Here is a 72,089-nt window from a genome sequence, read left to right on the forward strand (position 1 = left end):
CTGATGATACCCGGAATAAGCATCCAAGAAACTTAAGCGTGCACAGCCTGCCGTAGCATCAATGATTTGATCAATACGGGGGAGGGCAAAAGGATCAGCCGGACACGCCTTGTTCAAGTCTGTGTAGTCCACACACATCCGCCAGGTGCCGTTCTTCTTGAGTACGAGCACCGGGTTAGCCAACCACTCTGGGTGAAAAACTTCAACAATAAACCCGGCCGCCAAGAGCCGGGCCACTTCTTCACCAATGGCTTTCCGCCTCTCTTCATTAAACCGTCGAAGGAACTGTCTGACCGTCTTAAATTTCGGATCAACATTGAGAGTATGCTCAGCGAGTTCTCTAGGTACACCTGGCATGTCAGAAGGTTTCCATGCGAAGATGTCCCTATTCTCACGGATGAACTCGATGAGCGCGCTTTCCTATTTTGGATCCAGATTGGCACTGATGCTAAACTGCTGAGATGAATCTCCTGGAACAAAATCAACAAGCTTAGTTTCATCAGCCGACTTAAATTTCATCGCCGGCTCAGTCTCCGTAGTCGGCTTCTTCAGAGAGGTCATGTCCGTTGGGTCAACATTGTCTTTGTAAAACTTCAACTCCTCTGTAGCACAAACAGACTCTGCATAGGCTGCATCACCTTCCTCACACTCCAAAGCCACTTTCCGGCTGCCGTGAACCGTAATGGTCCCATTGTGACCCGGCATCTTGAGCTGTAAGTACACATAACACGGCCGTGCCATGAACTTGGCGTAAGCCGGCCGTCCAAATATAGCATGGTATGGACTTCTTATCTTGACCACCTCAAAGGTCAACTTCTCCACCCTGTAGTTGTTCTCATCACCAAAAGCCACTTCCAATTCGATCTTGCCGACTGGGTAAGCCGACTTACCAGGTACCACACCATGGAAGATAGTGTTTGACTGGCTGAGGTTCTTATCAACCAACCCCATAGGGCGAAAAGTCTCATAATAGAGGATGTTAATGCTGCTGCCTCCATCCATGAGTACCTTTGTGAACTTATAACCTCCCACCTGAGGAGCCACCACTAAGGCCAAGTGGCCCGGGTTATCCACCCGGGGAGGGTGATCCTCCCTACTCCACACTATAGGCTGCTCAGACCACCGCAAGTAGCGTGGCACCGCCGGCTCAACAGCATTCACAGCCCTCTTGTGAAGCTTCTGATCTCGCTTGCACAGACTAGTGGTAAACACATGATACTGTCCACCGCTAAGCTGCTTTGGATTGGTCTGATAACCCCCCTGCTGCTGTTGATGACCCTAGCCAGACTGTTGATTAAAGCCCCCTTGACCGTTCTGAGGACCGGAATTTGAGCCGCCGCCCGGGCCATGAAAGCCGCCGGCGCCTGAGCCGCCGCCCGGGCCATTGTAGCTCTTAAAGGCCTTCATGATCGCGCAATCCTTCCACAGATGACTCGCTGGCTTCTCTCTAGAGCCATGCCTCGGACAAGGTTCATTCAACAGCTGCTCCAGCATTGGACCTGACCCGCCGCCTCGGGGAGGGGTGTTGGGGAACGTAGCAGAAATTCAAAATTTTCTACGCATCACCAAGATCAATCTATGGAGTAATCTAGCAACGAGGGGAAGGGGAGTGAATCTACATACCCTTGTAGATCGCGATGCGGAAGCGTTGCAAGAACGCGGATGAGGGAGTCGTACTCGTAGCGATTCAGATCGCGGTTGATTCCGATCTAAGCACCGAAAGAACGGTGCCTCCGCGTTCAACACACGTGCAGCCCGGTGACGTCTCCCACGCCTTGATCCAGCAAGGAGAGAGGGAGAGGTTGGGGAAGACTCCATCCAGCAGCAACACGACGGCATGGTGGTGGTGGAGGAGCGTGGCAATCCCGCAGGGCTTCGCCAAGCACCGTGGGAGAGGAGGAGGAGGGAGAGGGGTAGGGCAGCACCAAAAGGAGACTTTCTCGTGTGTGTATGGCAGCCCAAACCTCAAGTATATATAGGGGGGAAGGGGGCTGCGCCCCCCTTAGGGTTTCCACCCCCAAGAGGAGGCAGCCAGCCCTAGATCCCATCAAGGGGGCGGCCAAGGGGAGGAGAGGGGGAGGCGCCCCACTAGATGGGCCCTAAGGCCCATCTGGACCTAGGGTTTGCCCCCTCCCACTCTCCCATGCGCCTTGGGCCTTGGTGGGGGGGCGCACCAGCCCACCTGGGGCTGGTCCCCTCCCACACTTGGCCCACGCAGCCTTCTGGGGCTGGTGGCCCCACTTGGTGGACCCCCGGGACCCTCCCGGTGGTCCCGGTACATTACCGATTTCACCCGAAACTTTTCCGGTGACCAAAACAGGACTTCCCATATATAAATCTTTACCTCCGGACCATTCCGGAACTCCTCGTGACGTCCGGGATCTCATCCGGGACTCCGAACAACATTCGGTAACCACGTACATGCTTTCCCTATAACCCTAGCGTCATCGAACCTTAAGCGTGTAGACCCTACGGGTTCGGGAACCATGCAGACATGACCGAGACGTTCTCCGGTCAATAACCAACAGCGGGATCTGGATACCCATGTTGGCTCCCACATGTTCCACGATGATCTCATCGGATGAACCACGATGTCGGGGATTCAATCAATCCCGTATGCAATTCCCTTTGTCCATCGGTATGTTACTTGCCCGAGATTCGATCGTCGGTATCCCTATACCTTGTTCAATCTCGTTACCGGCAAGTCTCTTTACTCGTTCCGTAACTCACATCATCCCGTGATCAACTCCTTGGTCACATTGTGCACATTATGATGATGTCCTACCGAGTGGGCCCAGAGATACCTCTCCGTTTACACGGAGTGACAAATCCCAGTCTCGATTCGTGCCAACCCAACAGACACTTTCGGAGATACCCGTAGTGCACCTTTATAGCCACCCAGTTACGTTGTGACGTTTGGCACACCCAAAGCATTCCTACGGTATCTGGGAGTTGCACAATCTCATGGTCTAAGGAAGTGATACTTGACATTAGAAAAGCTCTGAGCAAACGAACTACACGATCTTGTGCTAGGCTTAGGATTGGGTCTTGTCCATCACATCATTCTCCTAATGATGTGATCCCGTTATCAACGACATCCAATGTCCATGGTTAGGAAACCGTAACCATCTATTGATCAACGAGCTAGTCTCCTAGAGGCTTACTAGGGACATGGTGTTGTCTATGTATCCACACATGTATCTGAGTTTCCTATCAATACAATTCTAGCATGGATAATAAACGATTATCATGAACAAGGAAATATAATAATAACCTATTTATTATTGCCTCTAGGGCATATTTCCAACAGTCTCCCACTTGCACTAGAGTCAATAATCTAGTTCACATCACCATGTGATTAACACTGACAGGTCACATCACCATGTGACCAACACCCAAGAGTTTACTTGAGTCAACAATCTAGTTCACATCTCTATGTGATTAACACTCAATGAGTTCTGGTTTGATCATGTTATGCTTGTGAGAGAGGTTATTAGTCAACGGGTCTGAACCTTTCAGATCCGTGTGTGCTTTACGAATATCTATGTCATCTTTGTGGATGCTACCACGCGCTATTTGGAGCCATTTCAAATAATTGCTCTACTATACGAATCCGGTTTACTACTCAGAGTCATCCGGATTAGTGTCAAAGTTCGCATCGACGTAACCCTTTACGACGAACTCCTTTCCACCTCCATAATCGAGAAAATTCCTTAATCCACTAGGTACTAAGGATAAGTTCGACCGCTGTCATGAGATCCTTTCCCGGATCACCATTGTACCCTCTTGACCAACTCATGGCAAGGCACACTACATGTGCGGTACACAACATAGCATACTATAGAGCCTACGTCTAAAGCATAGGGGACGACCTTCGTCCTTTCTCTATCTTCTGCTGTGGTCAGGTCTTGAGTCTTACTCAATACTCACACCTTGTAACACAGCCAAGAACTCCTTCTTTGCTGATCTATTTGAACTCTTTCAAAATCATGTCAAGGTGTGCGTTCTTTGAAAGTATCATCAAGCGTCTTGATCTATCTCTATAGATCTTGATGCCCAATGTGTAAGCAGCTTTATCCAGGTCTTCCTTTGAAAAACTCCTTTCAAACAACCCTTTATGCTTTCCAGAAATTTTACATCATTTCGGATCAACAATATGTCATTCACATATACTTATCAGAAATGTTGTAGCGCTCCCACTCACTTTATTGTAAATACAAGTTTCTAACAAACTTTGTATAAACCCAAAAACTTTGATCACTCCATCAAAGTGTATATTCTGACTCCGAGATGCTTGCTCTAATCCATGGAAGGATCACTGGAGCTAGCATACCTTTTAGCATCCTTAGGATCGACAAAAACTTTCTGATTGTATCACATACAACCTTTCCTTACGAAAACTGGTAAGGAAACTTGTTTTGACATCCATCTGCTAGATTTCACAAATGCAGATAATGCTAACATGATTCCGACGGACTTAAGCACCGCTACGGATGAGAAAATCTCATCGTAGTCAACTCCTTGAACTTGTGGAAATACTCTTTGCCACAAGTCGAGCTTCATAGATGGTAACATTACCGTCCACGTCCGTCTTCTTCTCAAAGATCCATTTATCTCGGATTTCATGGCTCTTAACCATTTGTCGGAATATGGGCCCACCATCGCTTCTCCATAGCTCGTAGGTTCAGTATTGTCCAACAACATGATATCTCAGACAGGATCACGTACCACTCTGAAGTAGCACGCATCCTCGTCGTCCTACGAGGTTTGGTAGTGACTTGATCCGAAGTTTCATGATCACTATCATAAGCTTCCACTTCAATTGGTGTAGGTGCCACAGGAACAACTTCCTGTGCCCTGCTACACACTAGTTGAAGTGATGGTTCTATAACCTTATCAAGTCTCCACCATCCTCCCACTCAATTCTTTCGAGAGAAACTTTTCCTCGAGAAAGGACTCGTTTCTAGAAGCAATTACTTTTGCTTCCAGATCTGAAACAGGAGGTATACCCAACTGTTTTGGGTTTTCTATGAAGATGTATTTATCCGCTTTGGGTTCGAGCTTATCAGCTTGAAACTTTTTCACATAAGCTGCGCAGCCCCAAACTTTTAAGAAACGACAACTTAGGTTTCTCTAAACGGTGTCGTCTCAACGGAATTGCGTGGTGCCCCTTTTAAAGTGAATGCGGTTGTCTCTAATGCCTAACCCATAAACGATAGTGGTAATTTGATAAGAAACATCATGGTATGCACCATATCCAATAGGGTGCAGTTATGATGTTCGGACACACCATCACACTATGGTGTTCCAGGCGGTATTAATTGTGAAACACTTTCCACAATGTCTTAATTGTGTGCCAAACTCGTAACTCAGATACTCATCTCTATGATCATATCACAGACATTTTATCCTCTTGTCACGATGATCTTCAACTTCACTCTGAAATTACTTGAACCTTTCAATAATTCAGACTTGTGTTTCATCAAGTAAATATTCTCAGCATCTACTCAAATCATCTGTGAAGTAAGAACATAATGATATCCACTGCATGCCTCAGCACTCATTGGATTGCATACATCAAAATGTATTACTTCCAATAAGTTGCTCTCTTGTTCCATCTTACTGAAAACGAGGACTTTAGTCATCTTGCCCATGTGGTATGATTTGCATGTCTCAAGTGATTCATAATCAAGTGAGTCTAAACGATCCATCTGCATGGAGTTTCTTCATGCATATATACCAATAGACATGGTTCGCATGTCTCAATCTTTTCAAAAATGAGTGAGTCCAAAGATCCATCCACATGGAGCTTCCTCATGCGTTCTATACCAATATGACTCAAGTGGCAGTGCCACAAGTATGTGGTACTATCATTACTATCATATATCCTTTTTGGCATGAACATGTGTATCACTACGATCGAGATTCATTTTAGGTGCAAGACCATTGAAGGTATTATTCAAATAAACAGAGTAACCATTATTCTCCTTAAATGAATAACCGTATTGCGATAAACATAATCCAATCATGCTCAACGCAAACACCAAATCTCGATAGTAGAGGGAGCATGCGATGCTTGATCACATCAACCTTGGAAACACTTCCAACACATATCGTCATCTCACCTTTAGCTAGTCTCCGTTTATTCCGCAGCTTTTATTTCGAGTTACTAACACTTAGCAACCGAACCGGTATCTAATACCCTGGTGCTGCTGGGAGTACTAGTAAAGTACACATTCATATGACGTATATCCAATATACTTCTGTCGACCTTGCCTGTCTTCTCATCTACCAAGTATCTAGGGTAGTACTGCTTCAGTGACCGTTCCTCTTATTACAGAAGCACTTAGTCTCGGGTTTGGGTTCAACCTTGGGATTCTTCACTAGAGCAGCAAACGACTTGCTGTTTCATGAATTATCCCTTTTGCCCTTGCCCTTCTTAAACTAGTGGTTCTACTAACCATCAACAATTGATGCTCCTTCTTGATTTCTACTCTCGCGGTGTCAAACATCGCGAATAGCTCAAGGATCATCATAACTATCCTTGATATGTTATAGTTCATCACGAAGCTCTACTAGCTTGGTGGCAGTGACTATGGAGAACTATCACTATCTCATCTGGGAGAATAACTCCCACTCGATTCAAGCGATTGTGGCACTCAGACAATCTGAGCACACGCTCAACGATTGAGCTTTTCTCCCTTAGTTTGCAGGCTTAGGAAACTTGTCAGAGGTCTCATACCTCTTGACGTGGGCACTAGTCTGAAATCCCAATTTCAGTCTTCGGAACATCTCACATGTTCTGCGACGTTTCAAAAACGTCTTGGGTGCCACAATTCTAAACCGCACTGAACTATCACGTAGTTATCAAAACGTGTATGTCAGATGTTTCGTAACATCTACAGACGACGCTGAGGTTCAGCACACCGAGCGGTGCATTAAGGACATAAGCCTTCTGTGTAGTAATGAGGACAATCCTCAGTTTACGGACCCAGTCCGCATAATTGCTACTACCAACTTTCAACTAAATTTTCTCTAGGAACATATCTAAACCAGTAGAACTTAAAGCGCAAGACATAATTCGCAAAGACCTTTTGACTATGTTCATGATAATGAAGTTCGTCTGATTAATGAACTCCCACTCAGATAGACATCCCTCTAGTCATCTAAGTGATACATGATCCGAGTCAAACTAGGCCGTGTCCGATCATCACGTGAGACGGACTAGTCATCATCGGTGAACATCTCCATGTTGATCGTATCTGCTATACGACTCATGTTCGACCTTTCGGTCTCTTGTGTTCCGAGGCCATGTCTGTACATGCTAGGCTCGTCAAGTCAACCTAAGTGTATTGCGTGTGTTCCGAGGCCATGTCTGTACATGCTAGGCTCGTCAACACCCGTTGTATTCGAACGTAAGAATCTATCACACCCGATCATCACGTGGTGCTTCGAAACGACGAACCTTCGCAACGGTGCACAGTTAGGGTGAACACTTTCTTGAAATTTTAGTGAGGGATCATCTTACTTACTACCGTCGTTCTAAGCAAATAAGATGCATAACATGATAAACATCACATGCAATCAAATAGTGACATGATATGGCCAATATCATTTTGCTCCTTTGATCTCCATCTTCGGGGCACCATGATCATCCTTGTCACCGGCATGACACCATGATCTCCATCATCATGATCTCCATCATTGTGTCTTCATGAAGTTGTCACGCCAACGGTCACTTCAACTTCTATGGCTAACGCGTTTAGCAATAAAGTAAAGTAATTTACATGGCGTTATTCAATGACACGCAGGTCATACAAAATAATAAAGACAACTCCTATGGCTCCTGCCGGTTGTCATTCTCATCGACATGCAAGTCGTGATTCTTATTACAAGAATATGATCAATCTCATACATCACATATATCATTCATCACATCTTCTGGCCATATCACATCACAAGGCACATGCTGCAAAAACAAGTTAGACGTCCTCTAATTGTTGTTGCAAGTTTTTACGTGGTTTGTAGGTTTCTAGCAAGAACGTTTCTTACCTACGTATGACCACAACGTGATTTGCCAATTTCCATTTACCCTTCATAAGGACCCTTTTCATCGAATCCGTTCCGACTAAAGTGGGAGAGACAGACACCCGCTAGCCACCTTATGCAACTAGTGCATGTCAGTCGGTGGAACCTGTCTCACGTAAGTGTACGTGTAAGGTCGGTCCGGGCCGCTTCATCCCACAATGCCGCCGAAACAAGATAAGACTAGTAGCGGCAAGAAGAATTGACAACATCGACGCCCACAACTTCTTTGTGTTCTACTCGTGCATAGAAACTACGCATAGACCTAGCTCTGATACCACTGTTGGGGAACGTAGCAGAAATTCAAAATTTTCTACGCATCACCAAGATCAATCTATGGAGTAATCTAGCAACGAGGGGAAGGGGAGTGAATCTACATACCCTTGTAGATCGCGATGCGGAAGCGTTGCAAGAACGCGGATGAGGGAGTCGTACTCGTAGCGATTCAGATCGCGGTTGATTCCGATCTAAGCACCGAAAGAACGGTGCCTCCGCGTTCAACACACGTGCAGCCCGGTGACGTCTCCCACGCCTTGATCCAGCAAGGAGAGAGGGAGAGGTTGGGGAAGACTCCATCCAGCAGCAACACGACGGCATGGTGGTGGTGGAGGAGCGTGGCAATCCCGCAGGGCTTCGCCAAGCACCGTGGGAGAGGAGGAGGAGGGAGAGGGGTAGGGCAGCACCAAAAGGAGACTTTCTCGTGTGTGTATGGCAGCCCAAACCTCAAGTATATATAGGGGGGAAGGGGGCTGCGCCCCCCTTAGGGTTTCCACCCCCAAGAGGAGGCAGCCAGCCCTAGATCCCATCAAGGGGGCGGCCAAGGGGAGGAGAGGGGGAGGCGCCCCACTAGATGGGCCCTAAGGCCCATCTGGACCTAGGGTTTGCCCCCTCCCACTCTCCCATGCGCCTTGGGCCTTGGTGGGGGGGCGCACCAGCCCACCTGGGGCTGGTCCCCTCCCACACTTGGCCCACGCAGCCTTCTGGGGCTGGTGGCCCCACTTGGTGGACCCCCGGGACCCTCCCGGTGGTCCCGGTACATTACCGATTTCACCCGAAACTTTTCCGGTGACCAAAACAGGACTTCCCATATATAAATCTTTACCTCCGGACCATTCCGGAACTCCTCGTGACGTCCGGGATCTCATCCGGGACTCCGAACAACATTCGGTAACCACGTACATGCTTTCCCTATAACCCTAGCGTCATCGAACCTTAAGCGTGTAGACCCTACGGGTTCGGGAACCATGCAGACATGACCGAGACGTTCTCCGGTCAATAACCAACAGCGGGATCTGGATACCCATGTTGGCTCCCACATGTTCCACGATGATCTCATCGGATGAACCACGATGTCGGGGATTCAATCAATCCCGTATGCAATTCCCTTTGTCCATCGGTATGTTACTTGCCCGAGATTCGATCGTCGGTATCCCTATACCTTGTTCAATCTCGTTACCGGCAAGTCTCTTTACTCGTTCCGTAACTCACATCATCCCGTGATCAACTCCTTGGTCACATTGTGCACATTATGATGATGTCCTACCGAGTGGGCCCAGAGATACCTCTCCGTTTACACGGAGTGACAAATCCCAGTCTCGATTCGTGCCAACCCAACAGACACTTTCGGAGATACCCGTAGTGCACCTTTATAGCCACCCAGTTACGTTGTGACGTTTGGCACACCCAAAGCATTCCTACGGTATCTGGGAGTTGCACAATCTCATGGTCTAAGGAAGTGATACTTGACATTAGAAAAGCTCTGAGCAAACGAACTACACGATCTTGTGCTAGGCTTAGGATTGGGTCTTGTCCATCACATCATTCTCCTAATGATGTGATCCCGTTATCAACGACATCCAATGTCCATGGTTAGGAAACCGTAACCATCTATTGATCAACGAGCTAGTCTCCTAGAGGCTTACTAGGGACATGGTGTTGTCTATGTATCCACACATGTATCTGAGTTTCCTATCAATACAATTCTAGCATGGATAATAAACGATTATCATGAACAAGGAAATATAATAATAACCTATTTATTATTGCCTCTAGGGCATATTTCCAACAAGGGGGCCTCCTCTTGCGCCGCTGATTATTACCTTGGGAGTTGGCGTTAGCTACAAACTATAGGCTGCCATCGGCCTTGCGCTTGCCTCCTCGTTGGTTCCCCGGGTTAAACTGAGGACCCTTGCCATTGCCGTTCTTCTTTCCCTTCCCTGTCCTTTCATCATCTGAAGGGGGATCCTTGGTACCATCGGAATCGGCGTACTTGACAAGAGCCGCCATTAGTGTACCCATATCAGTGCAGTCACGTTTAAGCCGCCCGAGTTTCATCTTTAGGGGCACAAAGCGACAGTTTTGCTCCAACATTAAGACTGCAGAGCCGGCATCCATCTTATCCGATGAATGTAATCTCCTTGACCCGGCGAACCCAATGGGTCGTGGATTCACCCTCCTGCTGCTTACAGTTAGTCAAGTCCACAATTGACATAGACTGCCTACAGGTATCTTTGAAGTTTTGGATGAACCGGGCTTTCAGCTCAGCCCAAGACCCAATGGAATTCGGTGGTAGCCCTTTCAACCAAGTGCGGGCAGTCCCATCTAACATCATGGTGAAATACTTGGCCATGGCCGCCTCACTGACCTCCAGCAGCTCCATAGCCATCTCATAACTCTCAATCCAGGCCGCGGGTTGTAAGTCAGCTGTATAGTTAGGCACCTTCCTAGGGCCCTTGAAGTCCTTAGGTAGACGTTCATTACGGATAGCTGGCACTAAACAAGGGACACCCCCGGTCCTGGTAGGGATACCCACATCAACGGAAGTCGTCGGATAAGCCGGGGGGGGGGGGGTCTGGTAAGCCGTCAATTGAGGCACTTGCTCCGCCTCCTGGCGCGCTTGGTCTGCTGCGTAAAAGGCTCCATTATGAGCCGGGCCATGGCCAGGGGGCGGGTCATGGCGTCGGACATTACTTGAGCCGGTTGCTGAGACCATGTGCCGGCTGTAACTCGGGCTCTGGCCTGGATGAGGGGTGGAGTGGATCTTGTCCCGGCTGTAGGAGTACGCCTCTTGCTGCGCCAGTGCTGTCTGAAGGAGTTCCCTGACCCGGCGGGTCTCAATAGCCGTCGGAGAGTCGCCGTCAACGGGGAGAGCCGCCAGCCGTGCTGCCGCAGCTACCATGTTCTCCAGCAGGTTATTATAATGACCCGGGGGTATTGGCACATACGAAGGCGGGGCAGGGGGCACCTGGGGAGGCCCCATCACTCGCGGCTGAATAAGGGGTCCAGACCCGGGCGCTATGACCCCTGGCGGGTTACTAGATCCTGCACCTGGCGTGTTGAAGAGGTTGCGTGGATCGTAAACCGGTGGGAGTCGAGACTGGGCCTTTTGATGCCTCCTTCTCATGACCTCGTTGGCCGCGTTCTGATCCATCGTGAGTTGGAAGGACTGCGCCTGAATCAGCTGAGTCTGGGCATCAAGAGCCGCCCGCTCCGCAGCCAGCCTGATTCCTTCCGCTGCAAGATCCTCTTTAGCTTTTATCAGATCCAATTTCAACTGTGCCACCTCCGCATCATGCTGGGCTTGATCCGCCGGGTCAACCGTGGCGGTCAACAGGGCCGTCATCTTGTCCGTGAGGTCCATCAGCACCTGAGCCGGAGAAGGCACCGGGTTTCCCGGTCCAGCCGCGGGGTTCTGAACAGGCTGTGCACCAGCCATAAACACTCCAACCTAACTTGGTGGCTCAAAAAGGTCCGGAATACTGTCGCCATCGGAACAACCCATGAGCCTGCCATCTTGAAGTTGGTACAACGAGTTTGACTCATCGGTGGCCGACTCGCCGTCAGAGCCGGCGGCCGCCTCATCACCAGACCCAGATGGATCAGAGGGCCCTCCATGGATGCATCCCACAAAAGCGCGCCTTAAGGCAGGCCGGGCCCGGGCGGGTCGTGCGCGCTGAGCCGTTTCGATGAGATCGGCGCAGAGATCCGGCTCAGGGCCCGGCTCACCAACCTTGCCAATGAAGACATGAATTCCACCGAAGGGGACCCGGTACCCGTACTCAATTGAGCCGGCGTCGGGGCCCCAGTCTGCATCGTCGATGTAGAGCTTGCCGCGACGACTTTTGGTCATCCGGCCCACAGCGTATCCCTTGAGCCCTTCGAAGCTGCCCTTTAAGAACTCAAATCCACCGTGCGCTGGCCCCACGGTGGGCGCCAACTGTCGTGGAGTTGTCACGGCAGATGTCCTTGAGTTAGGACTTAGTCGTGGAGCCATCGCAGCTTGGAAGCTTGAAGGGGTTATGCGGGACAAGGAACACGAGGGTTTATACTGGTTCGGCCCCTTACGGTGAAGGTAAAAGCCTACGTCCAGTTTGAGGTGATATTGATTAGGGTTACGATCGCCAGGGAGCTAAACAGCTATGCCGGCTCTCGATGAGATTGTTGTCGCCCTTAAACCGCTGCCGGGTCGTCCCTTTATATAGGGAGGCTGACGCCCAGCAGCCCTTAGAGTCCCGGCCGGCTCATAAGAGTGTCCGGCTCGGACTCTCAACTATGCTTGCCTTACACTACAAGTTCTACCATACTACTGATTGTAACTACGGGCCTTAAGCCATATCCGGGTCTCAGCCCATCTCTGGCCCATCGTCTTGAAACTTGGCTCCGGGCTTCTGGCAACGACCGTACGAGTAAACCGGCCCCTCCTGGCGGGTGACTCTAAGGTCTATATCCTCAACAGGAGGCAAGATATAGCAAGTGGTAGGTAACGCAGCATGGCAATAGAACGAACAACTAGCAAAGCAAAGATAGAAATGATTTCGAGGGTATGGTCATCTTGCCTGCAAGGTTCTCAGAGTTGTCGAAAGCTTGATCCTCGTAAGCGTACTCAACAGGTTCCTCGTTCACGAACTCGTCTCCCGGCTCTACCCAAAACAAGAACACAACAACGGAACCACAATCATCACGGGGAATGCACAAGCAACATGATGCAAAACAGGTATGATATGCAAGATGTGGTATGCGATGCATATGCGTGCTCCGGAAGAAAAAGGATGAACAAGGCAGTAACTTGGCAAACCAAGTATGCCACTGGAAAGATGAGATGATTTCGGTCGAAATCGATATAAAGATCACCGGAAACGGATGCACGGTTTGCAAATGGCAAGCAAAACAAGAATAACACGATTCTGCGATTAACAGCGTGATAGCACTTAGAATGCAACAAGAAACTATGCTACAGCACCCCAACATAGCAAAAACTCATATGGCAGTAATCTACAGGAGATGCTCGACAAAAGATAAACACTGAGATACGGCTAGATCACACCACAGCAGGTTCAAACAAGCATGGGAAAAGTGCAAAAGATATCTGGTTCACAGACTTTGAAATTACTGGACATGGCAGAAACAACATCAGGTAGCAATGTTCAGAGCAACCAAAACACATGCTACAGGAACTTAACATAGCAAAACAAGGCATGGCATAAATATACTAAATGAATAGAACAAAAGTGCCTTACTGACCATAAGCCAAAAAGGAACAGAAGATATGATGGCACCCATGTAAACATAGCAAGTTTCGTTAACAGGTTTCAGACTTAGCAGAAAACAGAGCATGGCAGAAACAGTAATATGAAGGCATCTTTGTGAGCTTGATTCACTCACCACAAAGCAATGCATGACAAAACAAGCATACCTACAGAAAGATGGCATGTTCATGAAGATAACCATGGCAATAACAAGTTCATATCATGTATGGATCAACTACAACAACCTTTGCAAAATTGAATATCATGTTAACAATCTGCCAGGAATATTTTATAGCAAAAGTAGAGCAAGATTAAGACATGTTATTGCACTCCATAATTTCAAACAGGGGCATGGATGGATAGAGCACAACTATATCTACAAAACATCCTTACTGAACATCACCAAAAGGAGCATGGATCTCTTTGTAGACACATGGATACATCGCAACAAAATAACAGCAGTAACAGACTTGGTGAAATTACCAAGTCCCTGAAAACAGAAACATCATGAAGCCTAGTTTGCATGCTTGTGCTAGTCACCACATAGATCACAAAAATGCATGGCATACACCTCTGTAAATATGGCATGGCATACATCAAAACACATGTAGAGCTCATGCCCATAAGATGCACACATCAAATGCAACAAAAATAACAAATCACCAAGTTCTGATAAGTAACAGCAGGTAACAACATATAGCACTCTTGCACCAGAGATTTGGGCATCAATATGGACTCAAATGAACATGGCATAATGGAACAAAATGAGGAGCATCTCGAGACAAACATTTCGATATATTACACGCACGAAACAGAGCTATATGCAGAGAGTTATGATGCAATGAACAGAAGCATATAATGCAAGAATTACGGGACTTAGAAGATTTCGGGGGAGGGGAGAAGTCAACCTAGGGTTTGACCCGATCCAGATCTGGCGCGGTTCGGCTGGGGTGGCTCGCCGGAGTTGACGACGGCCGGAAAAGGAGGGACGTGCGGCGGCCGGCGAGAGCTCGGGGGGAGAGGAGGCGGCGCGGGGTCGCCGGAGGAGGAGGCGGCCGACGCGCACGGGCGGAGGCGACGGCAGCGGCGCTCGCGGGCACAGGCGGCGAGGAGCGCCGGCGACCGGGCGGCGGCGCGGCGAGGACGGCGAGGCGGCGATGGCGGCGGGGCCGGGCGCACGGGCGGCGCTGGAGAGAGAGCCGGGCGACGCTCGGGGACGCGGGGACGGGCTCGCGGGGGCCTCGCCCGGGCCGAACGGGCCGGCGGCGGTGCGGCGTACGGGCCGCCACGTGTCGCGCTGTGGTTGGCGCGGGGCGGCGGCGCTGTTCGTCCGGCCGGCGGCGGACGCGTCCGGCTGCGGAGAGGGGAAGGGGACTAGGGTTTGATCTGCGAAAATTTTGGAGGGGGAGGTGTTTTTATAGGTAGAGGGAGCTAGGAGACTCCAAATGGAGCACGGTTTTCGCCCACACGATCGTGATCGAACGATCTAGAGCATGGAAGTGACTTAGATGGGTTTTGGGCTATTTGGAGGGGGGGGTTTTGCTGCAACACACAAAAGGACTTTGCGGTTACCCGGTTAACCGTTGGAGCATCAAACGACCTCCAAATGGAACGAAACTTGACAGGTGGTCTACCGGTGGTATACCAAGGCCACTTGACAAGATTCGGTCCATTCCGAGAACGTTTAACACCCGCTCATGAAAAGAGACAAGAGGGGGTGCGCCGGTGCATGTGGGAGTGCCGGATTGCAAAACGGACAACGGGAAAAATGCTCGGATGCATAAGACGAACACGTATGCAAATGAGATGCACATGATGACATGATATGAGATGCATGACATGAAAAAAATGCAAAACGAAAAACAAAACCCGACCACGAAGGGAATATCATAACACATAGCCGAAAATGGCAAGAGTTGGAGTTACAAATATGGAAAGTTACATCCGGGGTGTTACATAGCAAGCCTAAGAAGGCCATGCCCAAGAAGCCTGCACACAAGCCCAAGGCTTCTGCACCAATGTCCTCATAGCCAAGCTCATCTGCAATGCCCTCACGGCCCAGCTCCGCAAAGCCCTCACGACAAATTCCTCAAGCTGCACTAGCTCCTCCAAAGTCCTCAGCTCCTCCTTCCAAACCCTCAGCACCTGTGCATCTCGCCTCGTGCCAAAGGACAACAGGCATCTCTATTGCCTCTGGGGCCTCTGCAAGTTCTTCGGCTCCTCCGCATTCCTCAACTGGCCCCACTCTACTGAAGACTAAGGCCACTTCTGGACGAGGTTCTCGACCAAGTCCTCACAAGAAGCAGGTCGCCTTCCAAGTACTGTCTGATGACGACGAAGCTGATGATGAGGAACTCACTGAAATCATCAGAGACAGGCAGCACAGGGCCGCTAGAGCCAAAGGCTCAAATGTACCTCTGCTTTTGGATCCAAAGATGATCCTTGAGTACATTGATCTCTGTCACAAGGACCCCAACACTCCTATGCCTGACTTCAATCTCACTCCTGGTCAAACTTACGTGCTTTCCGCCTTCATAGGCGAAGAAAAATAGAAATTTGAGAAGGCCAGGCAGTTGAAGAAAGCGCAGTACAAGAAGGAGCGCTTTCTGAAGAAGAACATTGTGAAAATGACCATTGATGAACTTATTGCTGCTTAAACTGAGATCAAAAACCTCAGTGATGAATTTGACACCTACCGTGCAGACTGGCTTGGAGCCAAAGTCAGATTTGTCAAATTGGCGAAAGGATTTTCTTCAAATGTTGCTCCAACGCACATTGAAATTCCTCAGGATGAAGCTTCTGCCCAGCCGACTGAAGAATATGCCAGCACCGCTGATGAAACTGCTAGTACCAGGGCTGATGACTACATTCTAGCCGCTCATGAAACTACTAGGGCAACCACTTGTGTTGCGCCTGAAGAACAAGTCAGGCCAGCTGAAGCTTCAACCGTTGTGCCTGAAGAAACTGATCATGCCAGGGCAACTGCATCAGTTGTGCCTGAAGAAAATGAACCAATTTCCTCTGCTCCTCCTGCACCTACACCAAGTCCAATTCTTCCTTCTGCATCAGAAGCTAAGAAGACCAAGGCTGCGGAGCATGCAGCAGTGAAGAAAAGGAAAGCATCAACTTCATCAAAATCTTCAGCTCCGAAGAAGATGAAGAAATTGACAAGCTCTTTTGAGAATCCAATTGATGTTGTTCCAGTCTCATGCATGCCATCAAAGGAACTCATTCCCTTTGGTGAAGACTATGCGATCCCAAGCGGATCCGATGAAGATGTTCCTTCTGCTGCTTCTTCAGAGAAGTTGGACGAAGAAATTGAAGTGGATACAATCCCTTCAACCCCAGTTGTCTCATCGCCCGTGCCTCAGTTCACAGCTGAAGAGGTAGGCGTTGAAGACCTAAGTGAAGAAGATAAGGATGTGGACATTGGGAGCACAACACTAGTGATGAATGATGACTTTTGGGAAAGTCAACACCCCAATTCTCCTTTGTTCACTCCTCTGCAACAAATTCCTCAGTCCCCAGTGCATACTGAAGTTCAAATGGGCTCTGAAGAACCTCACACCACTCCGTCCATTCATGCAGAAATTCCAGCCACTAGTGCTGATGATCAAGCTGCTGAAGAATTGAAGAATCAGGCTGTAACTCAAGAAGAAATTGAAATTCCTCAGCCTGTGGTTCCTGAGACTGCGATTCCTGAGGTTGTGATGCAATTGTCTGACACTCCTCAGCCCAAGCCAAAGGATCCCTTCTCCAAGAAGCAAAACTTCAAGGCTGATGACTTCTTCCACGAGCATGTGTTCTTCATGGATTTCAACCCATATGACTCTGCTCGTCTTAGAAGGAAGCGTTTCTGGACTGCCAGCCAAGCCAACTTCTATTCTTCACTGCTTTTCAACAAAGACAAAGTCTTCGACCATGAGCATATTCCTCACATGGACATGGAATCACTGCCTTGCTTCACGCCAGTCCTGAGTGTTCTTCATGATGCTGGACTGCTCAACTTTTGCACTGATATTGTTGATTGGAATGAAGAGCTAATTCTTCAGTTCTATGCAACGCTGCACATCACAGGAAATGCTGAAGATGTGAACTCTTGGGTATTGGACTGGATGACAGAAAATACTCATTTCAAAGCACCGGCCTCTGAACTGCTTCATGCCCTACTTGTTAGTCCTCCCCTTGAAGGTGCTCGTTGTATATATCATGAACTTGAGCTTACAGATCACTATATGCAAGTGTTGATGAAGCCGCTGAAGCCCGGTCAAGCCCCAAGGACCAAATTCCTCATGAGGGATTGCGGTATGTGCCTCGGACTGTCTATCGCATTCTGACGAAGACTTTGAGTCCAATCAAAGGCCACGACTCGAATGATGAAGAGGTCGTTGGCATGAAGAATCTGCTTTTCAACATCATTCATGGCATTCCTGTCAACTACCATGATTTCTTCATGAGGACTCTGGCCAATGTTGCACTATCTCCATTTGAGTTGAAGCCTTACGCTCCTTGGATTATGAGATTCCTCACAACAAGGTCTTCACTCAACTACAAGGCTGACTTTCAAAATCATCTCAGCTACATGCCCCCCATTGAAGTCCTCAAACGGACATTTTCCTCAGCTGATGAAAAGGGCAAGGCCACTGCTGTTATTGATGAAGGCATTCGTCCATTGGATGGTCAGTTCCGCAAAGCTGCATCTTACTCCACCAATGATGACTCTGCCACTCATGACTCTGCCGCGAATGCTTGAAAGCAAAATCCTCAAGGCACAACTCCAAGGGTGATGACTGATCGTGAGCTTCTCCTCAGTCTTCACCAGAAGGTCGATCGCAACCACAAATGGGTTAAGCGTCAGTCTGGTTCAATTCTTCACAACATGACTGCTACACACAATGCAGTAAAGAAAAACCATTACTACCTCCATGAAGTCTTCGGTCGCACCTGGGCTGTTCTGTCACATCTATATGGTGAAGAAGATCTGAAGCAAATGGGTCTCAAGCAGGACTTTGACTGGTCTCAACCACCAGCGAAGAAATTCAAGAAGGTCAAAGTTCCCTCCTTGGTGGCCAGCTCATATTCTTCATCGCGCGACATGGATGAACATGAAGATTTGGATGACACTGCGGCAGACCCTACTACAAAAACCGACCCCAACAACGCTGGCGCTCCTCCATCAACATGATATTCTTCAGGGGCGTTAGTCCTCATTTTTCGTCCCTTTTGGTCATTCGATGACAAAGGGGGAGAAATTTGAGTTAGTCTTCAAGCGGGTCTCTATATATGGGCGTTTTTTTGCTAAGTTACAACTCTCGTTCTTTTGAAGACTTTGTTGGATCGAGTTGTAAACTTAAACCCGATGGTGGTCTCATACTCTTGATGTGTTCTTCTGCATGCTTATTCCTCATATATGTTAATGCACGCATGCTGAATTACATCCGTCACCATATTTCATCATGCATTTCAAATTCTTCATATCATATGTTAAATGCGTGTATGAATTACAAGATATAGGGGGAGATCTCCATGATTCTACTCTTCAAATGTGCATTGCTTCAAAAGCAAATTCCTCACTATGCACATCTTCAGGGGGAGTTCTTCTATATCTTGCAATCAAATTCCTCAATATTAGTATCTACACTTCATATGTTTTATCCCCGTTGAAAATTTAACCTATATTGTCAGCAATCACCAAAAAAGGGGAGATTGTAAGTGCATCTAGTGCCCCTTAGTGATTTTGGTGTATTGAAGACTTATAGGTTAAGGAACTAATGTGTTTGTGAGTGTACACAGGTCTATAAGTCTATGAAGAGTTTGATATTTACAGAGAAAGTCGACCCCTAAAAATGAATGCCTTCGACTAAAGACTTTGGATTTCTGAAGACTTTCTAAAGACTTTGAAAGTGAAGAAATTGGTGTGACCATGAAGACTTGGTATTCATACGAGGAACATGAAGCGTGAAGACTTTTGTTTTCGTAGTTTCATTTTCTCTTTCTTGAGTCATAGGAAACACCGTACTGTTAAAGGGGGTCGAGGAAAAACTAAGGAAAAATTTCCAAGTGATGCTCATCTCAAAATCCTTCACCTACCAATCCCTTCGAGTGAAGCCATTGGAAATCTCATGCAGTTCAGTCAATTTCTTCAGTGACAGAGATGAAGTTCTTCTGGTCTCTGAGGAATTTGTTCTGACTGAGGAGTTAGGAATTCGCCAGTGCGGATTGCCTACAAGTGAGGGACATGATAGCCCTAAGGAATTTGATTGTCAAATTTCCGACCGTTGCTGTGCTATGCACCAGCTCTCCCAAAATATCTTATCCACCTAATGGTTATATCATTGAAGGGTATTTATGTCTTATCATGTCGGGCTGCTCCCTAGGCTATAAATAGCCGCCCCCTACAACCACTAGCTAGTTGGCTGCTCCGAGAGAAACTGACACTTGTCATTGAGAGCATCCCATCCTCCGAGGACTTTGAGCGAAAATCATCAAGCGAGGAAAACCCAAACACAAACACCTACAAACCCAAAGTGATTGAGCATCACTGAAGAGATTGATCCTGCGTGGATCTGACGCTTGTTCTATTATGTTTATGTTCTATTATGTTTGCATCTGAGTACTTATTCCGCTGCAAGTAGTTCTTCGCTAAGGAATTTCCTCACCCTGAAATTCCTCAGTGAAGAATTCATAAAATCGCCTATTCACCCCCCCTCTAGTCGACTTAACGCACTTTCAATCCTCAAAGGAAAAATTCATAATTTCTCCTTTAACTTGTTGTTTAACCAAACATCTGTTGTGCACACATATTTTCCTGCGCCTACTCTTTTTGACTATCACGGCAAGGGAAGATATTTTGTTCTTGAGAGCGAGGCCCGAGCTCACAACGCGGCAGTGGAGGCAGCACGGTAGGCCGAGGCATCCGCACTGAGAGCCTCCGTGAGCTACCACGCCGACTACTATCCAGGCTACTGATCGATTACCAAGTTAGGCCAAAAGCCTAATCTTGGGGGAGTACGTGTTTCTCACCGACATTACATTCGTGTTCAAACGTTTCATTCCAGTTGTCGGTGTTCACACTTTTTCATTGTATCATCCATGCTTAATTGTATTTTCTCGCTTTCTTCTTGTGTGTTTGAAAAAACCTTAGGAAAACAAAACAAAATTTGTAGTTAGTTTACTTTCTATGCATGCTTAGTTGTAGTACTAAAAAGAAAACCCAAAATGATTTCCGTGTTCTTCTTTTGCTTGTTGGGAGCTTTCCTGTGTAAATAGTTTTTCTTGTTTTTTGCTTTTCCCTTTTATTTGCTTGTTTAAGAAAATCAAAAACTCCAAAAATATTTCAGTATGTTTCTCTGAATTTCTCTTCTTTTTATTTGAATCATACCAAGGAGAAGACCACGATGAAAATGTTGAGTGGCTCTCATATGCATTATTGTTGATCTAATAAAGAGCCCATTTTACCTTGTCTTCTCCTGTTGAATAAAATGTTTGCAGATTCCAGCTTAGTACAGGACACTCTTGCACTATTATTATTTTCACATCGTTCGGCCGTGCAAGTGAAAGGCAATAATGACGATATTCGATGAACTGGCCGTGGCAGAGAGAAACGGGTATGAACTCGACTTGTTCTATTTTTGTAAATATGTTTAACCTAGTATCCATGATTCAACCCATTATGATTAAACATGTTTGCAATGACAATTAGATATTATAGTTTCTCATGCCATGCATAAGTAGCTAGGAGTGGATAATGATTTATCTTGGATATCAACATTGTGTTAAAATGATTGTGATGTAGTATGATGATATGGTATCCTCCTCTGAATGTTCGAGTGGCTTGACTTGGCACATGTTCATGCATGTAGTTGAATCAAAACCAACATAGCCTCTATGATATTTATGTTCGTGGTGTTCATATCTTACTCATCCTAGTGTCCAATGTTACTTATGCATAATGCATGTTCATGACCGTCGTTGCTCTCTAGCTGGCCGCTTCTCAATCTAATTGCTAGCCTTCGCCTCCACTAAGTGGGAATTGTGCTTGTACATCAAAAACCTTGAACCCAAGTTATTCCATATGAGTCCACCATACCTACCTATATGTGGTATTACCCTGCCGTCCTAAGTAAATTTGCATGTGCCACCTCTAAAAAACTTCTAATAAATATCCTTTTGTGTGCCTGGATCGTTCATGGAACGACAAGAGGTGGTCGGTATCTTCCATGCTAAGCGAGTTATTCTCAGGTCGAGTGTTTATTCACTCGCCATTGCACGAGAAAAGGGCGGTAATAGGGATGCCCAGTCCCAAACTGCAAACAGAAAAGCTTACAAATAATCAAACAAAAACTCTCAATGGAGTCAAAACCTTTAATTTTATCGCTTGGGAACCGCCACTAGCGTGCTTAGCATGGAAGATATTGATAACTGATGGTCGTGAAGTAAATGAGAAGGGTGCATGTCTCAAAATATCATTTACCTCTGTTTTAAAAACTTGAGCTCTGGCACCTCTGCAAATCACTGCTTCCCTCTGCGAAGGGACTATCTATTTACTTTTATATTGTGTCATCACCTTCTAAAATAAGCGCCAGAACCTGAGAGCACTACTGTCATAACTTATGCATTGGTGTAGCTAATGTTGGGTGCATCATGGCTGGATCTTTTCTACCATGAATTACAATGTTTAGTTGTTGCTTGAACTTTGGAGGTGCTCTGCATTTATGTTTTGCGGTCTCAAAAAGGGCTAGCGAGATACCACTATTGTCATATTATATCATGGTTGTTTTGATAATGTGTTGCTGTCTGAGATATCTTATTATTGCTCGCTAGCTGATTATGTCTTTGATATGAGTTAATATAATCTTTAAGAGTTATTGTCGGCATGGTTAGTTATAATGTTGGCTGAAAACCTGGGTGCTGTTTAAGATTATTTATGCAAACAAGAGCAAAAGAGTTCACAAAAGTTTTCTTTTTCACTTTCAGTTTATCAACTGAATTTCTTGAGGACAAGCAAAGGTTTAAGATTGGGGGAGTTGATACGTCTCCAACGTATCTACTTTCCCTAACGCTTTTCCTCTTGTTTTGGACTCTAATTTGCATGATTTGAATGAAACTAACCCCGGACTGACGCTGTTTTTGTGCAGAAATAAAAGTTCTCGGAATGGAAAGAAACTTTGCGAGGATTTTTTATATCAATAAAGAGAATTTCTGGAGCCAAGAGCCACCGGAGGGGGGCACCTGGGTGGGCACAATCCACCAGGGCGTGTGATACGTCTCCAACGTATCTATAATTTTTGATTGTTCCATGCTATTATATTATCTGTTTTGGATGTTTAATGGGCTTTAATATGCTCTTTTATATTATTTTTGGGACTAACCTACTAACCGAAGGCCCAGTGCAAATTGCTGTTTTTTTTGCCTATTTCAGTGTTTCGCAGAAAAGGAATATCAAACGGAATCCAAACGGAATGAAACCTTCGCGAGGATAGTTTTTGGAACAAACGCAATCCAGGAGACTTGGAGTGGAAGTCAAGAAAGCAGCGAGGAAGCCACGAGGCAGGAGGGCGCGCCCCCACCCTCGTGGGCCCCTCGCAGCTCCACCGACCTACTTCTTTCACCTATATATACTCTTATACCCTGAAAACATCCAAGGGAGCCACGAAACCACTTTTCCACCACCGTAACCTTCTATACCCGTGAGATCCCATCTTGGGGCCTTTTCCGGCGCTCTGCCGGAGGGGGAATCGATCACGGAGGGCTTCTACATCAACACCATAGCCTCTCTGATGATGTGTGAGTAGTTTACCACAGACCTTCGGGTCCATAGTTATTAGCTAGATGGCTTCTTCTCTCTCTCTGGATCTCAATACAAAGTTCTCCTCGATCTTCTTGGAGATTGATAACCCACAAGTATAGGGGATCGCAACAGTTTTCGAGGGTAGAGTATTCAACCCAAATTTATTGATTCGACACAAGGGGAGCCAAAGAATATTCTCAAGTATTAGCACTTGAGTTGTCAATTCAACCACACCTGGATAACTTAATATCTGCAGCAAAGTATTTAGTAGCAAAGTAGTATGGAAGTAACGGTAACGATAGCAAAAGTAATATTTTTGGGTTTTGTAGTGATTGTAACAGTAGCAACGGAAAAGTAAATAAGCAAGGAACAATATGTGAAAAGCTCGTAGGCATTGGATCGGTGATGGAGAATTATGCCGGATGCGGTTCATCATGTAACAATCATAACATAGGGTGACACAGAACTAGCTCCAATTCATCAATGTAATGTAGGCATGTATTCCGAATATAGTCATACGTGCTTATGGAAAAGAACTTGCATGCCATCTTTTGTCCTACCCTCCCGTGGCAGCGGGGTCCTAGTGGAAACTAAGGGATATTAAGGCCTCCTTTTAATAGAGTACGGGAACAAAGCATTAACACATAGTGAATACATGAACTCCTCAAACTATGGTCATCACCGGGAGTGGTCCCGATTATTGTCACTTCGGGGTTGCCAGATCATAACACATAGTAGGTGACTATAGACTTGCAAGATAGGATCAACAACTCACATATATTCATGAAAACATAATAGGTTCAGATCTGAAATCATGGCACTCGGGCCCTAGTGACAAGCATTAAGCATAGCAAAGTCATAGCAACATCAATCGCAGAACATAGTGGATACTAGGGATCAAACCCTAACAAAACTAACTCGATTACATGATAAATCTCATCCAACCCATCACCGTCCAGCAAGCCTACGATGGAATTACTCACGCACGGCAATGAGCATCATGAAATTGGTGATGGAGGATGGTTGATGATGACGACGGCGACGGATTCCCCTCTCCGGAGCCCCGAACGGACTCCAGATCAGCCCTCCCGAGAGGTTTTAGGGCTTGGCGGCGGCTTCGTATCGTAAAACGCGATGAATCCTTCTCCTTGATTTTTTCTCCTCGAAAGTGAATATATGGAGTTGGAGTTGAGGTCGGTGGAGCGTCAGGGGGCCCACGAGGCAGGGGGCGCGCCCAGGGGGGCAGGCGCGCCCCCACCCTCGTGGACAGGGTGTGGGCCCCCTGACGTGGATTCTTCTTCCAGTATTTTTAATATTTTCCAGAAATATGTTCCGTCGAGTTTCAGGTCATTCCGAGAACTTTTGTTTCTGCGCATAAATAACACCATAGAAAGTCTGCTGAAAACAGCGTCAGTTCGGGTTAGTTCCATTCAAATCATGCAAGTTAGAGTCCAAAACAAGGGCAAAAGTGTTTGGAAAAGTAGATACGACGGAGATGTATCAGAGATCTATTCGATGTAATTATTTTTGCGGTGTGTTTGCCGAGATCCGATGAATTGTGGGTTTATGATCAAGATTATCTATGAACAATATTTGATTCTTCTCTGAATTCTTTTATGCATGATTTAATATCTTTGCAAGTCTCTTCGAATTATCGGTTTAGTTTGGCCTACTAGATTGATCTTTCTAGCAATGGGAGAAGTGCTTAGATTTGGGTTCAATCTTGCGGTGCTCGATCCCAGTGATAGAAAGGGAAACGACATGTATTGTATTGTTGCCATCGAGGATAAAAAGATGGGGTTTATATCATATTGCTTGATTTTATCCCTCTACATCATGTCATCTTGCCTAATGCGTTACTCCGTTCTTATGAACTTAATACTCTAGATGCATGCTGTGTTGGGGAACGTAGTATTTTCAAAAAAATTCCTACGCACACGCAAGATCATGGTGATGCATAGCAACGAGAGGGGACAGTGTTGTCCACGTACCCTCGTAGACCGAAAGCGGAAGCGTTATGACAACGCGGTTGATGTAGTCGTACGTCTTCACGATCCGACCGATCCAAGTACCGAACGCACGACCGATCCAAGTACCGAACGCGGTTGATGTAGTCGTAGAGCTTCGAGGGAGAGTTCCGTCAGCACGACGGCGTGATGACGGTGATGATGATGCTACCGACGCAGGGCTTCGCCTAAGCACCGCTATGATATTACCGAGGTGGATTATGGTGGAGGGGGCACCCCACACGGCTAAAAGATCAATGATCAATTGTTGTGTCTCCAAGGGGTGCCTCCCTCCCCGTATATAAAGGAGTGGAGGAGGGGGAGAGGCCGGCCACCGGGAGTAGGACTCCCCCTTCCAAGTAGGAGTAGGAGAGGAGAGGGAAGGGAGAGAGGAAGAGAAGGAAAGGGGGGCGCCGCCCCCACCCCTCCTTGTCCAATTCGGACTAGAGGGGGAGGGGGCACGCGGCTGCCCTGGCCGCCCCTCCTCTTGTCCCACTAGGACCCAATAGGCCCAATAAACTCCCCGGCGAATTCCCGTAACTCTCCGGTACTCCGGTAAATACCCGAATCACTCGGAACCTTTCCGATGTCCGAATATAGTCGTCCAATATATCAATCTTTACGTCTCGACCATTTCGAGACTCCTCGTCATGTCCCCAATCTCATCCGGGACTCCGAACTACCTTTGGTACATCAAAACACATAAACTCATAATGTCGATCGTCACCGAACGTTAAGCGTGCGGACCCTACGAGTTCGAGTATTATGTAGACATGACCGAGACTCATTTCCGGTCAATAACCAACAGCGGAACCTAGATGCTCATATTGGCTCCTACATATTCTACGAAGATCTTTATTGGTCAAACCGCATAACAACATACGTTGTTCCCTTTGTCATCGGTATGTTACTTGTCCGAGACTCGATCATCGGTATCTCAATACCTAGTTCAATCTCGTTACCGGCAAGTCTCTTTACTCGTTCCGTAATACATCATCCCGCAACTAACTCATTAGTTGCATTACTTGCAAGGCTTATAGTGATGTGCATTACCGAGAGGGCCCAGAGATACCTCTCCGACAATCGGAGTGACAAATCCTAATCTCGATCTATGCCAACTCAACAAGTACCATCGGAGACACCTGTAGATCACCTTTATAATCACCCAATTATGTTTTGACGTTTGGTAGCACACAAAGTGTTCCTCCGGTATTCGGGAGTTGCATAATCTCATAGTCATAGGAACATGTATAAGTCATGAAGAAAGCAATAGCAATATACTAAACGATCGAATGCTAAGCTAACGGAATGGGTCAAGTCAATCACATCATTCTCTAATGATGTGATCCCGTTAATCAAATGACAACTCATGTCTAAGGCTAGGAAACTTAACCATCTTTGATTCAACGAGCTAGTCAAGTAGAGGCATACTAGTGACACTTTGTTTGTCTATGTATTCACACATGTACTAAGTTTCCGGTTAATACAATTCTAGCATGAAGAATAAACATTTATCATGATATAAGGAAATATAAATAAGAATTTTATTATTGCCTCTAGGGCATATTTCCTTCACTCTCCCATTTGCACTAGAGCCAATAATCTAGTTCACATCGTCATGTGATTTAACACCAATAGTTCACATCGTCATGTGACCAACACCCAAAGGGTTTACTAGAGTCAATAATCTAGTTCACATCGCTATGTGATTAACACCCAAAGAGTACTAAGGTGTGATCATGTTTTGCTTGTGAGAGAGGTTTAGTCAATGGGTCTGCCACATTCAGATCTGTATGTATTTTGCAAATTTCTATGTCTACAATGCTCTGCACTGAGCTACTTTAGCTAATTGCTCCCACTTTCAATATGTATCCAGATTGAGACTTAGAGTCATCTGGATCAGTGTCAAAACTTGCATCGACGTAACCCTTTACGATGAACCTTTTGTCACCTTCATAATCGAGAAACATATCCTTATTCCACTAAGGATAATTTTGACCGCTGTTCAGTGATCTACTCCTAGATCACTATTGTACTCCCTTGCCAAACTCAGTGTAGGGTATACAATAGATCTGGTAGACAGCATGGCATACTTTATAGAACCTATGGTTGAGGCATAGGGAATGACTTTCATTCTCTTTCTATCTTCTGCCGTGGTCGGGCTATGAGTCTTACTCAATTTCACACCTTTGCAATACAGGCAAGAACTCCTTCTTTGACTGTTCCATTTTGAACTACTTCAAAATCTTGTCAAGGTATGTACTCATTGAAAAAACTTATCAAGCGTCTTGATCTATCTCTATAGATCTTGATGCTCAATATGTAAGCAGCTTCAGCGAGGTCTTTCTTTGAAAACCTCCTTTCAAATACTCCTTTATGCTTTCCAGAAAAATTCTACATTATTTCCGATCAACAATATGTCATTCACATATACTTATCAGAAATGCTATAGTGCTCCCACTCACTTTCTTGTAATTACAGGCTTCACCGTAAGCCTGTATAAAACTATATGCTTTGCTCAACTCATCAAAGCGTATATTCCAACTCCGAGATGCTTGCACCAGTCCATAGATGGATCGCTGGAGCTTGCACAATTTGTTAGCACCTTTAGGATCGACAAAACCTTCTGGTTGCATCATATACAACTCTTCTTTAAGAAATTCATTAAGGAATGTAGTTTTGACATCCATTTGCCAGATTTCATAAAATATGGCAATTTGCTAACATGATTCGGACAGACTTAAGCATCGCTACGAGTGAGAAAATCTCATCGTAGTCAACACCTTGAACCTTGTCAAAAACCTTTTTCGACAAGTCTAGCTTTGTAGATAGTAACACTACTATCAGTGTCCGTCTTCCTCTTGAAGATCATTTATTTTCTATGGCTTGCCTATCATCGAGCAAGTCAACCAAAGTCCACACTTTGTTCTCATACATGGATCCCATCTCCGATTTCATGGCCTCAAGCCATTTTGCGGAATCTGGGCTCATCATCGCTTCCTCATAGTTCGTAGGTTCGTCATGGTCAAGTAACATGACCTCCAGAACAGGATTACCGTACCACTCTAGTGCGCATCTCACTCTGGTTGACCTATGAGGTTCGGTAATAACTTGATCTGAAGTTACATGATCATCATCATTAGCTTCCTCACTAATTGGTGTAGGAGTCACAGGAAAAGATTTCTGTGATGAACTACTTTCCAATAAGGGAGTAGGTACAGTTACCTTATCAAGTTCTACTTTCCTCCCACTCACTTCTTTCGAGATAAACTCCTTCTCTAGAAAGGATCCATTCTTACCAACGAATGTCTTGCCTTCGGATCTGTGATAGAAGGTGTACCCAACTGTCTCCTTTGGGTATCCTATGAAGACACATTTCTCCGATTTGAGTTTGAGCTTATCAGGATGAAGCTTTTTCACATAAGCATCGCAACCCCAAACTTTAAGAAACGACAACTTTGGTTTCTTGCCAAACAACAGTTCATATGGTGTCGTCTCAACGGATTTAGATGGTGCCCTATTTAACGTGAATGCAGCTGTCTCTAATGCATAACCAAAATGATAGTGGTAAATCGATAAGAGACATCATAGATTGCACCATATCTAATAAAGTACGGTTACGATGTTCGGACACACCATTACGCTGTGGTGTTCCAGGTGGCGTGAGTTGCGGAACTATTCTGCATTGTTTCAAATGAAGACCAAACTCGTAACTCAAATATTCTCCTCCACGATCAGATCGTAGAAACTTTATTTTCTTGTTACGATAATTTTCCACTTCACTCTGAAATTATATGAACTTTTCAAATGTTTCAGACTTATGTTTCATCAAGTAGATATACCCATATCTGCTCAAATCATCTGTGAAGGTCAGAAAATAACGATACCCACCACGAGCCTCAACACTCATCGGATCGCATACATCAGTATGTATTATTTCCAATAAGTCAGTTGCTTGCTCCATTGTTCCGGAGAACGGAGTCTTAGTCATCTTGCCCATGAGGCATGGTTCGCAAGCATCAACTGGTTCATAATCAAGTGATTCCAAAAGCCCATCAGCATGGATTTTCTTCATGCGCTTTACACCAATATGACCTAAATGGGAGTGCCACAAATAAGTTGCACTATCATTATTAGCTTTGCATCTTTTGGCTTCAATATTATGAATATGTGTATCACTACGATCGAGATTCAATAAACCATTCACCTTGGGTGTATGACCATTGAAGGTTTTATTCATGTAAACAGAACAACAATTATTCTCTGACTTTAAATGAATAACCGTATTGCAATAAACATGATCAAATCATATTCATGCTTAACTCAAACACCAAATAACATTTATTTAGGTTCAACACTAATCCCGAAAGTATAGGGAGTGTGCGATGATGATCATATCAATCTTGGAACCACTTCCAACACACATCGTCACTTCACCCTTAACTAGTCTCTGTTCATTCTGCAACTCCCGTTTCGAGTTACTAATGTTAGCAACTGAACTAGTATCAAATACTGAGGGGTTGCTATAAACACCAGTAAAGTACACATCAATAACATGTATATCAAATATACCTTTGTTCACTTTGCCATCCTTCTTATCCGCCAAATACTTGGGGCAGTTCCGCTTCCAGTGGCCAGTCCCTTTGCAGTGGAAGCACTTAGTCTCAGGCTTAGGTCCAGACTTGGGCTTCTTCACTTGAGCAGCAACTTGCTTGCCGTTCTTCTTGAAGTTCCCCTTCTTCCCTTTGCCCTTTTCTTGAAACTAGTGGTCTTGTGTCAACCATCAACACTTGATGCTTTTCTTGATTTCTACCTTCGTCGATTTCAGCATCACGAAGAGCTTGGGAATCATTTCCGTTATCCCTTGCATATTATAGTTCATGACGAAGTTCTAGTAACTTGGTGATAGTGACTAGAGAACTCTGTCAATCACTATCTTATCTGGAAGATTAACTCCCACTTGATTCAAATGATTGTAGTACTCAGACAATCTGAGCACATGCTCACTAGCTGAGCAATTGTCCTCCATCTTGTAGGCAAAGTGCTTGTCAAAAGGTCTCATACCTTTCGACATGGACATGAGTCTGAAATACTAATTTCAACTCTGGAACATCTCATATGCTCTGTGGCGTTCAAAACGTCTTTGAAGCCCCTATTCTAAGCCGTAAAGCATGGTGCACTAAACTATCAAGTAGTCATCATATCGAGCTTGCCAAACGTTCATAACGTCTGCATTTGCTCCTGCAATCGGTCTATCACCTAGCGGTGCATCAAGGACATAATTCTTCTGTGCAGCAATGAGGATAATCCTCAGATCACGGATCCAATCCGCATCGTTGCTACTAACATTTTTCAACTTAGTTTTCTCTAGGAACATGTAAAAAATAAAACAGGGGAGCTAAACGCGAGCTATTGATCTACAACATAGATATGTTAATACTACCAGGACTAAGTTCATGATAAATTAAAGTTCATTTAATCAAATTACTTAAGAACTCCCACTTAGATAGACATCCCTCTAATCATCTAAGTGATCACGTGATCCAAATCAACTAAACCATGTCTGATCATCACGTGAAATGGAGTAGTTTTCAATGGTGAACATCACTATGTTGATCATATCTAATATATGATTCACGCTCGACCTTTCGGTCTCAGTGTTCCGAGGCCATATCTGCATATGCTAGGCTCGTCAAGTTTAACCCGAGTATTTCTGCGTGTGCAAAACTGGCTTGCACCCGTTGTATAAGAACGTTGAGCTTATCACACCCGATCATCACGTGGTGTCTCGGCACGACGAACTTTGGCAACCGTGCATACTCAGGGAGAACACTTGTACCTTGAAATTTTAGTGAGAGATCATCTTATAATGCTATCGTCAATCAAAGAAGAATAAGATGCATAAAGGATAAACATCCCATGCAATCAATATAAGTGATATGATATGGCCATCATCATCTTGTGCCTTTGATCTCCATCTCCAAAGCACCGTCATGATCACCATCGTCACCGGCGCAACACCTTGATCCCCATCGTAGCATCGTTGTCGTCTCGCCAACTATTGCTTCTACGATTATCGCTACCGCTTAGTGATAAAGTAAAGCAATTACATGGCGATTGCATTTCATACAATAAAGCGACAACCATATGGCTCCTGCCAGTTGCCGATAACTCTGTTACAAAACTTGATCATCTCATACAATAATATTTAGCATCATGTCTTGACCATATCACATCACAACATGCCCTGCAAAAACAAGTTTGACGTCCTCTACTTTGTTGTTGCAAGTTTTACGTGGCCGCTACGGGCTGAGCAAGAACCATTCTTACCTACGCATCAAAACCACAACGATAGTTCGTCAAGTTAGTGTTGTTTTAACCTTCAACAAGGACCGGGCATAGTCACACTCGGTTCAACTAAAGTTGGAGAAACTGACACCCGCCAGCCACCTGTGTGCAAAGCACGTCGGTAGAACCAGTCTCACGTAAGCGTACGCGTAATGTCGGTCCGGGCCGCTTCATCCAACAATACCGCCGAACCAAAGTATGACATGATGGTAAGCAGTATGACTTGTATCACCCACAACTCACTTGTGTTCTACTCGTGCATATAACATCTACGCATAAACCTGACTCTGATACCACTGTTGGGGAACGTAGTAATTTCAAAAAAATTCCTACACACACGCAAGATCATGGTGATGCATAGCAACGAGAGGGGAGAGTGTTGTCCACGTACCCTCGTAGACCGAAAGCGGAAGCGTTATGACAACGCGGTTGATGTAGTCGTGCGTCTTCACGATCTGACGGATCCAAGTACCGAACGCACGGCACCTCCGAGTTCAGCACACGTTCAGCTCGATGACGTCCCACGAACTCCGATGTGCATTACTTGCAAGGCTTGCAAGGCTTATAGTGATGTGCATTACCGAGAGGGCCCAGAGATACCTCTCCGACAATCGGAGTGACAAATCCTAATCTCGATCTATGCCAACTCAACAAGTACCATCGGAGACACCTGTAGATCACCTTTATAATCACCCAGTTACGTTTTGACGTTTGGTAGCACACAAGGTGTTCCTCCGGTATTCGGGAGTTGCATAATCTCATAGTCATAGGAACATGTATAAGTCATGAAGAAAGCAATAGAAATATACTAAACGGTCAAATGCTAAGCTAACGGAATGGGTCAAGTCAATCACATCATTCTCTAATGATGTGATCCCGTTAATCAAATGACAACTCATGTCTATGGCTAGGAAACTTAACCATCTTTGATTCAATGAGCTAGTCAAGTAGAGGCATACTAGTGACACTTTGTTTGTCCATGTATTCACACATGTACTAAGTTTCTAGTTAATACAATTCTAGCATGAATAATAAACATTTATCATGATATAAGGAAATATAAATAACAACTTTATTATTGCCTCTAGGGCATATTTCCTTCATGCTGGATAGCGGTCAACGTGTGGAGTAATAGTAGTGGATGCAGAATCGTTTCGGTCTACTTGACACGGATGTGATGCCTATGTTCATGATCATGCCTTGATATTCTCATAACTATGCACTTTTCTATCAATTGCTCGGCAGTAATTTGTTCACCCACCGTAATATATGTTATCATGAGAGAAGCCACTAGTGAAACCTATGGCCCTCGGGTCTACTTTACATCATATAAGTTTCCGATCTATAATTTTAGTTTACTATTTATTTTGCAATCTTTACTTTCCAATCTATACAATAAAAATACCAAAAATATTTATCTTATTATCTTTATCAGATCTCACTTTTGCAAGTGGTCGTGAAGGGATTGACAACCCCTTTATCGTGTTGGTTGCAAGGTTCTTGATTGCTTGTGCAGGTACTAGGCGACTTGCGTCTAACCTCCTACTGGATTGATACCTTGGTTCTCAAAAACTGAGGGAAATACTTACGCTACTTTGCTGCATCATCCTTTCCTCTTCAAGGGAAAACCAATGCATGCTCAAGAGGTAGCAGCGTGCCTGCCCTCCCAGGCGCGCCTAGATGGGTTGTCCCCACCTGGTGGCCTCGCAGACCCTTAAACCTACGCTATAAAATCCTATATTTCCAAAAAAATGGAGAAAGAATTATCGTGATCCACAAGACGGAGCCGCCGTCACCTCCTATTCTTCATTGGGAGGCCAGATCTAGAGTCCATTTGGGGCTCCGGAGAGGGGGATCTTCGTTCTTCGTCATCACCAACCCTTCTCCATCGCCAATTCCATGATGCTCCCCACCAGGAGTGAGTAATTCCTTCGTAGGCTCGCTGGTCGGTGAGGAATTGGATGAGATTCATCATGTAATCGAGTTAGTTTTGTTAGGCCTGATCCCTAGTATCCACTATGTTCTAAGATTGATGTTGCTATGACTTTGCCATGCTAAATGCTTGTCACTTTGGGCTCGGGTGCCATGATTTCAGATCTGAACTGCTTATGTTATCACCATTATATCCATGTTCTAGATCCGATCTTGCAAGTTATAGTCACCTACTACGTGTTATGATCCGGCAACCCCGGAGTGAAAATAGTCGGGACCACTCCCGGTGATGACCGTAGTTTGAGGAGTTCATGTATTCACCATGTGTTAATGCTTTATTCCGATTCTATTAAAAGGAGGCCTTAATATCCCTTAGTTTCCAATATGGACCCTGCTGCCACAGGAGGGTAGGACAAAAGATGTCATGCAAGTTCTTTCCATAAGGACGTATGAATATTTACGGAATACATGCCTACATTACATTTATGAACTGGAGCTAGTGCCGTATCGCCCTAGGTTATAACTGTCTCATGATGAATATCATCCAACAAGTCACCGATCCAATGCCTACAAATTCATCTTATATTGTTTCTGCTAAGTTACTACTGCTATCATTACTATTGCACTTGCTACAAAACTACAGCTATCACTGTTACCGTTACCACTGCTGCCGATACTATTATCAAAACTATCATACTACTTTGCTACTGATCACGTTGCTGCAGATAATTAATCTCCAGGTGTGGTTGAATTGAAAACTCAGCTGCTAATACCTTCAAATATTATTTGGCTCCGCTTGTGTCGAATCTATGAATTTGGGTTAATACTCTACCCTCGAAAGCTATTGCAATCCCCTATACTTGTGGGTTATCATTGCCCCGATAATTAAGATAATAATATCAGACAAAAGCTTTGGACGTTCAATGACTACACCTAATGGATCCCTAAGGATATGATCCATGTTACCCTAGTAAACCTTATTGTCACTGGTGTTCGTTATAACACTTCGCGGTCCCCTTGCTCCTAAATTCACTGATGCTCAATCTCCATGGTCATGGGTACCTGCTGGGATGAAGATCACGGACAAGACAAGAGATACTCCGGGAAACAATTTTATTTCACACATTCGAGACGTTGTGTCAAAGACTTCCATTTACCCCTTCACCAAATACTTGGGGCTGCAAGGCTCATGCCTCACCCCATACCTTACTGGACTATTCACACATGGAGATCAGATCGCGAGAAGAAATCATTGAAGAACACATCTTGAGATTGATTGATTGCAATGTCTTAGAATGGATGCCTTGTGCGATGCATGATTACAAGTATGAACTGGATGAGAGAGCACTATGGTGGTGGAGGGCTATGGAGTTGAAAATGGTGGTGACTAGGGTTTGTGGATGATGATGATGATGAACAGGTTGTGGCTATGCTTGGGACTCCTCCTTTGCCCGTTCTGTTGACATTTTGATAGGGCCCCCTTAATAAAATTTGTTCAGGTTGATGATCTGCCTCAGTTTCCATGCCAAACGACCGCTCATGCGAGCGCTTGCGGTCGCATGGAACGCCGTCTTTGATTCTGGTGGACTTTTGACGCCTCATGGTGATTTATTTCTTCTCCATTTTCCTTCCTCCCTTCTCCCACGTGATGTCTCCCCTTTTTAGCCCATTTCCTGTGGAAAAAATATGAAAGAAAGGATTTGTGGAATCCTTTGCATTCATTAGTCATTAGTGTCAATATCGGAGCGAATATCTATCTTTTAATGAAATATTGTGGTTTGAACAAGGTTGAAATGAGTAAAAATATCACTCGTCAGGGCTGCGCCAGGTGGAAGGGTGCGGCTGCCCTCCCTCATCTCTATATATAGGAGGAAGGGGGAGGGGGCGCCCGCTTTGGCCCCTCCTCTAAGGGGGGCGACGACCAGGGGGGAGGAGTCCTCCTCCCACAAGGGAGGTGGAGTCCCTCCCTTCCCCACTAGGGTTCCCCCCCTTAGCCGCATGGGCCTGAGGGGGGCTGGTGCGCCTGGCCCAACTAGGCTAGGGCGCCTCTCCTCAGCCCATGTTGGCCTCCGGGAGTGGTGGCAACCACTGGTGGGCCCCCGAAACCCTTCTGTGCCCCGCTAGTACACTGCCATTGGACCCCCGAACATTTCTGGAACCCGAATAAAACTTTCTCATATATAAATCTTTACCTCCAGACCATTCCGGGACTCGTCGTGATGTCCGGGATCTCATCCGGGACTCTGAACAACCTTCAGTCACCAATACAAATATCCCAATACTACTCTAGCGTCATCAAACGTTAAGCGTGCGACCCTGCGGGTTAGAGAACCATGCAGACATGACCGAGACACTTCTCCAGTCAATAACCAATAGCGGAACCTAGATGCTCATATTGGTTCCTACATATTCCATGAAGATCTTCATCGGTTGAACCACGATGTCGAGGATTCAGTTAATCTCGTATACAATTCCCTTTGTTCAGTGATATGTTACTTGCCCGAGATTCGATTGTCGGTATCTCCATACCTAGTTCAATATCGTTACTAGCAAGTCTCTTTACTCGTTCTGTAATACAAGATCCCGTGACAAAACTCATTAGTCACATGAAAGCTGCTTGTGATGTTGTATTACCGAGAGGGTCTAGAGATATCTCTCCGTCACATGGAGCGAATAATCCCAGTCTCGATCCATCCAGCCCAACAGACACCTTCGAAGATACCTGTAGAGCACCTTTATGATCACCCAGTTATGAAGTGACATTTGATAGCACACAAGGCACTCCTCCGGTATTTGGGAGTGGCATGATCTCATGGTCTGAGGAACTGATACTTGACATGAAGAAAGCTATAGCAAATAACTAAGCGATACGATCTGTTGCTAAGCTTACGGTTGGGTCTATCCATCACATCATTCTCCTAATGATGTGATCATGTTATCAAATGACAACTCGGGTCTATGGTTAGGAAACCTTAACCATATTCTATCAACGAGCTAGTCCAATAGAGGCCTACTAGGGACACAGTGTTGTTTATGTATTCACACATGTATATAAGTTTCCGGTCAATACAATTCTAGCATGAATAATAAACTTTTATCATGAACAACGAAATATGATAATAACCAATTTATTACTGCCTCTAGGGCATATTCCCAACAGAAAAATGGAAATACCCAATTTTATAACTTATTTCAAGCACTTAATTCACTACCAGGGGGCTATTGAAAAGTAACCGACTTACCTGGGCTCTGGTTATATATTGTTCGGTTAACAAGGGGTCTTTTGCAAAAGTTGTAGCTCTCTCTACTCCGTCGCCGCCCGTACGCCTGTCGCCTGCCATCAAGAGGGCAGAGCCACGCGATAGTGCCCCATTGCCACCACCACCGCCCTTTCCGCCACGAGGCAGTCCCGCCAATTCTAGGTGCCGCGAAAACAATCTCCCGCCACAGACGCTCAACTCCTCTGATTAAATACCGGCGTCCAGCATCGTTCTGCTGACGCTTCACTCCATTGCTTCCACGCGCCGTGCAATCCAAATCTAGTTCAGCCGCCATGGTGAGGCAGCGTCAGACTGCAAGGATCTCCACGAGAGGTCTCTTCCCCAGGGCGCTGGTGCCCGGCACCGGCGGCGGCTCCAACACCGGAGCGGCAGCGGGCTCCAATTTTGGCGCGGGGGCCAACCTTGGCGCTAGCTTCTACTATGGCGCTTCCTCGATGGGCTCGGGCTCCTACTCCAACTACTCCGAGTTCGAGCCCGCGCCATCTAAGCTGTCTCGTAACCATAGGGAGCTCGAGGAGGAGGCACCGAGGAGGAGGTGGCCTTCGAGGCGATGTAGGAGCACCTCGACATCCACGGTGTCGAAGATGAGGCCGAGGAAGATGTACCGGCTCCTGCGTAATATATTGCCATGCTCACTGCCTAGGCCGAGGAGGCCCTGCGTGCGGCGTAGGAGCAACTCGACCAGGCGGTGCTAGCCGCGTCTCTGTCCATGACGTGGGCTGAGGCTGTCAGGCGCCGAGCGGCTGAAAAAGAGGCCGCAGCTCGAGAGCATAGGAGGGCGGCGACTCTGTGTACTATCCTCCTCCGACGACGAAGACCACAACGACGATGATGGCACCATTGTCCTTTCGGATGATGAAGAGAAAGTAGCCGTCCATTTGTGGTCGCTGTCTCCATCGGCTGGCCATCTTATGTCGCCCCTATTAAAATATCATATTAGTGTAATGTTACTGTGTCAATTTGTTCTGTTAAGCGTTGAACAAATCTAAGAACGTGGTTATTAAGTTTATCCGAATATCTGAATCTGTTATGTTGTACACCGCCGCGTTCTATCTTTCTAGTATCATTGATTCGTGGGCCCTCATGTAACATAAACACCGCCACATTCTATCTTTCCCGTGTCACTAGCTCATGGGCCCTTCTGTAACATAGAAAATATCAGGTCAAAAAGCTTTAGCTATGCCCATAAGCAAACAGATGCAAACAACTGAAATGGCTCGCACGATGCATAATCAAGCGTTGGTCCCGACGGGAACACTCCCTTTTGGGCGTTTTTGAGTGTGGGGTGAGTGGTGGAGGGGAAAAGTGAGGGACGTTAGTTGGGTGGAAGTGAGGAGTACTAAGCAACCGGGGGCACAGAAATAGAAATCCCTTTAAAAAATATTGACAATTGAAAAATGTTCATGCATTTCAAAAAAATGTTTGTGATGTTTAAAGAATTGTATTGTACAATGATTTTTTTTTGTAATATTCAAAGAAATGTTTGATGATTTTTTAAAAGAAACTTCACACATTTAAAAAAACACAACATTTTCTAGAAAAATGTTTATGCAATGTAAAAAAATATTCGTGTAAATTTTTAAGAAGTTTCATACCATTTAGAAAAATGATGAGCAGGAATTTGAATTTTTTTACCATGTATTCTAAAAAATTCTCGGGCCTCTATTTGAAAAAAAAAACAATTATCATGTATTTTGAAAAAAAATCAGCGTGTGTTAAAAAATGTCCCCGTGTATACAAAAAATATATAGTGTGTATTACAATAGAGTTTTATGACGAAGACACAGAGTTGCAAGTTCACGAAGAAATAAGTTGTTTGCTGAAGAAACTAAGTTTTGGCGCTGGCGAAACAATGTTTTGGACGAGTTTATATATCCCAACTTGTGAAAGATTTTCAGAACTCGAGTTTGTTATTGAAGAAAACATTATTCCGACTCCAGTGAACAATGTTTTGTCAGGAATAGCCAACCACGTCCAACGAGAGATTTCCAGAAGCTACCTCATTAAGTCTCGAAGCTGGTTTAGTCACACCAAAGTTGGTTCTCTTGCACACCTAAACTGGTTCCTAAAGCTAGTTTGATTTCACACATATCCAGGGGGCTGTCCCTATAAATAGGCTAGCTCTTCCCTTTATTGGGGACTTTTCTCATCTTGAGATTTCAGCTCAAAGACATAGACTCACCCTGAGATTGGAGAGTTCTTGCTACCCTTATTCTTGTGATTCCTTGCAGAGTTGCTCCTAACTGGTGCTCCAAGACTTGAGTGTGGTTGTGTGGGTTAGTGTCTGTGATTTACCTTGTGGATTGCACCTATCCCATGCTCCATGTCTCGAGCATGGTTGTGTGGGGTAGTTTTGCGGATTGTGGATCGGTGAATGATCAGATTGCAAGCTAGGGTTGACATCCTCCTCGTCGGGTCATAGTCTCTTGTTTAAATTTTGGCTGCTCGTAGCTAGTTATCCCCTCCATTCAATGATTCTACACCGTGAAGATCGGGCAATCCTTCACACACCCTCTTCCACGAAGACGGTGTCGCATCGAGAAGTCATTCACAAATCCTCCGCAGCCATTTCTCATCTCATCTCCATAGCCATCACCAACATAGCCATTCTCTCAAGTTAGCCAAACTTGCAATCAGTGCATCACAATCGGCAACCATTGTAAGACTATTTATCAAGTAATCATTCATATTAAATGATTTGTCCTTGTGATCTGATGATGATGGGTGAGCAAGTCATTAAAGCATTGGGTTGAGGCAAGGCCCTGCAACACTATGTATTTGTGCATGTGATAGTTGGATGACTCTGCTTAATTGACGCTATTTGTATGTGTGATTCGCAATGGACTTGTCTTATGTCTTCTTCTCGTTGTAAGGTCCCGCAGGTACCCGTGATCTTGTAGGTCGACAAAGGAGTAGGTAAGAAGCGAGGATGTGTGGAACGCTATTCTAAAAGCTAGTGGTAGAAAGGATTAGTACCGTAGCGGAAAGCAATTCCTTGGGGACCAATGAGGTTTATTCATTAAACATCCAATGCTCTTGTCCAAAGAAATCCTCAATAACCGATGTAACCCGCGCGATGGTAAGGGCCATGGATTGGACAACTGTCTCTTGATCTAGATCGTAACTGGTCATGACCTATTTTGGACACATCCCCACTTCATCACGTTGTTAGCACATTGTAACGGGTGTCTACCAGGACCATGTTTAATATCAAGACGAGATCCCAAGCACAAATACAAGGTACTAAGACCTCATACCCATGCCTATTTCCATATCATTTTTACAACTAAAAATCTTATAAAAGGCGAGTAAAAACCGAAACATTTTGTGAGAACAATAACTTGTTTGAATTTTTGTCATAAAGCACATCCTCCCATGGGTTTGATACCTAGTGTCACTCCTTGGGGAGAAGGTGAGGGGACTTTCTGCAATCGAAACCAGATATCAAAGGGTCATCAATCATGCCCCCATAGTTCTTCCCCTGCAACACCATTGGTCTTGTAGACACATCATGCACCCCCACGTGTCATCCCCTCCTAGCTCGCGTAGCCAGCGCCCTCACCGCTACCACCGGCATGCATATGAAGTGGCAGGCAGATTGTTCCCCGAGACAATTTTACCAGGAATTGCCTCACATACCTACATGATAGTTACCCCATTCGCCATAGCCCTCAACTGTGTCCCTTCACCATGAATGTACAACCCGAGAGAAAATGCAGAGGTGACAGGGTTCCTCCCGCCCTCCCCCCGCCCACCGCCGGCCGCCCCGCCCCCTTCCCCCGGATCCGCTCCGTGCCGCCTCCCCAGGAGGTGGCCGGGGCGGCGCGAGCCCCGCCCCCCTTCGGCCGCCCTCGTCTCTCCTTCCCTCCCTGCCGCCGCCGACGGGCGCCCCCGGCGCTGGCTGGGTGGTGTTGGCGGCGGCGGGGCCTGCCTGTCCCCGCGCGCGCGGCTCCCTGCCCGGGGCATGGGGGCGGCGGCGGTGCTCCTCGGCTTGATGACGGCCCGGCGTCCCGGCTGTGGCGGCCGGCGGCTCGCGCGGTGGTGGTGCGGCCCTTTGGCGGTGAGACGGCGTGGTGGCGCAGGTTGGCCGGTGGCGCGCCCCCGGCCCAGATCGGGGCCCGCGGGCCCCATCTGGGTCCTAGCGGGCCGGCCCCCGGCGTGGCTTCGTCGTCGTCTGTGTGGTGAGGAGGAGGAGCAGCGACGCCGACGGCGTGCCAGCTGCGGCGCGGAGGCGGGAGCTGTCCGGGCCTCTGAGGGCCCGGTCGGGCCTGTGGGGCCACGGGCCCGGTAGGCTCCTGCTTTGGCGTCCGGTCGGCTACCGTCGTGGACGGTGGAGGTGGGGCCCTCCAGTATGCTGACGGTGCTGCTGCCCTAGTCCCGGCTCCCATTCTTCGTTGTGCAGGCCATCTTCGCGGTGCTGTGGTGAGACAGCGTGGGAAGCTTCGTGTCCGTGTTGGCGCAGGGTGGTGGTCGGTTTGGTGGCGAGCTCCGGAGTGCCTGAGGTGGAGGATGGGATCGGGAGAAATCCCTGTTGGCTTGACCGACACCGACGCGGTGGCGCCTGAGGATACCACCGGACCTTCCTGGAGGGCATCGGGGCTACCCTTCCTCTCTCCTCACCGCGTACCGGGGGAAACCCCTGGCAGCAGCGTCGTCATCACCGCATCCCTTCTTGGAGGTGTTGATTGGTACCGGCGCTTCGGAGTCTCGGAGCTTGGGGGACGATTTCCGATGGACGCAGCGGTCGCGAGGCTTTGTCGTTTTTGTCGATCCGCCGTTATCGGCATTTGTTTCTTTTCTTTTTCCTCTTTCTTTTTTTTTGGGTGTGATTGTGCTGCTTCCGCCCCAGCGCCTATCGTTGATTGTATCGGATGGTTGCTTTGTAATACAAAGCAGGGGAAACCCTTTTTCTCGATGTACAACCCGAGAAGCTCGTCATGCACCTCTCTTGCCTTCAGCTATAAAAACGCAGCCCCTCATCGCTCCAACGCACCTGGGGGCCCATCTCCTTGCACTGTATCGCATATTGAAGCGATGGGGAGAGCAGTGGTTTCACCGTAGTGACCCAGGGGAGCTCAGCGTCGCCGCCTCAATCTCCGACAACATCCACCACTCCCTGGCACTCGCGTTGATTCCACCCAATCCTAGGTACCTCTCTACTCCATGAAGCTAACGAGAGGTCGCCCCTTGCTTTCATTTTGAGTATGGAGCACACGGTCCAAAGTTTTCAGCGTTGCCACCGGGGACAGAGACGATGAGCTTTCTTCGTCCTCCTAAGGAGCTGCGACCACCCATCTGGTTGCGCTCGTCACCTCTGATGCACTGGTTGGGCTCTTTTTCACTTGGATCCAAACTCCGAAATCCAGGACCCGGTTATGATATGATGTCAGGGGCAATCCCTTTACAAGACACAAGCCGACTTTGCTGGACTCGGGTTAGACCAGGTGCCACCTTGATTTCAGGCGGAATTCATGATAAGCTCCTCACCAAGCCACGAGTAACTCTCTTCAATGGGGCACAACAAATATCACCGGGACTTACCCCTTACTAGCTCACTAACTTCATTGTTCACGTCGTTCGGATGAACTTTGCAAGATTCATTCCACGAGTCCATCAATATCTTGCTGCAAAGTACAGAACATCGTGCTAAGTTCAGTTTCCTTTCAGAATCGGCCAGACCTTGAAGGACTCAGGGCTATTGAAGATGTCAATGCCCCCGGGGTATACCGATGGAGGCACGAGTCCGCCCGTCTACCACGGGATGGCCCAAGCCCGCGGATTGGACCATGACGTACACCAAGTGGGTCATCAACTTAACGTACAAGACACAGATATCCCAAAGATCTACTGTGATCCCTCAAGAATAGGGTAGATCGTAGCCAACTTGGCATGTAAACCCTATTCGTGTGCCCCTATATAAGGCAAGGGGAGGAACTCCGGGCTGCTCTCAGACACATCTTGACCTAAGCGATCCATGTGGTCAACCTAGCGCTCATACATGGCTATATCCATATTATACGTCCGCGCCGAGGTAGGGTATACCTCGATCTTGAGGGGCCGAACATGGGCAAACATTGCCCTGTGTACTTCGCATCTGGGCAAACATAAGCTCCTACACAAGCTTATAGGGTCAAAATTGTCCAACTTTGACCCCTTTCATTTAACACAAATGGCATAATTCTACTCGAAAGAAAATTCAAGAGGTACATATAATTGCATCTCGCCAAGGAACATCAAATAAATAAATTAAAACCGTCTTACATATAGATATAGTAATAAATTGTAGTAAACATGGCATTGGTCTAGTGACCATTTATTCAAAATACAATTTCAATAGAGTAAAACAGATCTAAGATTTATTCTTCATGCCGATGGAAGATAGGCGCCAACCGGCAAGGTTCATATTTTGGTCTAGTCGGACAGCTCTTGGTTTGCACCACCTTGCCTCCCACGACCACGAGCAGCTGCACCGAACACAAAAATGAAGCAAAAAATAGTGTTAAGCATGTATCGCACTTGCATTTGAGCAAATGATACACGATGGATGAAGTACGCGGTGGGTACCTGCGAGGATGTCTGCGCGGGCTCTGGTCATAGCTTCTCTAATTCTAATCATCCTAGCCAGGCGCCACACCATGGGATCGTTTGTCGCTACCGCTGTTGCTCGGTCACCGCCCCGTGTCGTGCTAGCAAAGAGACCCGTCGGCTGTCTGCACGGCACGGATCTGGGGCCTCCAAGAGGCATATGCCCATGGTAGAGACCTATGTTGGTGCCCATCGGCACCGTACGTTGCACGGATTCAGTGCCCGCAAGAAGCGCATGCCCGTGGAGGAGACCGCCGCTGAAGCCCATTAGCTCATCATTGCGACCAATCGGCTCTCTCTGCTGCACAAATATGTTGCCCGCTTCTTGTGTAAGTGCGCCACGACGAGCGGAGCGGACGCTGTTGAGCAGCCCGACACTCTGTGCTCGGCTTGATCCCGACGCTCCTAGCACCGACGAAGTGGTAAGAGGATTGGAAGCCACCGAGATCGGGCCACTAGGAACACCATGCTCCATGCGGAACTGTATAGGCATCTCCTGTTGTGGTTGTGCCAGAAACTGTGAAAATGAGCGGCTTGTGCAAGTGCATGGAGGTTGACGTGGCACAGAAGGACGATTCACCAAAATGGAGTTGGGGTAGTAGTTGGGATGAATCTGCACCGACACTTCGGTGTTGATGTCGTTGCTCGGGGCCGCAAAGTGTGGTTGTGGCCATTGAAAGGAGAAATGGTGGTTACTCCGAGCCAGCATATCCGAAGACTCGGAAACACCATTCCTCCAAGGTAGCATAGCCGAAGACGCTGAAACACCATTCCTCGGAAGCAGATTACGAGTTATGTCGTTATTGCTTTGCACCAGCATGGCATGGCCGGTGAGGGGGGCGACAAGCTGGAAGCTCTGGACGGGTGAGACACCCGTGGCCGGAAAACGAACACGCGACGGGCCACCTCCGAAAGGACCGAGATGGGCAAAGGTTGCACTTGGAGGGACTCGGCTACTTGTCCGCGCTCCTACAGTAGCCGGAGCATGGGTGAGAAGGTGGCCGAACAGATTTGCTGGTCGGGTCAAGTTCTCCCTAGTGCCTCCAATGTTGGGTGGGCCTCCCGATCGCCTCATCCTTTCGCTGCACAAATGCAATTAAAAACATATTAGCTTCACGAACTCAATAATATTCTACTCCCTCCGTTCCTAAATATAAGTCTTTTTAGACATTTCAAATAGACTACAACATACGGATGTATGTAGACATATTTTAGAGTATAGATTCACTCATTTTGCTTCGTATGTAGTCACTTATTGTAATCTCTAAAAAGACTTATATTTGGGAACGGAGGGAGTATTACGCTTCATACAGGTTAAGTCCACATAACCTACCCGATCGTTTGCACGAGGTACGTATTTTGCCGAGAGACAAGTACGTCTTTTGGCGGGTGGCGGGAGACAATACGCAAAGGCTGGTGCTATGTACGAACAAAGATACTTGGTATTTATAGCATCTGCTGAAGTACTATTTTAAAACAAAATTAACTCTCAAATATCAAAAATTAATTAGTGTTTATTTGCAGCCAAATATACAGGCCAACATTAATTTTCTACCAATTATTCGCATTCTAATACATATATATAGATATCAATCAAATATTTCCCAGTATATCTCTGTGCATTAATGAATAATCATGAAACTTTCCAAAGAATAACTAATAGTCAAATATTTCCCAGTATATCTCTGTGACTGAAGACTAAAGCATGAGATAATTTGTACAAGTTTGTCCCTTCGCAAGTTTGTACAAGTTTTTGCTGCTCTGGTTTAAACATCAGGGATAATATAATGATGCCGCTACTACATACTCCCAACTGCCAACTTCTTTTTCCTCGGTATAACTTGAAGTGCCAACTATTGGTCATGCCTGCTTGTTTGTTGAGGCAGAAACTTCCGCGTTACACATTGCGCATACCTCTTGTTTGTTGAGGTAGAAACTTCCACGCTACACATTGCGCATACCTGCACATAGTTAACGAAATACTGTCAACAATCTGAGAGAGCTGCAATTCAAGTTGTTGGTGAGGTCAACCCCAGCAGACCTCTTTTGATTTAAAAAATATATAAACAAAATAAAAACAAGTAATGCAATTGTGGAGTCTCGAACCCCCCATTTGCCGCTATACACAACTCAACCAAACCAGAAGGCCACCACCTTACTCATGTTTCAAATGGGGAAGTATTTGATCAGTACACGACGGTACAGGATTTCTTTTACTGTGACACCGAACCAACCAGTCAATCCGCCCATGATTTCTTTTCCCGGCCACCCCAGCTCCCCAATCCCCGTCCCCCGGCCACCCCTCCTCCCTATACCTGTCATCCTAACTTTCAAATTTCAGAATCCAGCCATGACACGTGCCATTGGTTGATACTTGGTGTATTGCTTTTTATGATGTCAAGCAACAAGTGCATTGGCTGTTGTATACTACTCCCTCCGTTCCTAAATATAAGTCTTAGAGATTCTACTATGGACCACATACGGATGTATATAGATGCATTTTAGAGTGTAGATTCACTCATTTTGCTTCGTATGTAGTCCATAGTGGAATCTCAACAAAGACTTATATTTAGGAACGGAGAGAGTACTAATCAAATACAACTGCAATCAGTTTTTGCGGTTCAATAGCAAACGCACAGGCACTACACTAGCGTGCACATAATCCTCTACTAATATGGGATCAACAATACACAATCTACCGGTAGAGGACTCTGGCATGGAGCCACGATATATACAACTTAAGTAATGTAGCAAGGAAACAACACGCAGGTTAATAGATTTTCCTTACGCAAGTCATATTGATACCTTTGCACAAGATTAATACATTTTCCTTGTGGATGTCAGATTCAACCTCAACTTCGACATGCTGGCTAAACTACTTGTGGCCTCTATCAAGGAAACACAATCCTTTTAGACATCATAGCTGACTTGAATTACCTCTCTAATTAACACGCAAAAAAATCATATGCTGTTAATACTGAATAAATGTTTTTTTAGCTGAAGCAGATAAAAAGGCGTAGATGCTCTTTGTAAAATCATACTGACCACATGCAGAAAATAAGCATGATGAATGCTTTGCCAGAGCAGAATTTTTTCGTATAGATCATATTCTTGTCGAGCAATTCTTATATAGGAAGAATTTAACAAGCATAATAACCTTTGGATTATAGGCGTAAACTTCTGATAAGGTGTATTTCTTAGAAAAAATAATATCTTGGGATGTCGGGAGGTTGCTACGACAAGAAAAATGTTTTCATTCATTCATGTTAACCAAAATTATATGAAGTTTAGGATTCGCTATGCACATAGATATAAATAAAACATAACCTGGTACATAAACCATGCAAATACAACTCTGACAATTAAGTAAATATACATCTAAGAATTTATTTATTTTAGAAATAATCTAGGACTTATTCCACCTACATGCAAAGTTGCCACCAACAGAATATACACGGTCACCAGCATGAAAAGAAAGATTCATCTTCTTAGCTACTCAAACAGCCCGGGGTTTCCACCTGCTGGACCCCCACGAGCAACTGCACCACCACCAACAACAACAACAACAAAGCCTCTTTAGTCCCAAACAAGTTGGGGTAGGCTAGAGGTGAAACCCATAAGATCTCGCGACCAACTCATGGTTCTGGCACATGGATAGCAAGCTTCTACGCACCCCTGTCCATGGCTAGTTCTTTGGTGATACTCCAATCCTTCAGATCTCTCTTTACGGACTCCTCCCATGTCAAGTTCGGTCTACCCTGGTCTCTCTTGACAGTATCAGCACGCTTTAGCCGTCCGCTATGCACTGGAGCTTCTGGAGGCCTGTGTTGAATATGCCCAAACCATCTCAGACGATGTTGGACAAGCTTCTCTTCAATCGGTGCTACCCCAACTCTATCTCGTATATCATCATTCCGGACTCGGTCCTTTCTCGTGTGGCCACACATCCATCTCAACATGTGCATGGATGTGTGGCCACAAAAATGGCAGCAAAAATATTCAGGTGTTAGATCCTAGTATCAAATGCACATTCAGGTTGAATTACATCTGAGCATCGAACACAAGCGCTATGGATGGAGTACATGCTACTACTTGCGAGGGTGTCCAAGCGGGCTCTTCTGGCAACCTCCATGATCCTGGTTATCCTCATCATGCGACTTGTGCCTCGGCCTTGTTTGCCACCGGTCGGCCCCACCACACGATGTGCCTACGTTTGACGCCTCCCCGGTACATATTGTGCCACAACCACCCAACGTTTCCATCATGGGCAGCCAGCCTCGGCACCGGCACAATGTGCATGGTGGAACCGTTGGGCGGTCATGGCACAGTATCAATTGGGGAGGTTTCGAACGCAGGGACAACGTGCGGCGTCGGCCGAGCAGTGGTGCCGGTGGCAAACAAGCCCAATGGCGTCGCATGAGTAGGATGGCTAGGATCAGGGAGTGCGCGGCCAGAGCCCACACAGGCACCCTCATAGGTAACCGCCACGTACTTCATCAATCGTGTCACTGCTCTACACAGATGCAATGCAATATAAGCTAAACACACATTTGACACTGCGAGCTAACACCTAAACATTCTATGTCTACGGGTACAGTTGCTTGTGGGGGGGCTAATGGTGACAAGCCCGAGCAGTCCAACTAGTGAAGAAGATGGATTTTATCTTTTTTATACCAGTCGGTGACTATTTCTATTGTTGGCAACTTGGCAACAAATAACAACAACAAAGCCTTTAGTCCCAAACAAGTTGGGGCAGGCTAGAGGTGAAACCCATAAGATCTCGCAACCAACTCATGGTTCTGGCACATGGATAGCAAGCTTCCACGCACCCCTGTCCATGACTAGTTCTCTGTTGATACTACAGTCCTTGAGATCCCTCTTGACGGACTCCTCCCATGTCAAGTTCGGTCTACCCCAACCTCTCTTGATATTATCGACACGCTTTAGCCGTCCACTATGCACTGGCGCTTCTGGAGGCTTGCGTTGAATATGCCCAAACCATCTCAGACGATGTTGGACAAGCTTCTCTTCAATCGGCGCTACCCATCTCTATCTCGTATATCATCATTCCGGACTCGGTCCTTCCTTGTGTGGCCACACATCCATCTCAACATGCGCATCTCCGCCACACCTAACTGTTGAACTGTCGCCTTTTAGTCGGCCAACACTCAACGCCATACAACATTACGGGTCGAACCGCCGTCCTATACAACTTGTCTTTTAACTTTTGTGGCACTCTTGTCACATAGAATGCCAGAAGCTTGTATTGTTGGCAACTTGGCATGAAGATGAATAATTCTTAGATTATTTCAAAAATAAACAAATGTTATATGTATCTTTACTCTGTTGTAGCTATATTTGCATGGTTTTGAACTCTATATGTATCTTTACTCTCTGTTGTAGCTATATTTGCATGGTTTTGAACTCTATATGTATCTTTACTCTATTATGTTTTATTTATATCGATACGTATGGTGAATTTTAAACTTGATTTATTTGTATCAAGATATGAATGATGAACAAGTTTTTTATTGCTTTAGCAACCTCCCCCACACGGTAAGGCCCACTTTTTTGTAGTAAGGGATACAAATTATGCGAAGTTAACTGGCTACAATTCAAAGGTCATTATATAAGAATTTCTCAACGAGAATGTGCTCTTATGGGCCCACCTAGCTATTGCATCAGCCCACTAAGCTATTGGATATATAATCCATGCCGAGAATAGAGTTATGTGTAACTTCACGTCCTTAACTAACTTCACTAGCTGGCACATGAAGACTGTCCAAGTGTTTCATTGATCCAGGCAACAGTGGAAAAACTCCGCAGTCCACTAGTTTAAACATACTTGATTGCCAAACCTTAAATTCATTACTTGACTCATACAAGTCAATATTGTAAACTGAATTTAGGTCTAATGGTAAATAACTTAGCCCTAATGGTAGATAACTAAATAAGCCAAAAGTCTAAAAGCTGCAGCTGCACTATTTTGCAAAACCGGGCGCACACCCCTGCGGACATGCGATCTGCAACCACATGCTATTACTGCATGGTCGCATTTTACCTGGGACAGCTCATTACTTGCTGATAATAAGATGGCATATGCACTGGACTGGGTTGTCGCATTTCACCTGGGAAAGCTCATTACTTGCCACACCTTCTTTTACTTTTTTGGAAACCGCGTGGGACAGCGCTTTCATACTTGCCTAAATAGGGGGGTGTGCTCTGAAGCACTATGCATCACATGTTTGTTCCGTAGCCACGTCCCTAAATATAACAAAGAAGATTGCTGTTTTCGGTGCATAATTGAGTGTTGGTAATCAGTGACATTTTGACTGGTTATAAATGCCACAGGTGACTTGTAAACAGTGATCTTGTTCAAGAAACTGAAGCCCAAACAGAGAAAGAAAATGCTAACGGGCACAACAAAGTGGCCTCCCTTTCTTTTTCTTTCATCGTGCCATCTTCATTTAACCAAAGAAGGATGACAAAACTGCTTAAACTATAGCACTAGCACTACTTGAACTCTTTTGTGGCCAAAATGGATGTACTACTTATAATTACTATGGCATACCTCTTTCAATAGCGCCCACTACTTATGATATTCTACTTGACTTAAGACAGCAAAAGGAATATATGAAACTAGCTTTTAAAAAGGGGATATATGAAACTAAATCATAGATATTTGATCATACAGTGCTCTAGAGAGATATGCGCATAGAAGTGTATTTCAGACAACGGTATAAGGCTACAGCAAGCCATAGCTGCATAATAAGTATAGTAATAAGCATAGACGTATGGTGAATAGTAGAGGTACAAAGGAACCCTACATTTTCTATTCAGGCCACCAGATTAATAAGCATAGCCAATGACTAGATTAATAAGCATAGACGGTTGGTGTATAGTAGAGGTACAAAGGAACCTTACATTTTTCATTCAGGCGCAAGTGTGATTGCCTGATATGCTTCATACCATGAAAACATAGGCAATCCTCATCTATGGGGAACTATTGTATATGTTCTAACAATAACTAGGTCGAAAGTGGCACTGTACCTTATTTATGTGACTGGTTAATGCAGTCAGGGTGGTATGAGTGCTTGCAGGGAAGTGCAACCAAGGATTCACCTTCCTCAAATCCCACGCGACAAATTACACATCTACCAACAATAATTACAAGTTAACATGCCACTTTAATAATATATATTATTGGAAGGCTATGAAACTTAAAAGTATTTGAACGTACTGTTCTGTGTTGCCGTCTTGCATGTCTTTTGTGTTGTAAGTTACTGAAGGTAAGGAAGCAAGTGTATCAGCAGAGAGACCTCTTCTTTCTGTACCAACCACTCCGCCCAATGCAACTAATTCCTGAAACCATGACTAGAACCATTAGCATTGCATCTTGGAACTTTAGATGCAAGCCCAGGCACCAAAGGGAATAAAGCAAAAAACACTTGCCTCATATGAGTACTCATCTGGATCAACCTCTTGCCATGAATCCTGTGTTTTTTCAATAACATGCCGATTTGTAAATGTAAGTTACTCATTCAAATTTGGCTGGTTTCAATAAGTAAGCAAAAACACAGTACCACAATTTGAACAAAGACAAAGTTCTCCGTGCATAAATTAGACGAATCAGAGGTGCATGCCACAATCCCCGGAGAAAACATGGCAAGAGGTAAATTTACCACTTTTAGCATAATATATCAGAGAATAAATTAGCTCTACCAAGGAATTATGTCACTGCTTCAATGAAATAAGCAAGTACTACACTGTATGTCACACACATTAACAAAATAAGCATTGCTGTAGGTCCAAGGTCATTTCATCAAAATTTGAGTGCTCCCACCTTTGACCTTCCAACTTGCAAATACAAAAATTAAATCCATCCCAGACAAGGAAACATAAATCACTACCTGCACGTCATTTATTTGATCCTCGACATGCTCACTGCCCGCCCTACAAAGCAAAAGTGCACATCAGCAGTCCGCGGGAAACATGAATTGAGCTGGAAAAAAAAATCCATAAACAATCGCTGAATCCCAGCGAGGGCCCATAAGCTGCGTGGAGACCTCGCGCTCCTTGGCGTACTGAAGCACTCGCGCGTAAGCCTCGTCATCCTCGTACTCTGCAGTGTCTAGCTCTGGCTCCACATCCTCCACATCCTCATCATCATCGAACCCCTCCTCCTCGTACTCAACTCTCCTCAGAGAGCTCGTCCAATCCTAGCACTTGTCCTCACCCTCAGCCTCGATATCACAGCAGCACCATCGACGCCACCCGGGTGCTCCTGGTGGCGGAGGCGGAGGTGGTGCCCCAGCTGCTCCTCGTACTCGTAGCTCCCGGCCTCCGAGCTCCCGTAATCGCTGCCCTCGCCGCCGCCGGCTTCGTTCATCCGCAGCATCATGTACGGCCTCTCCTGCACCGATCCAAACGGGATGTACATGTTAGTCGCTCCCGCAAAAGAATTAAAATATCAGGATGTCAGTCGCGCGCATCGGAACCCTAGGGACGGGGACGAGACGGCCGGGGCCGCGAGATCTAGTCAACTTAGAGCATCTCCACCCGTCCCCCCAGGAAGGCCCCCAGGAGCACTTTTTAACCGCCGGCGGATGAAAAAAGTCCCACTCGCGCCCCCACGACCTCAATTAGCGCCGGATCTGGCCAAAAAATGAGCCGGCGACCCCAAGGCAAACCCAGGGAGCTGGGGGGGGGGGGGGGGGGCACCTGGGGGGCTTAATTCGCCGTTTTGCAGGCGCTGACCCACCTGCCAGCGTCTCTCTCCTCTCTCGTCCCTTTCCATCCCTGGCCCACCCACGTGCTCCCCTCCACACACACACCCATCCTCTCTCTCTCGGCCGGGCTGCAGTTCCCCGACGGCTGCATCGGGCGCTCCCTCGCCGCTACGCCCAGTGCGTCGGCTCCGGCGCCCCCGTCTACCTCGCCGCCGTCCTCGAGTATCTCGCAGCTGAGGTATGCACACCACGCCAGGCTATCACCGTTGATGCGATCACCAGAGCTGCCTAGCGCCGACCACGGGCTCCTTCCTGCGGGCGGGAGGTGACCCAGGTCCTCTTTCTTCAGGCACGTGGCCCACCTTGTGCCGCCTCCTGGAGCTCCTCGTCGGCGATTGCGCGTCCTTGAGCCTCGGCGGCTTCGGAGCCGGCGGCGCCGGGACCTCCCTGTCTCTGGTGGAGTAGTAGTATGACGCCCTGCAAGGGAGCGGGGCACGGGGCGACTCCTTCGTCGGCGTGACCGGCGGCTCCAACGACGGCGGCCGCTGCACGGCCTCCACGCTCCACCGAGCAGACGACCCCGAGCCGACGGCGGCTGCTGGTAGGACCGAGCCGACGAGGACCGATGATGCACCCCGACGCCGCCGCGTCCGTGGGCGCCCATGTCGCGGAGCTTGTAGAACCAGGCGTTGGGTATCATGTCGGACAGCCGGAACTTGCGGCGGGCCATGCGTCCTCGCCGGCGGCCGGCGGCCGCCGGTGCCCCAAAAATATGTTTGCCGGCAGCCCCCCAAGCGGCAAAAAAAATGCCTCCGGGGTGTGGGGGTGGGGGTGGGGGTGGGGCGGGGGGGGGGGGGGGGGGGTGTGACGAGTGGAGATGCTATTACCTGCTCCTGGCGGACGCGCGGCGAGGTCGCCGTGGATCTGGCTGAGGGCCGTGAACGGGCGCCGCGCCTCGTCCTCGGCCGCCGCAGCGGCATCGTCTCCCCTTCCGGAAGCGGCGGCCGGCGGTTGCGGGGAAGGTCGGGGGCGTGCCTCTCAACGCCGCCGCTCCCGTTGGAATCCTCCAGGGGCGCGATAAGGCGGGGCGGGGGCGGAAGGGATCGATTTCCGACCGGCCGTTGTCTTCTGGATTAGGAAAGTGTACGGTCTCTTTGTGTTTCGCTTGATTAGGAAAGTGCTACGTGATTATATGTAAAGTGCTACGTGTCAGTTCACGGAAACTACGCCCCCCACCCCATCCTTAAAATCAGGGAGGAGGGGAGATTATATATTGATTACAGGGTGGGTCCAGCACGTTTAAAAGGGAAAGTAAAATTTAGAAAGAAATAAAACAAGCTGTTGGAAACTGATCTGTTGAGCGGGGCGATCCGCGCGTTGCGACGCGTGCGTGCGAAGTGTTGGGAAACCGGGTCACCCGGATGGGGTGGCGGCGGCCGCGTGCAACGCTACGGGCCGGCCCCTCCCGTTTTCCCCTCTTTTTGCTAAGTGGGTACTTATTCCTTGACCACCTACCCCTATATAAAGCAACGAGGAGCCATCATTGTAACACCTGATCATTGATTAATAAAGCTGGTCTCCTCCATCTCTCTGTGTCATTTTACTTTCGCATACTTCGACTACTTTGTCTACGACGCTCGCTCTCGCTCCGCAACCTCGGACCGGACTCGCCGGCGGAGTTGCGGAACACGTTATCAGCACGCTTCGCTCCATCAACTCTCCGTCAAGCCTGCGTCAAGCCTGCATCACGCAGGCTTTCGTCGATCCCGCGGAGGTATAAGATCCGATCCCCACTTTTTGCAAAAATGGATCCCTCTCGTTTCTACGTTTCCGTTTTTGCGATTAGATTATTTTTCGGATTTGATCTACCTATGGTGCGGATTTTCCTCCCAAGAACCGAGCGGACGAACACGTCGCCGACCAATGTCGATGTTCTTGGACTAAGAGGAACTTGTTGACCGCACTATAGGGAGTCGGTACAAATCGCGATCCAGATGATCGTGGTACCGCCGCAAAAGCACCAGATGTGTCATGCGCCGTCGTTTTTCCGGATGAACGCGATGAAGAACGCATCCCGAGGCCGGCGTCCGGATGACGCCGCGCTGGCCGCGACCCTGCTGGTCGCACGCGCCCCGTCACGTCCCGCTGACCCCGCCGCCGCAGCCGTCCCGCTGGCCGGCTCGTCGCCGAGCCCCGATGGCCGGCCTGGCAGCCGCCGCCGCCGCGTGCCCAGCTGGCCGCGGCTCCGCAAGTCGCTGCCCGGCTGGAGGTCACCGCCGCGTGCGCGCCGTCCCGGGGCCGAGCGCCTCGCGCCGTGGCCGGGCGCCGCGCCGGGGCCGAGCGCCTCGCGCCGTGGCCGGGCGCCGCGCCGTGGCCGGGCGCCGCGCCGTGGCCGTGCGTGCTCTGGCCGCCGCCGCCGCTCCCACGCTGCGGGCGCTAGGGGAAACCCTAGCGTCGCCCCTTGGCGAGCAGCGCAGCGCCTGGGCCGACACTGGCGCGGTTCACTGGCCCCTGATGGGCCTGGCCATGGGCTTTCGGTCCTCTATAAAAAAAGGGGCAAAGGCGCTGGCTGCTGGGCCTAGATGGGCCGCGCGCCATGGGGATCTTCAAAAAAAAATGAAGAGGGGCGCCGGCTGTCGCGTAAAATTGCGGTTTAGCCCCTGTATTTTTTTCAGTTTTCGCGCGATTTTTATTCCTGCAGCAATATTTCGCGTAGACCCCCCTGGAACTGTCTGTTTTCGCTGAAAATGCGTATTTGGGCTTAAAAATACCTCGGGAATTTAATTTTTGGGCTAGTTTTCTCATACTAGATCCACTTAACATGCTATTTTTTGTAACATGATATTATTGTATGATTTTACTGCTGTAGATTAATTGTTTAGCACTCTTAATCATTTAGTAAGTCATATAATAGCATGTTTTAAATAGTGGAACATCATTTTATTGAATAAGTTTATCAACATCGCTTTGTGCAAAAGATTACCTGCTCTAATCTCATGATTTTTGCATAAATCGCAGATGGCCGGAATTGCCCACAAGGAGTTTCCTGAGTTGGCCCAGACCGGGCTGAACTACCTGTCATGGTCCTCGGACTGCGAGATCTTTCTCCAGGGCAAAACCCTCCTGAGGGCGATCGGTAAGGGGGCCCAGCTGGCCGTCACTGATCCCAAGTTCGAGACTGAGAATGCGCAGGCTCTGCACTTTCTCCATCATCACCTGTCACCTACTCTGAAAGATGAGTATATGGCTGAGCGCAGTGCTTCTGGCCTTTGGACCGCTCTTAAGCAGCGGTTCGAGCGGCTGAAGTACACTGTGAAGCCACGTGCAGAGGCAGAGTGGATCCGTCTGAGGTTTGCGGACTTCAAGACGGTTGGGGAGTACAATTCGGCTCTGCACCGGATTTGTACGACTCTTCGGTTGTGTGGTACTGAGATTACCGACTCCCAGAAGATTGAGAAAACCCTATCCACTTTCCACCCCGACGCGGTCCAGTCCTCACGGAACTACCGCCAGGGGAACTACACGAGGTATTCAGAGTTGATTGACGTCCTCCAGGTGGCGGAGGCGCAAGACGAGGTTCTCAAAAAGAATTTTGTCGCGCAACCACTTGGGGGGAGTTCTCGCCAGGAGGTGAACGCTCTCAAAGTCCGCAAGCCTCAACAGAAGAAGAGGGGCCGGAAGGGCAAGAAGAAGGGCCCTCACCCCCCCCGCCCCGGCTAAGCAGAACAAGCCGGGCAAGGGAGGGCAAAGGCCTCAGGACTGCTTCCGTTGTGGCTCGGTGGAGCATTTCTCCCGCCAGTGCCGCGCACCACAGGAGGTCGTTGACGCATATAAGGCTCGGAAGGCGCGTGAGACGCACCTCGCCTTGGTTCAGGAGGGAGCTCCACCGGCGCCCATGGCGGCACCAGTGATGATTGCTACTCCCCCTGCTGCGCCTATAGAGGCGACCCCCGTGGTGCCCATCGCGGCAGCTTTGGCGGTCTCTACCGACGCCCACGTCGCCATGGAGGTTGACCACATGGCCGCCTCGGCGGCGCCGCCACTAGACATTGATGCTGCCTCCAAGATAATTTCTGAGGAGGATCAGCTCACTAGTATGGAGATTGCGGCGGAAGTGAATGGCTTCTTCACCGAGTCCACTTAGCATACCTCTTTGGTTATCACGATTCCGTGCTTTGCTACAATAAAATTGAATAAATTCGATTTGGTTGTAAGCTCTATGAGAGCATAAACTTATTCTTTACTTTGGCGATTGGATGACATTTATTCATTTATTCCATTATTTATACATGATAGCATGTTATGTTCTGAGATGTGTGCATTTATTTTTAATGTATTTTCTTCCTCATTACATTAATTCGATGTCATATTTTAGAACGCGTGTGGCGCCCGAATGGAGGAAACGTGCCTTGCCGATAGCGCCACCACTCATACTATTTTACGAGAAACTAAGTATTTTGAGTCCATTAAAAAATCTCCGGGAAGTATTATGACAATCGCCGGCTGCGGTTCTCACATAGTTGGCTCCGGACGAGCCACTATTATACTCCCCATGGGAACAACTTTGATCATTAATGATGCGTTGTTGTACCCGGAGTCGACTCGTACTCTATTGAGCTTTAGAGACATCCGCGCTAATGGTTTCCATGTTGAGACCGATGATGAAAACGGCAAGGAATGCCTACTCATCACAAAGCGGGATGTAGGTGGTAAACATGTTATCGAAAGGCTTCCTTCGTTTGACACAGGGCTATACTACACTAAGATAGTAGCACCGCCCGTGTACACTACCCTCAAGACCGTCTTTAGAAGCTCTGAACTCTTATGCCTCTGGCACGATAGGTTAGGCCACCCCGGACTTAGGATGATGAGAAATATAATTAACAACTCGCATGGCCATAATGTTAACGTGAAGAACTTCCCGAATCCTGATGATTTCGTGTGCTCCGCATGCGCTAAGGGGAAGTTAGTCATTAGGCCATCGCCCCTCAAGGTGAGGGATGAAATCCCCGCGTTCTTGGAACGTATCCAAGGGGACATATGCGGTCCAATTCAGCCCCTCACGGGGCCGTTTCGGTACTTCATGGTGCTCATTGATGCTTCCTCTAAATGGTCCAATGTTTGCCTGCTGTCAACAAGGAACCATGCCTTTGCCAAATTGATCTCACAGATCATCCAAATGCGGAATAATTTCCCGGATTATCGTATAAAGTCTATTCGAATGGACAACGCCGGAGAATTTACTTCAAAGGCGTTCGATGATTATTGCATGGCAATGGGAATCAAAGTGGAGCACTCGGTACCACATGTTCATACACAAAATGGACTTGCCGAGGCATTGATTAAAAGAATTAAATTCATTGCCCGACCGCTCCTTCAGGGTTGTAATTTACCAACTACATGTTGGGGCCACGCGGTGTTACACGCGGCTAATCTCATCAACTTTCGACCGTCGGCCTACAACATCCACTCTCCTGTTCAACTTGCGCAAGGGTCGGCACCGAAAATTTCCCACCTTCGTAGGTTCGGTTGCCAGGTATATGTACCAATACCACCCCCTCAGCGATCGGCGATGGGCCCGCTCCGTAAGTCGGGGATATACGTTGGTTATGAGACTGTGTCCATAATCAGGTATCTGGACCCCATGACAGGAGACTGTCACACGGCTCGTTTTGCTGATTGCATTTTTGATGAGGATCTTTTCCCGACTTTAGGGGGAGAGAATCAACCCCTTGATGCTAAAAGTCGAGAAATCACGTGGCAAGCCACGGGGATCCACGCTCATGACCCGCGCACTGCTGAGACTGAGAGAGAAGTCCAAAAGATAATAGATTTGCAGTCTTTAGCAAATCAACTGCCCGACCACTTTAGTGACTTAAAGACTGTGACAAAATCGCATGTGCACGCGCGCAATGCACCGGAAAGGGTTGAAATACCGAAGAAAAATGATGGTATGCTCGCTCCTGTCCAAAGGTATAAAAGGACGAGAAATCCGGCTTCTCAAATCCCAAGTACTCGGGGACGCCCGACGAAAAAGGATAAGAGAGATTTATCACAGCCTGTCACCAAAGTACCCCAAATTGAAACGGGGAGCCAGTCGAGACCTGGCACAAGTACGGAAAATTCAGTGCACGAAATTCCGGACTTAAACTTTCCCATAGGGGAAACACCCAGCGGAGATGTGAGCGCACACATCGGCGCGGGAAATCTAAAGGACCTTGCTCCCATAATGGGAAATTTGGTAGAGCAAGTGTTTGCGCCTGATGCGCTCCATGACGAAATGGCCATAAATTATATTGATACGGGGGAGTCCCTGAACCGAGCAACGGTGATTGTCGACATCAACTTTGCTACGAAAATTGCCTCAATCATAGATCTTGACCCTGGGCCTAACACGCTTGCTGATTGCAAGAAAAGGTCGGATTGGAAAGATTGGCAGCAGGCAATTACTGCCGAATTATTATCTCTCAACAAAAGGAAGGTGTTCGGACCAGTTTGTCGAACTCCTCCCCACATTCGCCCTGTTGGCCATAGGTGGGTTTTTGTTCGAAAGAGAGATGAAAATAATAAGGTAGTACGGTACAAAGCAAGGCTCGTTGCTCAAGGGTTCACTCAACGACCAGGTGTCGATTTTGAGGAGACTTATTCCCCAGTCATGGATGGAGTTACCTTTAGATACTTGATCTCGATGGCAGTAAACATGGGCTTGAAAATGAAACTAATGGATGTTGTCACTGCTTACCTATATGGTAACTTGGATTCGAACATATACATGAAGGTTCCAGAAGGTATCCCTGTTCCGAACCATGATAGAGCAAATAGGGGTCTATACAGTGTTCAACTTCAAAAGGCACTGTACGGACTCAGACAGTCCGGTAGAATGTGGTACAATCGCTTAAGTGATTTCCTTCATGAGAAGGGCTACACGAGCAATAAAGATTGCCCATGTGTTTTTATACGGCGATCCCAAGATGGATTCTGTATAATCTCGGTGTACGTGGACGATTTAAACATAATCGGTACACCTGAGGATATTGAGGAAGCGAGTTCCTACCTGATGTCGGAATTCGAGATGAAGGATTTGGGTAAAACCAAGTTCTGTCTAGGTCTGCAACTTGAACATTCCCCTGATGGGATTCTAGTGCACCAGTCGGCCTACACCCAGAAGGTGTTGGAAAGATTTGGATTTGATAAGGCATATCCTTCTAAGACCCCGATGGTCGGAAGATCTTTACAGCCAGACAAGGACCCGTTCAGGCCAAAGGAAGAGGGGGAGGAAACTCTGGGACCAGAGGTTCCTTACCTGAGTGCAGTTGGAGCACTCATGTACCTCGCAAATTGTACACGGCCAGACATTGCGTTCGCCGTCAGTTTGCTTGCTCGGTACAGTTCTTAACCTACCAAAAGACATTGGAAAGGTGTCAAGGACGTCTTCCGTTACCTGCAAGGGACCAAAGATCTTGGTCTATTTTATAAGAGGAATCAAGACCTATCTATTATAGGCTATGCCGATGCTGGGTACCTGTCGGACCCGCATGATTGCAAATCGCAGACTGGCTATGTTTTCCTTTGTGGTGGAACTGCGCTTTCCTGGAAATCGTCCAAGCAAACACTTGTGTCGACTTCCACGAACCACTCGGAAATCATGGCACTATTCGAAGCGTCAAAAGAGTGTGTATCGCTTCGGCGGATGATCGGCCACATTCAGCAGACATGTGGGCTGAACACCGTACAAACCCCTACCATTATCTATGAAGATAATGCTGCTTGTGTTGCACAAGTCCAGATGGGTTATGTGAAGAGTAACCTCACAAAGCATATTAGTCCCAAGTTCTTCTATGCACATGAGCTGCAACAGTTGAACGAGGTGAGAGTTTTGCATACTAAGTCCTGTGACAATCTTGCTGATATGTTCACTAAATCATTACCGGCATCAACCTTAGAGAGGTGTGTGCGTGGAATCGGTATGATGAGACTTAGAGAGATGCAAGGTTCAGGGGGGAAAACTTCACAAACTCGTCGCTAAAATCTCAATCCTGATGATCGAGTACTCAACTTGATGGTTGAGTGGATTGTACTCTTTTTCCCTTGAGTGAGTTTTCCTGATGTTTCTCACACGAGGTTTTTGACGAGGCAATTCGTGCAATACAACAACGTATACTGTGTGATCTTTCTCCACATTTTTTCCCACTGGGTTTTTCGGAGTTTTGAGGCATGGATATACGGATAATTACCCAAGGGGGAGTGTTGGGAAACCGGGTCACCCGGATGGGGTGGCGGCGGCCGCGTGCAACGCTACGGGCCGGCCCCTCCCGTTTTCCCCTCTTTTTGCTAAGTGGGTACTTATCCCTTGACCACCTACCCCCTATATAAAGCAACGAGGAGCCATCATTGTAACACCTGATCATTGATTAATAAAGCTGGTCTCCTCCATCTCTCTGTGTCATTTTACTTTCGCATACTTCGACTACTTCGTCTACGACGCTCGCTCTCGCTCCGCAACCTCGGACCGGACTCGCCGGCGGAGTTGCGGAACACGAAGGAGTCATTTCGCTCTGGTTAAGCCCAGCCTGGTCGCCGGGATCTGGTAAAACTAAACTAACGACATGCATAACCCCATCACCGGCGGGATCTGGTTCGTGTCCGCGGCTGCAAGCCTGAGCAAAAGGTGCCGCGGGGCCTTCGGCTTGGTCAACTCCACGAAAGCCCGTCGTTGGGCTATTTGTGTGTTTGGCTCTTACTCTCTCCATTCCAAAATATAGATGACTCAACTTTATATTAACTATAGTATAAAGTTGGGTCAACTACTCCCTCCGTCCGAAAATACTTGTCATCAAAATGACTAAAAGGGGATGCATCTAGATGTATTTTAGTTCTAGATACATCTTATTTTATCCATTTTGATGACAAGTATTTTCAAACGAAGGGAGTATTTTGGAACGGTGGGAGTACCTGAAAACACTTTTTTTGAATGAAAACCAGATAGATATGTTTCAACTACTAAATGTGCTGCTTTGCGTTTCCCATTTTACTACTGGAGTATATCATAATTGATACAAAGTTCATTTGGCAGATATTTGAAGCTCGAAAATGGTTTTTATGCGCCCAGGGACACTAAGTTTGTTGTATGGTTGCTAATGTGTTATATTGCGTACTCCCTCTGTTCCTAATTATGTTTGTATATATAGGGTTAAGCGTGCATATCAAGAAAAACTCTTGCCATTCCCCCTTGACGAATCTGCCTTCGGATTAGTTTTGCATAGAATGCAGGGATCGGGAGTTGTAACGGTATTAATTCTCATGCATTGGGGGTTTCAAGGCACTGTAAAATTAGCTTTTACTACTAGTTTCAAGGCCCACCCGAGCCACATGTCAGTCCGGCCCAACACATGTCTGCGTAACCCCAGGCAACCCAGCCCCCCCACCCCCTCCCCTCCATTTTATTGTAGATTTGCCATTGGCAATGTGCTCTCCTCATTTCCTCCTCCGTGCATTGCATGCGACAGTCATTCTTTCATATACATGACAAAGGGGCAAAATTGGGCAGTTTACGACGTAAAACGTTGTTCCGCCGACCTTCACCGTGCACCACATCATTGTTGCGCTGACCTTCACCATGCAACCACACCAGTGTTGCGCTGACCTTCACCATGCCTGCACCAAGCATGCATGCGGCCTCACCTTCGCCTCCAATGGCTAATCCCATATTTGATATTGACCACCTCATTTCCGCTTTATATTGAAGTTGTTCTAGTTCAGGGTTACATGCAAAATATGTTAAGCATGTATATACCATCAATATCATAGCAGCTTGGTGTTAATTTATTACATTAAGGGGAGTAATTGTTTCTACTCCCTTTGTAAAGAAATATAAGAGCATTTAGATCACTAAAGTAGTGATCGAAATGCACTTAAATTTCTTTACGAAGGGTGTATAAATTATAATGATGACGGTCAAGTTCTTGCTCATTATCTGGTTCTAAGTGTTCTAGATAAGGACTGATGATGTTTCGGTTCGCAACCCATGATCATAATTGCATGTTCTACTCCTGGTTAAGTTTTGATGGCACCAAGTAAAGTTTTTCTTTCGCTAATTCGGTTCACACAACAAAGAGCACGAGGGAAATTGGCGACTTGTGAAACCCTAATGTGGAAAATTTCCCAATTCATAGCCCATTTTTTTCCTAAACTCAAAATATGAATCTATATATCCATGTGATTAAGGACTTACCCCCAAATAAACTATGATGGCACCGGCAAAAAGATGCTTAGGCATTCCAAGAATCGCATATTTACCTAGGGTGGATCCGAGCAAATCCCGACGGCGCGGGATAAGCTAGGCAACGGTGCGCGCGGTGCCACGGCGGCAATACTTGTGCCGGTGCCGCTGGCCCAGACCTAACGTTGATAACGTGCCTCCTCTTGTCCCAGAAACTCCCACCTCCGCTCAAATCCGTGTTCTCTCCATGTTCGATCTCAAATGAATCCACCTCACCTGCCGCCTAGCATGCTCCTGAGGATATGCAATTTTATATCTTTTTGGGAACTAACCTATTAACCCAGTGCTCAGTGGCAGTTGCTATTTTATGCATGTTTTGAAATCAATATGAAGCCCTAACATGATAAAACTTTACGATGATTTTTTCTGGACAAAAGGGACCCTAGGAGCCTCGGGAGGAGACCAGGGGAGCTACAAGAGCACCACAAGCTCACCAGGCACGCCCCCTGAGTTTGTGGGACCCACAGAGCTCCATTTGACCTAATTCCAACTCCCTAAATTCCCATAAATCCTGAAACCAATAGAGAGCCACCCGAAACACTTTTTTCGCCGCCGCAAGCTTCTGTTCTTCCGTGATCCCATCTAGAGGCATTTTCCGGTACTTTGCCGGAGGGGGAATCGATCACGGAGGGCTTCCACATCAACCTTGCTGCCCTCCAATGATGTGTGAGTAGTTTACCAGGGACCTACGGGTCCATAGCTAGTAGCTAGATGGCTTCTTCTCTCTCTTTGATCTTCAATACAAAGTTCTCTATGATCTTCATGGAGTTCTATCCGATGTAATTTTATTTTGCAGTGTGTTTGTTGGGATCCAATGAATTATGGGTTTATGATCTGATTATTTATTGAAAGTAATTGAGTCTTTGTTGTACTTTATTATGCATGATTGTTATAACTTTGTATTTCTCTCCAATCTACCCGTTTGGTTTGGCCAACTAGATGATTTATCTTTAGTGGGAGAGGTGCTCTGTAATGGGTTCAATCTTGCGGTGTCCTCACCTCGTGACAGAAGGGGTAGCGAGGCACGTATTTGTATTGTTGCCATTAAGGGTAAAACGACGGGGTTCATTCATATTGCTTGAGTTTATTTTGTCTGCATTATGTCATGTTGCTTAAAGTGTTACTTTGTTTGTCATAAACTTAATACCATAGATGCATGCTGGATAGCGGTCGATTAGTGGAGTAATAGTAGTAGATGCAGAATCGTTTAGGTCTACTTGTCACAGACGTAATGCCTATATACATGATCATTGCTATGAATAACATCATAATTATGCGCTTTCTATGAGTTGCCCAACAGGAATTTGTTTACCCACAGTATGATATGTTTCAAGAGAGAAGCCTCTACTAAAAACTATAGCCCCCGGGTCTACTTTTATCATATTACAAAAAACCAAAAATGCATTGCAGCAATTTATTTACTTTTTTTGCAATTTATATATCTACCACTACCAGATTTGATCCTTGCAAGTAACGAGTTCAAGGGGATTGACAACCCTCGTGCTCGCGTTGGGTGCAAGTATTTGCTTTTTGTATGTGCAGGTGTTTTCACTAGGCTTGGTGTGATTCTCCTATTGGTTCGATAACCTTGGTTCTCACTGAGGGAGATACTTATCAGCTACTATATTGCTTCACCCTTCTTCTTCGGGGGAAATCCCAACGTAGCTCACAAGTAGCAGGCGATTCTTGATAACCCACAAGTATAGGGGATTGCAACAGTTTTCGGACTCATTCGGTTAGGTGGAAACCAGAATGTAGGAATTAGGACACTTGCCATCCTATGGAATTGACCTGCCTCGTTCCTACGCGTAAAATGAGCTTTGAGTGGATGTGTAGTTTCCTCCATAAACACAGGAAATGAATAGTATTCCTATGAAATTCATGTATGCATTTCCTACAAACCGAATGCATCTATAGGAAATTTTCCTCTAGAATCCTTGTTCCTATGTTTTTCTTATGAAAATCCTCCAAACCGAATGAGGCCTTCGAGGGTAGTATTTGTTGGGGAACGTTGCATGGAAAACAAAAATTTGTCTAAGCACACGCAAGATCTATCCATGGAGATGCATAGCTACAAGAGGGGGAGAGCTTCTATATACCCTTGTAGATCGCTAAGCGGAAGCATTTATCAACGCGGTTGATGTAGTTGTACACCTTCACGATCCGTCCCGATCAAGTACCGAATGTACGGCACCTCCGCGTTTAGCACATGTTCAGCTCGATGACGTCCTCGCCTTCTCGATCCAGCAAGAGAGGCGAAGTAGTAGATGAGTTCCGGCAGCACGACGGTGTGGTGATGGTAGTGGTGAAACTATTCCGCGAGGCTTCGCCAAGCACTATGGACGTGGACGGAGGAGGAACTAGAACTAGAGGGAGAGGGGGCGCTGCACACGGCTTGGGAATCATGGTGTGTGTTTCCCCCTCCTCTCGTCACATATATATAGGTAGGGGGAGGCAGCCCAAGGGGCGCCTCCAAGCGGGCCGGCGGCCTCCCTGGGCTCCTACCCTAGGTGCGCCCCCCTTTCCTTCCTATGGCGCAGGGGAGAAGGCAGGAGGGGAGGCGTCCCCCCTTTCCTTTTTCTCACGTGGAAGAGAAGGTAAGAGGCGGCTGGCCCTCTTCCCTTCCTTCCCTAGGGCCGGCGCCATGAGGTGGGGCGCGTCAGCCCCCTTGTGGGCTGGTGTGCTCCCCTCTTCTTGGCCTGCTAAGCCCAATAACTCCCCGTGGCCTCCCGGAACCCCTTCCGATGATCAAATTAATACCCGGTGCATTCCGAAATCTTTCCGAAGACCAAATACTATCATCCTATATATCAATCTTTACCTCCGGACCATTCCGGATCTCCTCGTCATGTCCATGATATCATCCGGGACTCCGAACAACATTCAGTCACCAATTCACATAACTCATATAATACTATGTCGTCAACGAACGTTAAGCATGCGGACCCTACGGGTTCGAGAATGATGTAGACATGACCGAGACGCCTCTCCCTTCAATAACCAATAGCGGGACCTGGATGCCCATATTGGTTCCTACATATCCTACGAAGATCTTTATCGGTCGAACCTTTATGACAACATACGTAGTTCCCTTTGTCTACCAGTATGTTACTTGCCCAAGATTCGATCGTCGGTATCTCCATACCTAGTTCAATCTCGTTACCGGCAAGTCTCTTTACTCGTTCCGTAATACATCATCTTGCAACTAACTCCTTAGTCACTTTGCTTGGAAGCTTCTGTGATGCTGTATCACTGAGAGGGCCCAGAGATACCTCTCCGTCATACGGAGTGACAAATCCCAATCTTGATTCACGCCAACTCAACAGACACCTTCGGAGATACCTGTAGAGCACCTTTATGATCACCCAGTTACGTTGTGATGTTTGATAGCACACAAGGTATTCCTCGGTATCCGGGAGTTGCATGATCTCGTGGTCGAAGGAATATGTATTTGACATTAAGAAAGCAGTAGCAAAAACTGAACGATCATATGGTATCCTAACGGATGGGTGTTGTCCATCACATCATTCTCCTAATGATGTGATCCCGTTATCAAGTGACAACACATGTCTATGGTTAGGAAACCTTAACCATCTTTTCATCAACGAGCTAGTCTAGTAGAGGCTCACTAGGGACACGGTATTTGTTTATGTATCCACACATGTATTTAAGTTTCCGGTCAATACAATTCTAGCATGAATAATAAACCTTTATCATGATTAAGGTAATATAATAATAACCACTTTATTATTGCCTCTAGAGCATATTTCCAACAGCCTCCCACTTGCACTAGAGTCAATAATCTAGATTACATAGTAATGAATCTAACACCCATGGAGTCTTGGTGTTGATCATGTTTTGCCCACGAAAGAGGTTTAGTCAACAGATCTGCCACATTTAGATCCGTATGTACTTTGCAAATTTCTATGTCTCCATCATTGACCTTTTCACGAATGGAGTTGAATCGTCTCTTGATGTGTTTGGTTCTCTTGTGAAACCTAGATTCCTTCGCTAAGGCAATTGCTCCAGTGTTGTCACAAAAGATTGTCATTGGACCCTGAAAGGATCTAGATGACGACTAGAGGGGGGCGGGGTGAATAGGCGTTTTAAAACTGTTACGGATTTGGCTTTATCCTAATGCGGAATTAAACTAAATGGATACCTTTCAATCACAAATCCTAAATATGCTAGGCTCAACTAAGTGCACCAACAACCTATGCTAAACAAGATAGGCACTTAAGGAAACTAGCAAGCACAAACTATATCACAAGATATGGAAATGTAGGAACAACTAAGCAATTCAACTAGCACAAGATATATCAATATGAGCAAGTATGAATTGCGGTAAGTAAAGGGTGTGGGTAAGAGATAACCACAAGTGAGTCGGAGACGTGGATTTATCCCGAAGTTCACACTCGTGAGAGTGCTAATCTCCGTTAGAGCGGTGCCGAAGCCAAAGCTCCGGGGCGTCACCAAGTGACTCACCGTATTCTCCTTTTCGAGTCACCCCAACGGATGAGCCTCGATTCACTCAGGGTTGGTCTTGAAGGCGACCACCACACCTTTACAAACTTCTCCTGAGCACACCACAAACAAGGAAGCTTCCGGAGGAACTTGACCACCTAGGACACTTGAACACCCTTCCCCGGAGCACACCACAAGAGGAAGCTTCCGGGGGAACCTTGGCCACATAGGCCTCTTTCACAATCTTCTCAATGTATCACCAAACCGTCTAGGAGGCGGAGGCCTCCAAGAGTAATAAACTCACGGGCTCACACTCGAACAAATCGATGCAGGGAGCTCAAACCAATGCAACAAATGCAATGCAAGGTCAAGCAACAAATGGTCAACTCACTCTCTCAATCTCATAAGATGCACTCTTGAAAGTAGGAGATTGAAGAGAGGGGATGCTTTGGATATGATCAACAAATGGCTCACTAATCCATCCACAAATCCCCCTTCACATAGAGGGGAGATAGGGGTTTGGGAGAGGTGGAGAGAGGCTCAAAATGGTGTTTAGAATGTGTGTGAACCAACCCCCAACCGGTGGGAGGAAAGGGCCCTTAAATAGCCAAACTCCGAAACTAGCCGTTGGGGCTCCAACGGGCATTTCCTGGGCACCCCGTGCGCACGGGGGTTGAGACCCCGTGTGCACGGTACGAGCCCGTGTGCACGGAGTACCCAGAATTCTGGACACCCCGTGCGCATGGGGGTCAAAGACCCCGTGCACACGGGGTTCCCAGGACAGCCAGTAGCAGCCCACTAAAACATCGATAACTTGGGCATACGGACTCCGAATTCGATGATCTTGGGCTCGTTTTGAAGCTATGGAAAAGCCCAAGGTCCTCACATAGAGAACCACCCAAGATCAACAAGAAAGAATGATGCAAGTAATGCAAAGGTTTGAGCTCTCTGCATGCGACGTGATCAAGCTACTTGCCCGAGAGTCCCTCTTGATAGTACGGCTATCAAACCTATAATCCGGTCTCCCACCAAGCACTATGAGACCGGCAAAACTAGGAAAACCTAGCTAAGGTATACCTTTGCCTTGCACATTCAACTTGAGCTTGATGATGACTTTAATGCTTGCCTCAAGTTGGAATCCCTTTCTTGTCCACGACCACTTGGTGAAGATACTCGAATTGCTTCCTCATGATGCAATGAGGGAAGCCTTATCTCAAGCCCATCTTCACATGCACATTATCATGATGTGGACCGCAAGCTTCAAAGCATATAACCTCCGGCTTCTCATCTTGCACCTGGACTCCCCGAACTCGATGACCATCACCACTTGATGTCATCTCATCTTGCACTTGGACTCCTCGAATCCGATGACCATCACCACTTGATGTCATCCACACATAGGCTACACGAGATCTTTCCTTTTGATGCAAGCCTATGAGAAACACCTAACCCACATAGACATAACAAACATATAGCATGGGTTAGGTAACAAAGCACAATTCACAATTACTTACCATACCACTAGATCACTTGATCTCACGTGGTACATTGTTTGTGCTTTGTGAGTTGACCACTTAGATATACTCTTCGAGCTTCATCTTGGTCAACCAACATCTTTACTTCAAGCTCCATCTTGGTTTCTTGAAAGCCACAATGAACTCTTCATTTCACTTCATTGCTTCAAGACAATATCACCAAAGACTCTTTCATGACCATATCAAGTTCCACTATGAATATCATCTTGGTCACCACTTGCCCTTCTAAAAACTCCATCCCAAACTCTTGAGAGGCATAATGAATTCGTCACTCTAGTTGCTTGCTTCAAGACTTGATCAACATGATCTTGTCTTGAGAGGCATAATGAATTCTTCACTCTAGTTGCTTGCTTCAAGGCTTGATCAACCGAAACCCAACACATGAGCTCACCATGATCTTGTCTTGAAACCATAACTCGAATTCTTCTCTTTGATTATTCTCTCAAGCCTTGATCCTCAGAAGACCAACTTGAAACCTCGCTGGATATGGAATCTCGAGAGCCAACACCTAGGCCCCGTGAGCACGGGGTATCCAGAGAGTTGACACTCGACCCCGTGCGCACGGTATAAGCCCGTGTGCATGGGGTATCCAGAGAGGGATACCATGAGGACTTCTTCGGATGCTTTGATGGCAATATTCACATAACAACCCAAAGAACTTCAAGCATCACTATGGAACATATCTTCATATAAGATCCAATGCACTTGATGCTCCATAGGAATTGTCATTTAATACCAAAGCTTAGAGCAAATATAACTTCATCTATATGGACTTCATCCTTGATTCCATCCAATATCCTTGAGGCATTATCTTCATATATATGGACTTCATCCTTGATTCCATCCAATATCCTTGAGGCACCATCTATGGACAAAACCTTCAAATATATCTCACTGAAAACATTAGTCCATAGAGATTGTCATTCAATTACCAAAACCACACTTAGGGGCTACATGCCCTTTCAATCTCCCCCATTTTGGTAATTGATGACAATCTCAACAAGAGGGTTTATATAATGAATTTAAGACAAGTATGCAATATATCCGAGAATAAATTGAATACTTGAGGTGGTTTTTATAGCCTCAAATATCACAAAGATAGTTGATGTTATCAAAACCGGTTGTACTAGCATCGAAATACTACACAAGAATTTGATGCTAGTAGAACCACACTATATAGAGCAAACTCCCCCACAATATATGCATGGAAGAACTTGGTGGAGTTTCCTCTATATACACATCCATGCAACAACCACAACAAATGTAGATATGCATGAACCAACCTACTTCACCTAAACCCTCTAAACTTCTCCCCCATTGGCAACAAGTGCCAAAATGGAGAAAAAATCTAGAAGACCAATATAGTATGAGTTCCTCCTTAATTTGTGCATTTCTCATATTGTGAGTGGAATCAAATGCACATATCCAGTTACGAACAAATGAAGAAATTCACACTATATCGAGGATCCATAAAATGCACCAAAAAGATATTATGATATGAGCATAGGAGTGTTCTAAAGAACATAGAGAAGCTCCCCATGATTTGTGCATTATTTAGTTTTGTACTTGGATACAACGTGCACAAAATAGGATCATCACTTGACTAAGCAAGGGTCCAAAATATATCCAACAACTCATGAGTGCAAGGATATATGCAATACATACAAGCACTCACTACTCAACCTCTTACCGGATCCACCAAAGAATAAAAAGAGACAATTCCAAGGACCGGCAAGGAAACGAAAGGATATCAAAGAGGGATATGCACTTTCTCATGTGTATAAGTTTCTTACGTGGCCAATAATCATCAAGATGAGCATCCACAAAGAAACTTGCACACACAAAAAGATACAAAAGATAAGAACATGATATCCAAGAATGAATCCATTATTTATACAAACTTGATCTTAGCGTAGGGGTTTTGTCACATGGCACATGGCACAAGGCACATGGCGTAAACTGATCTCATTTGCATAAAAATGAATTACTAAGCATGAGAGCAAATACCACAACCAAAAAGATTGTTTCTTGCAATTTTATCAATATTGCACATAAGAGCACTTTGAGGAATTGGTATGCAATAAATTGCTTAATTGGCATATTTGGGATAAGTGAACCATGAGCATGGTTTTATAGATCCCCATGATATGCTTCTTCTCAAAAGACTCATAGATGCAATAAGGAGGTTTAAGCTGTTGCAAGAAACACAAACTCAACAAGTACTAAACATGCCATGATGCAACATACACAATGTTGACTCTAATTTAAACAAACGCATGAAGTAAGTACTTGTTACCGAGAGAGCATTGGTTCAAGGGGCCCTTGATCTAGCCCATGAACATGAGGGACTTGATCTTGTTCTTGGATAGGTAAATGATCTCCCATAGCATCTTGCTCTTGTGTTGGGGGTGATGACTTCCCTTGTGGTGGATCCACAAGAGGGGCTCTTACTCCTTCTTCTTCTACATGGACAAGGGGTGTTTCTTGTGGAAGAATATGACCAATCCCCATTGTACTTGTAGCTTGGGAAGGAGCCTCATCACCTACAACACTTGAAACAAATTGCTCCGCATGGAAGCTGTTATTCTCATCACACTCCACATTCACCATTTCCTCAATACATCCCGTGGATTTATTGAGAATACAGTAAGTGTGGGAGTTTGATGCATATCCAACAAAAAGACCCAAATTATGTTAACCGGGTTGAATTGATGAGAATGAAACACTTACAACCGAATCGAGTTTTCATTTATCTTCTCCCTCAAATCAAAGAATCAACCAAGCTTGGCTCTAATAATTTTCCATGGTGTCTCCACCTTCCTTGTGAATAAGCCAAGCATCCAATGCTTCTCCACAGTACCTAAAACACATTAAGGTACAATTTGGTCCCCAAACATATTGGGTCCGAAGTAGTTAGGACAACCACAATATATAGGGCAAACTCCACATTAAATATGTGCAAAAGGATATGAACTTGAAGTTCATGCACACTTTTAACCATTAATGATTTTATGGAGTTTACCCTACATAGAGGATCAAGTAGCAAGCAAGGCATGAAGAAGAATATAAATAAATATGGATGCTCATGCCTACCAAGATCCAGAGAGATACAATTTGGACAAAAGAACACTTAACTGAAGAATACTCCGATAATATCACCAAGTATTCAAGTTGTCCAAATTATATCAAAGTGACGAATCCACACAGGACCGCACACAAAGTACAACATATGAACTAAGCAAAAACCAAAGAGCATATAGGATATACAATACACACATGCTCAAAGGCTTATCTTACTCAAGTAGATAATAGATAGCACAAGCAGTGAGATAAGGCAAGTTGAAGCACAAGCCGAGAAGAAGATGATCATAAGGTTCTACCACATGAGGAAATACCAATTGTAAGAGAATACAAATGGTATTTGGAATTAACACTCGGGGGTAGATTACGAAGATGCACACCACAAACAAGGAAGCTTCCGGAGGAACTTGACCACCTAGGACACTTGAACACCCTTCCCCGGAGCACAC

At 46.5% G+C, this 72,089-nt stretch overlaps 2 protein-coding genes across 8 annotated transcripts; one reads left to right on the top strand and one right to left on the bottom strand.

Moving 5' to 3' along the window:
• Positions 1-45,152: 45,152 nt before the first annotated feature.
• LOC109764189 (E3 ubiquitin ligase BIG BROTHER-related) lies at positions 45,153-53,444 on the bottom strand. Of its 7 annotated transcripts, none has more exons than XM_073500491.1 (7): positions 53,169-53,444; positions 51,619-51,965; positions 51,463-51,505; positions 51,005-51,046; positions 50,793-50,914; positions 50,603-50,706; positions 45,153-45,513 (listed from the first exon to the last, which is right to left on the bottom strand). In XM_073500491.1, exons 2-6 carry the CDS (start codon positions 51,663-51,665, stop codon positions 50,604-50,606), a joined length of 357 nt encoding a protein of 118 aa, XP_073356592.1. In that variant the 5' UTR covers positions 51,666-51,965; positions 53,169-53,444; the 3' UTR covers positions 45,153-45,513; position 50,603. The 7 variants fall into 7 exon arrangements, 6 of the variants coding, with proteins under 6 accessions (XP_073356592.1, XP_073356594.1, XP_073356591.1 ...); XM_073500493.1 differs by having other exon boundaries at positions 51,463-51,496; positions 53,169-53,428; XM_073500490.1 differs by having other exon boundaries at positions 50,793-50,926; positions 51,463-51,496; positions 53,169-53,428.
• LOC141023461 (uncharacterized) lies at positions 53,214-56,589 on the top strand. The gene is made up of 2 exons (XM_073500487.1): positions 53,214-54,055; positions 55,300-56,589. Exon 2 carries the CDS (start codon positions 55,300-55,302, stop codon positions 55,999-56,001), a length of 702 nt encoding a protein of 233 aa, XP_073356588.1. The 5' UTR covers positions 53,214-54,055; the 3' UTR covers positions 56,002-56,589.
• Positions 56,590-72,089: the final 15,500 nt, after the last annotated feature.

The sequence above is a fragment of the Aegilops tauschii genome, chromosome 5, assembly GCF_002575655.3.
Source record: "Aegilops tauschii subsp. strangulata cultivar AL8/78 chromosome 5, Aet v6.0, whole genome shotgun sequence".
In the NCBI taxonomy this organism is placed as follows: Eukaryota; Viridiplantae; Streptophyta; class Magnoliopsida; order Poales; family Poaceae; genus Aegilops; species Aegilops tauschii.

Bases quoted from the DNA above. Each gene is read 5' to 3' on its own strand.
- LOC109764189 (XM_073500488.1), bottom strand. From the start codon at position 51,665: ATGACGAGGCTTACGCGCGAGTGCTTCAGTACGCCAAGGAGCGCGAG. The intron at 51,047-51,462 runs GTAGTGATTTAT...GAAAAAACACAG, and splicing joins ATCAAATAAATGACGTGCAG to GATTCATGGCAAGAGGTTGA. The intron at 50,707-50,792 runs GTACGTTCAAAT...TATTGTTGGTAG, and splicing joins CAAGACGGCAACACAGAACA to ATGTGTAATTTGTCGCGTGG.
- LOC141023461 (XM_073500487.1), top strand. From the start codon at position 55,300: ATGGCCGGAATTGCCCACAAGGAGTTTCCTGAGTTGGCCCAGACCGGG.